This window comes from Mus musculus, chromosome 7 (assembly GCF_000001635.26).
Source record: "Mus musculus strain C57BL/6J chromosome 7, GRCm38.p6 C57BL/6J".
Classification (NCBI taxonomy): Eukaryota; Metazoa; Chordata; class Mammalia; order Rodentia; family Muridae; genus Mus; species Mus musculus.
In genome coordinates this window covers 54,158,607-54,230,695 of record NC_000073.6, presented here as the reverse complement: position 1 = coordinate 54,230,695, position 72,089 = coordinate 54,158,607, and positions in this window count along the sequence as shown.

The following is a 72,089-nucleotide window of genomic DNA, read 5'->3' as shown; positions in this document are numbered from 1 at the left end:
GTATGATGCAGAACATCTTATTGACTTAGAGCAATGCTCTAAGATGAAGAAAATAACGTTCTAAAGAGTGGCCTTTCAGCAAAGAGTAATAAATTACCAACTAATGCATTAAAGCACACGAAATGAAGCAAAGCAGAGATTTTCATAAATGTCAGTTTTACATGGATTAAAAATGTCTTTGTTTATAGATACACGTTGGCTGAAAATATCAAGTGGCTTTGGAAATATGAGACACAGAAATTTTTATGAAGAAAAAAATGAACATATTGGTAGGTTTAGCCACTCTAAAGTAAAGATGATATGTTTAAATTAATGTTGCCTATAGACCAGAATTTCAAATTAAAGATAGTCATTATTTTGAACCTTATAAGCATACATTTTCACACTTTTGAACCAAGTTTTTTGCCGCTCATTTTCAATCACTTTAATCTAGTCTTTAAAGGCAGTTATGAAGTTGAGTTTTGTTGAGTACCTTAATAGAAGTGAAAAGTGTTTCTAGAAGTATGTTCCCAGCCCAGCAAATGAGAAGTTGTATACTCAAAATCTTGGACTCCACTCATATATGAATTAAAAAATGTGAAGGTGAGAACCATTGACCTGTATTTTTGCTAGTACTCTAGATGTTTCTGAAAAATAATCTCATCGTTAGAGTCACTAGGAATACAATTCAGGCACAGCTCTGTGAAGGAAGGTTAATTTGACTGTCAACTTGATCTACTTCAGAGATGACTAAGAGGCAGAAAAGCACACCTTTCAGTGTATCCACTAGGATGTTTCTGAGAGTAGTTATATTAAGAGCATGATCTAGTGAAACCATTGTTAGATTTACAAAATAATGGCATTATCAAAACAGGGGGAGAGGGGAGGTCTCTTTGAAGGAAATAGTTACACTGACAATATGTCCTTTGACTGTGACTTCCCTTAAACTCTCAATCATGCCTTCTGCCAGCATCCTTTCTGCTCTGTTACAGCCTACCTTCCAATGACAGATGAAATCTCTCAGGCCATGAGTCAGAATAAGATTTTTTAAATCATATATGTGGTTACAGAAAACAGAGATCTCTAAAGTAAACATGAAAAATACTTTAAAATATGAGAAAATTTATAAAAAACTAATTTTTGATCTTACATATTATATTGGAATTAATGAGTAAAAGGAGAAATAGAGTGTAGATATTTATATAAGGGGAAATTGAACTTACAAAAAATTTAGAAAACTTTAAAATTAACTTTATTTTCAATAAGCAAAATAAAAAAATATATTGTAGAATCTGTATTAATGAAAAACTGAGAAATCTTTACATTTATGCAGTTCTAAGTAAAAATACAGGCAAAAGTTCAGCTCCCACTCCATCCTAGGAAAGTATGCACCCTAGATGCAGTGTAGAGTGAGACCCAGGTATGGGTAAAAGTGAGACCTGGGATATTTTATAGATTGGTTGGCTTTTATCCTGCTTTACCAATTCCATATCCCAAAGAGTTGCTATGAGACCTCAAACTTTTAATAATGATATTGTTAACACCCCCTTCCTGTTTTTTTCCAATCTTTCAAAAATAATCTATCTCAGAGAAACAAGCAAACATACAAACAACAAAAAGTTTGAACAGTCCTTCACTGTTAAGTAAGTTAAAAAAAAAACTTTATTGAACACACACACACACACACACACAGAGAGAGAGAGAGAGAGAGAGAGAGAGAGAGAGAGAGAGAGAGAGAGAGCATGAAAAATTCAAGCATGACTAATGAACACAAAATGAAGCTCAGCAGAAGGGTGGATTTTGAGAGGAAAATGGTGATAGATGGAAAAGATAAGTGAAAGAAAAAGAAGTGACAAAGGGAGAAAGGGAGACCAGGAGAGATAATGTAAGGATGCAGTACCAAAGAAATATTTGATAACAACAATAGTAAATGGGGATCAAGAAAGAAGCATTAAAAATCAGAAACAAACATTATGTTTTAACTTTTTTTCCACTGCCAACCTGAGCAAAACCAAAGAAATCAATAACAGAATAACTGAAGAACACAGCAGAACAAACAAGAGGAGCAAACAATGACAAGCACAAAATCCTTCACTGCAGGACGCTTCAGCGTGGGATGGGTTGCAGTCCAGAATGTGAGACAGACAACAGAGGAGACTGGTTACAAATGCAGCTTAGGGGGAACATCAGTCTTGTACTGAACATTTAAATAAAAACATGTGCATATCAAACACCAGTGAGTTCATGGGTAAATGTGCATTCACCTGTGCATGTCTAGTTTTCCCCTCTTCATTTGGATTCTTCTTATAAAGTCATAATTCCTTCCACAGCCACTAACTATAAACACTATATTAGAGGCCATGATCAGCTTCTCCTAAATGCAACTAACAAGTCAGTAGTTATAACACAAGTAACTTTGCATCAGGACAGACCAAGACCTGAAATTGGCATCTCTAGCATTTGCTTATAGGAAGAAGGATCTAATTTTACTTCTGAGCCACTTGTCACATTGACGGGATTAGCCAAGTCTCATTAACCAGGTCATATCAGAGTATTAAAAACAAAGGAGGAAAGAGAGAATGAAGAGTAAAAATGCACTTCTGAGTTATTTAAGGAACTCTTGTGATTAAATACATCATATATCCAACTTAGTTCCAGCATATTACTGTTTTAGAATGTGTGTTTATGGAACTCAATCAATCTTATATCTGAACCCTGTCAAACCACATAGCCATGAACAAAAGAAAAGGATTACAGTATTTTATATTTTCAACCATTTAAAACTTGATAATGAATTTGTTGATAATAAGAATTTTAAAATGCAGATATTAATTTATCTTTTTGACCCTCTGTAAGAACCACATTTTGACTAAATTTTGGAAAAAAAATATCACTGTAGTCTACACAAAACTTCCTTTAGCATTTTTCATCATATGTATGGTTTAAATTCAGTGGAGAATAATGAAAACTCACAGAAAAATGTGAAGATGACAGATGTGCTAATCCTACAGATTGAATCATTGGATAGATACATCCAAGCATAGCATTGTACCCCATAAATCTATGCAAATATTATGCACCAAAAATTAAGAAATAGAGGTGCAGTTGCAAAACCTGGTCATTCTGGGACTGACCAGAGATGAGGTCTGAGGCAAGAGATTCATGAGCTGCCCTTTAGCCTGAGCTTCATGGGAAAAATCACGTGTAAAAATGCAGTGAAAATGCATATAAAAACCTTAAGAAGCATTATAAATCATCTTAGATACTTTGAATGTGTTTTATTTTGGATTTCCCCTCTGGTTTTCAAACCTCCTTAACTTTTACATAGTGATTCTTAATGACGTTTTCATTTTATTTTGAAGAACTAATGGACCATCCCTACAAAAGAACAGGGTTTCCATTCTTCTCTTCCTTTCTTGATCACAGTTGCAGACCATGTTAATGTTTCTATGAGAAAATGGTATGTATGGAACCCCACAATATTAATTTCCTCCATTGAACCTGTGGCCAACTGTGGCCACTGTGTCTCCTGGAATCCTGATTATAAGCATTCATTCTCAACAGAAAAGGGCAAGGATGACTCTGCTTAGAAACCTTCCTGAGATCACTGGGCATCCATTTCCTCCCCCTTGTAATGTTATAAGCAGGAAACAGCGAACCTGGGACTCTTCCATAGCATAGCTGCCCATTCCTTACCCAGGGTTTCTAGAGCTGCTGTGTTCTTACAGCCATGACCCTGTAAGTTAATTCCCACCTTTCTGAAAGCCAGAGGGAGTGCTTTAACAGATGCATCAGTGATCTTCTTATATGTGGTGAATGCCATTTCTTTCCCTTTCCTGACACACACTGTCATATGAACAAACTGGTAAGTAGCTTGATCACATCTTTAGCAGAGGATGCAAGATATATGATATTTTTAGAGAAACATCATTTATTTTAAAAAATGTCCACATGTGAAAGAGTTATCATGTTCTTTTGTGAGAACCAACACACCCATGCTTTATTCTTCTGAGGAAACAATTCTAGGAGAGAAAGTGAGCAATGTGAAGAAACTATGAACATGCTCTCTCTTACATTCTGATGGGCATTAATACTAGTCATTTAAAATCTGTCTTTCTTCATTCTTTGTCATTCAAAATAAGAACTACATGGACAAGAGGAAGGCAAATGGCAGTTTTGTTCATACATCTGGAAGTAATGTATAATAATGTCCTCATGTTGATTTTATCTCTTACATTATCACTCCAAGTACATGAATTTCATGTACTATCCAACATCAAGTCCAAAGAGTGACTGCTGGTCCATATTACCTCTTGCAACATGTGACAATTATAGATACTTATATTCTAAAGCCCATTCATAGGAATAAAAAGAAGGAATTGGAATATTTGAGAGATATAGGAAGGAGCATTAATCTCTTTAAGTTACTGCACAAAAATTGTATTGATAATATAGTCAAGTCTTAGTTCCAAAGCACCATATATGTCTGTATGTGTGAGGCTATCTATACATAGCTAGTGTCTCCTGAAAGAAACTCCATGTTAAGGAGACATGAAGTACTATTGAGTCAGAAAATGACCATTATGTGCCCAATCTTCCTTGCTTGCTATACCAACCTTTGCAAGCACTAAAAGAAGAACATTAAAAACTATATTAGTAAATATTATGGTAGCTAGTGCTGGACGAGTGTAATGCCATATGTTATTTCTTCGATCACTGATACAAATAAGTCATTGCACCCTAGGACAGATGACTTAGCTTCTGTTCCCTTTATCGGCCCTTCAATGACTCCACTTGCTCATAGGCCATCTGAGGCCTGAGTGTCAAGGACACTTGGCTTCTGCTAACTTTCATTTTGCTATGCTTCTTTTTGTATATCTGTATGTATGCTTACATATACATACAGTTGATGCTTTAGTCTATCGAGGGTTTTATACTATTTCTTAGAGAAGCACTGAATATTTTCAGATAGCCAGTGACAGGCCACTTCACTGTTAAAGCCATAAACAAGATTGGCTCTTGAGGTTACTCATAATTGGATGGAGTTCACGGGTATGATTCCTGCGTGGTGAAACCCTCGGGATCTAGTCCTCTCATCTCTGAACTTTATTGCAAAAATATTCCTCTTTTGTCTCTTGTGAGACTATGCCGGGGCCCAGCAAACACAGAAGTGGATGCTCACAGTCAGCTAATGGATGGATCATAGGGCTCCCAATGGAGGAGCTAGAGAAAGTAGCCAAGGAGCTAAAGGGATCTGCAACCCTATAGGTGGAACAACATTATGAGCTAACCAGTACCCCGGAGCTCTTGACTCTAGCTGCATATATATCAAAAGATGGCCTAGTCGGCCATCACTGGAAAGAGAGGCCCATTGGACTTGCAAACTTTATATGCCCCAGTACAGGGGAATACCAGGGCCAAAAAGGGGGAGTGGGTGGGCAGGGGAGTGGGGGTGGGTGGATATGGGGGACTTTTGGTATAGCATTGGAAATGTAAATGAGTTAAATACCTAATAAAAAATGGAAAAAAAATATTCCTCTTATACTAATCAAGTGGTGTCCTTAACTCAAGCACATCCCCTCCATGCCTATGCTAATTTAGGAGACACTTCAATGATGTGTGCCTCTCCTTCACCTCCATAGGAAAACCTGAAGCAAGTGCTTCAGAAATGTGTTCAGAGACACCAAAGGCTATGAATTGATCTAATTTTAACCAAAGCTATGCAATTTTGTAAGCTTAAATTCTAATGATAACATATCATTTAAACAAAAATTACAGGTTCTGACCCATTATTGTTCACAATTCTGCAAGTATTTGTTCCCACAACACTAATCAATATAATTCTACAAGAAAATTAAATTCCTTATAAAGAACTACTGTCCACCTTCTTATCGTAAATACATCAAGCAACATAAATAATTGAAGGGAAATAAGCAGAGTGCAAAATTTAAAAAGATACAAGAGTACAACGCCCTAATCTATTACCTTTCAGTCAATTGTGATTCAAATGAATACACTATATTGTCAGGCATAATTCTAACATAGATATTGTCCAGACAATGAAGTTAGAGTTGTAGTCATGAATTAGTATTTTTAGTTAGGAATTAAACAAACAAATGAATAAGTAAATTCACAAGATAAGGATTTCATTTTTCTTGATAAAAATAAGTGAAATGTATAAATGAGTTCACTATAATTTGTATGTAAAAGCAGATAGCGATACTAGAGTTAGTCTTAGCTCTGTCCCTGTTCTCTTGGATGCAGCTGGTCGTTAGTGAAAAGACATGATAGAATATTCTGGCTATGAAAGAAAAGCAAGAATACAAAGCCACTATAAATCTATTTTAAAAATGTGATTTGTTCATGCCTTACTTCACTTATAATGCACACACACATACATTCACTGGTACACACATGTGGGCACACACACACACAACCCACAAAATTCCAACAGCAATAGTAAAATCATCTTAAAATTCTTAATCTTCATAAGTTGCTCTATTATTTTGAAAATTAAGAGAGCAAACTGCTATAACATATTTATAATAACACTGATGGAAAATTCTGAAATTTATGAAGTCATAAAAATATTACTTTGGTATCTGGTATGTTGAAATGCTATCATGTTTAAGTGCAAGATTGTATTTTTCCACCTAGAAAGCATAATTACTTAAGAAATGAACACCAGTGGAAGAAAAAACATACCCATTACCTTATAAAGTTATTGATAGAATATTGGTTTAATAAATGGTAGGTTTAAGAAAATAATAGCTGAAAGCAACAGAATCAATTAGAGTAATCTAGAGTTCTAATAATAGCAGGGTTTATGGTTCTGCTTCATGGCAGTATTCAATTTTCACTGTTAATAGTTTTAACAAATAAAAGCAAAGTAATTTTATCTATTTTATATTTAGTGTTAAAATTAAAATAAATAAATCTAAAAATTATAAATACACCTTGCAATCTGCTTTCAATGCAAAAAAAAATCACCTAGTTTAATATGGCCTGGGTCTGTGAATCTGTTCACAACTCCTAGCTTTAGACACAAGTATAGCATCCCATGTTCACAAGATGCATTTGGGATACTGAAGGCATTTTCTCAATGGCTACAACAATGTGAGAACTTAGACTTTGAGCAGGAGACAGCACAAGTTCAGACTCCACAGTACTGGAGTTTCTGCCTCTCCTTCAGCTCATGCATACTCATAGAGTTTATTGGTCCTGGCAGCTGGCTGCCAAGGGAAGTATAGAAAATATACTGCTCTGAAGGTAGTAAGTAGATTATTCCTTTCTCTGGGTGAAGTTAAATTAATGTTCTCTAGCATGTCTGTAAATGATTCTTATCCTCTGCAAATGTTTAATATAACCATGTTCAGGGATAAATTTGGAGTTTTCATTTCACATCTTCTTAAGTAGAAAAAAAATCATAATATATTTAATTAAAGTTTCATCTTCAAGTCATTGAAAAGATAACCTGATAGTTTTCACTAGAAATTCTTTGTAATAATGCTGCCAAAAATTATTTGAAACTTAGTTGAGTCTAAGTAATATACCGAGGCACAGAGTACTGGTAGAACACTTTTTAAAAGCTACAGTTATCTAATTATTAATTCTATATAGAATATATGATAAAGAGTTGAGGGTTGGAAAGATGTCTCAGCAGTTAAGAGCTTTAGCTGTTTCTGTAGAGGGCAGGAATTCTGATCCATGCGGTCATTCGGATTCCTCACACATGTGTCCCAGCACCAGGAGAGCCAATGCTCTATAGAGAGGAGTGGGGAGACCTTTACAGTACTGAAAATATTATCACTATTTATATCTATACATTGTTTTCATTTTCACATAGATTCCTATAAGTCTTTCTAAATTTATATTATGCTGTAATATTTTCACAGATCTAGTTCTTCCTAATAACTTGAAAATCATTTCTTGGTTTAAAAAAAAACTGTTTTAAAAAGGAATAGAAAGAGAAGTAAATATTTGAATTGTTTTAATATCGAGCCAGTATTTTAACTTTTCCTTTGTAGCTAACATTGTTACTTATTTTTCTGGCACTTCGAGTTTCACATTTATGTAATGTAGACACACTGTAGAATTCTCTAGGTCAGTTAAGTTGAGAGAATGGCATCTACAAATCACATGACAAAATGTAGAACAATAAAACATGCTCAGTTAATGCCATCCCTTCTAACCTAGCTTTAGGCTTCAGTAAAATATTGAAATTATTTACACTATTCCTTCTCGGCACTGAAAGGTTGCTCTGAATGTGTCCCATTCCCGCCAGCTACCAAGACTGCTTAATTGAAAGCCATTTAGAAAAATGTTCAATATCCTTAATCATCAGGGAAATGCAAATCAAAACAACCCTGAGATTCCACCTCACACCAGTCAGAATGGTTAGGATCAAAAATTCAGGTGACAGCAGGTGCTGGCTAGGATGTGGAGAAAGAGGAACACTCCTCCATTGTTGGTAGGATTGCAAGCTGGTACAACCACTCTGGAAATCAGTCTGGCAGTTCCTCAGAAAACTGGGGCATAGTACTACCGGTAGATCCAGCAATATCTCTCCTGGGCATACACCCAGAAGATGTTCCAACTGGTAATAAGGACACATGCTCTACTATGTTCATAGCAGCCTTATTTATAATAGCCAGAAGCTGGAAAAAAACAAGATGTCCCTCAACAGAGAAATGGATACAGAAAATGTGGTACATTTATATAATGGAGTACTACTCAGCTATTAAAAACAATGAATTTATGGAATTCTTGGGCAAATGGATGTATCTGGAGGATATCATCCTGAGTGAGGTAACCCAATCACAAAAGAAGTCACTTGATATGCACTCACTGATAAGTGAATATTAGTCCAGAAACTTAGAATACCCAAGATACAACTTCCAAAACACAAGAAAATTAAGAAGGAAGACCAACACGTGGATACTTCATTCCTCCCTAGAATAGGGAATAAAATATCCATGAAAGGAGTTGCAGAGACAAAGTTTGGAGTTAAGATGAAAGGATGGACCATCCAGAGACTGCCCCACCCAAGGGTCCTTCCCATAATCAGCCACCAAATGCAGACACTATTGTATACACCAGCAAGGTTTTGCTGAAAGGACCCTGATATAGCTGTCTCATGTGAGGTTTTGCCAGTTCCTGGCAAATACAGAAGTGGATGCTTACAGTCATCTATAGGATGGAACACAGGGTCCCCAATGTAGGAGCTAGAGAAAGTATCCAAGAGCTGAAGGGGTCTGCAACTCTACAGGTGGAACAATTATATGGACAAGGCAGTACCCCCAGAGCTCATGTCTCTAGCTGCATTTGTAGCAGAAGATGGCCTACTCAGCCATCATTGGGAAGAGAGGCCCCTTGGTCTAACAAACTTTATATGCCCCAGTACAGGGGAACGCCAGGACCAAGAAGTGAGAGTGGGGGAGCAGGGTGGTGGAGGGTATAGGGAACTTTAGGGATAGCATTTAAAATGTAAATAAAAAAACTAATAAAATGTTTTGAAAAAAGAAAGCCATTCAACTAGTCTGATTGGGGGTTGACTGCAGGACTCTAGAAAGATTCCAGTCCCAAAGCTCATCAGAGACCTAGAGAGTACAAGTCTCAACATCATGACTTAGATTGTACAAAAACCTAGGGACAGGACAGCTCATTAGACTGCGTTCCCACTGACAACTGTTCTAATATCAATTCACTACAGGCCATCTGGCGCATTTTAAAGCTACTTTTCATTCTTCTAGTGCCAAATCCCCTATTTGGTTTTTCAAGACTGATGATTCCAAGTAATTTCCTGAAGGAATTAATGGATAGAAGATTAAAAAAAGAAATGGATACAAATCCTTTTAAGTTAATCTATGATCTGAAGCATAATTTTCTTTCATCCCATCCTAGTCTTCTGAGGGAGAATTGACAATGGGATTAGAAGGGAAAACTGCACAACCATTGCCCTAGTGCATCTTCCCAACAAAACAAATTGTATGTCTAAGTTTTATGGCTGAGTTTGATCTCTCAGCACCAGAAGCCTAGCCTTCATATAGAGGATGGAGGCTTTAGGCTCTATATCTCCTGTTGCTAGGGGTCTTCCCTGAGGTCACCCTTTAAGTTCCAGGAAGATTTCAGTACAGCAGAAATTATAGAAGGGGCCAAGCATTGACAGATCTGGCTAAAAAAACAATGTCAAAGAAATGATTCCTAATGATATTTTCCTATACTCATAGATCAGTGCCTAGCCTAACCATCATCAGAAAGGCTTCATCCAGAAATGATGGGAGCAGATGTAGAGTCCATAGCTAAACATTAGGTGGAGTTTGGGAACCACAGTGGAAGATGAAGAGAAAGGATTGTAGGACACAGAGGGGTCAAAAACACTGTGAGAAGAGTGTCCATTGAATCAGCTAAGCAGAGGCTCGCAGAAACTGGAGCGGCAATTGTGGAGCCTGCATGGGACTGAGGTAGGTCCTCTGCATATATGTCATGCTTGTGTAGCTTGCTGTTCTTGTAGGATTCCTAATAGTGGAATTCCTCAGTTGGTAGCTTCATCCAGCCTTGATATAAGAGTTGGTGTCTAATCTTATTGCATATTGTTTGTTTGCTATCCCTGGGAGGCCTGCTCTTTTTTGAAGAGAAACAGAAAAATGAATCAGGGGAGAGGGTAGTTTGGAGTCAAAGGAAGAATGGGACTGTTGTAGGGAGGCAACACTGTGGTCTCAATGTAAAGAATAACACATAACACAAAAAAAAAAGAAAAGAAAAGTAAAAACTGCAAAGACAGCATAGAAAAACAAGATTGTTGGTTCTTTTGTTTGTTTGTTTGTTTGTTTGTTTGGTTTTTGTTTTTTTTGTTTTTTTGTTTGTTGTTGTTTTGTTTTGTTTTGTTTTGTTTGAGACTAAAGCATTATTAAAGCCAAAAGAAGACAGAGAGGAGTAACAGTTAATTATACCAGTGTGTTAGGAAGTTCAAGGTTCAATGAAATTAACTGAGAACAACAGGATGTAAGGTATGGTAGACTACCAATCCCATATTTTAGTGGTTTCCAACCTTCCTAATGCTGGGGCCCTCTAATACAGTTCCTTATGTTGTGGTGACCCCAACCATAAAATTATTGTCATTGCTACTCCAAAATTGTAATTTAGCTACTGTTATAAATTTTAATGCAAATATCTGTGTTTTCTCATGATCTTAAGTGACCTGTGTTGGGAATCACTGTCATATTGACTTATTTATTCCTGAACCAAGTACTCTGATCAAAGCATCACCTATCACTCCCAACACATGAGTTAACAGCTTCCTACAGAAAACATAAAGTTTGTGTTCATTTCTTATTGTTCCTGTCTTCCTGTCATACAATCTTCTCTCTGTCTCTGTCTCTGTCTCTCTGTCTCTCTGTCTCTGTATCTCTGTCTCTCTGTCTCTCTGTCTCTCTGTCTCTGTCTCTCTGTCTCTGTCTCTGTCTCTCTCTTTCTTTCTCCTAACCCACACCTCACAAATATTTTAAAGATAAAAGCATAGTGATTTTAAATATCAATTGTTTGTGCCCTACATTTCTTAGAATCATGCTTATAAGTTGAATGTGTTCTTCTGTTATGGTGCATAGTGAGTAATAACATTCCCTAATGTCCCCAGGTCCATCAACAATTTTGATAGCACATATTTACTTATGTATATATTATCCTCTCAATGTCATAGTTTCCATATGTTGCAAACCCATACCACACCCATAGTCTTTATTCACATAAATTTATGAATAATGTTCATATCACATCAGAGATCTTTATTCACATATATTTATGAATAATGTTGAGATATTTATTTACATATATTTGTCATGGAGTTCATTATTTTTAATTTATTTATTTTCATTTAGTTTATTCATTTATTTATTCACTTTACATCCTACTAACTGCCCTCACTCCTGGTCAGTCTCTCCCACAATCCTTCCCTCTTTGCTCCTTCCCCTTCTCCTCAGAGAGGGTGGGAGACCTCTGGGTATCTACCTACCCTGGCACATCAAGTTTCTATGGGACTAGGCAATCCTCTCCCACCGAGGGTAGACAAAGTAGCCCAGCTACAAGAACATACCCTAACAACAGGCATCAATTTTTGGGAATGCCCCCTCTCTCATTGTTTCAGATTGACATTAAGGTGAAGCTTCACATCTGCTACATATGTGTGGGATGCCTAGGTCTAACCCACGGATTAACCCATTAACTAACTCTTGGATTGTTGTTTCTGCCTCAAAGATCCCCAAGAATCCAGGTTAGCTGACTCAATTGGTCTTCCTGTGGAGTTCCTATCCTCTAAGAGACTGCAGTGTGCCCTGTTCTTCCTACGTAAGACTCCCTAAGTCCATCCACTGTTTGGCTGTCCATGTCTGCATCAGTCTGAGTCAGCTGCTGGTCAGAGCCTCTCAGACAGTCATTCTAGACTTCTGACAGCAAGCATAACAGAGTATCTAATATTTTCAGGGACTGGTGTAGGAAATATTAAAAAGGACCAGTAGGCTTCCTGTACTAATGCTGGTAACTCTTTGCCCTGGTGGGTTGGCCGACCTGCCATGCACTGGCGGGCAATGGTCAACTTGGTTTTATCTCATGAAGACCCTCTGGCCCGGAGCTCCTGAAATGTCTCCACCCAGCTTGCTAAGTTTCCACTGGCAGGTCGTTCACATGCTAGCCCTGTGCTTCAAATCCTGCATGCCTTTGTGGTGCACATCAGACAAACTCATGCTTTGCCGCTGTAGCTGTACCTTACTCTCTGGAACCCACATGACCTTCCATGAGAAGGAAAACACAACACAAACTTAGTTCAGAAACAATGGTAACTCAATCGCTGGGTGCAAAAACTAAAATCCTAATCTTGTAAGTCTTATTAAATCTAAATCCTCTGGTGGCGAATCCTTACGGTTCCGCCATTGAAACCAGGAGACACTTGTAGCTACATCTTGTCCTCCTGCTATCCCCATTCAAAAGGACCTAACTCTCTCTTGTTTCTTCTCTTCCCCCAGTCCAACATGGAAGCCCCCCCCCTACTGGCCCAGTGATTGGCTCCTTTATTTATTAGGGGATTGGCTCACAAGAACAGTAGCAGGCCCATCCACAACGGATTGGTGATTCACGTTGGTCTCAAGTTGGGCCAGTTATTGGTTGGCCATTCCCTTAGCCTCTGTTCCAGTCATCATCACAGTATTTCTTGTACACAAGATAAATTTTGGGTTAAAACTTTTGTGGATGGGTTAGTGTCCCTATGGATTCATTAGGGATACTGCCTGGCTACAGGAAGTGGCCTCTTCAGGTTTCTATACCACAATGCTATGAGTCACAGCTAAGGACACCCTCAGTGATTCTTGGGGTTCTCTTATCCAAGGACTGTGTCTCTTCCTGGAGATTCTTCCTACCTCCCTATCCCTGTCAATTGCATATTTCCATTCATTCTCATGGCCATCTTATTATCCCTTCTGTCCCTCTACACATATGATTCTGAGCCCCCCATTCCCTCCCCATCCTCTCTCCCACCCAATTCCCTTCCTCCATCTACCTCCTATGACTATTTAATTTCTACTTCCAAGTAGGATTCAAGCATCCTTGCTTGTGCCTTCCTTCTTGTTTAGCTTCTTTGGGTTTGTGGAATGTAGTATGAGTATCTTGTATTTTATGGTTAATATCCACTCATAAGCGAGTATATTTCATGCATGTCCTTTAGGCTTACCTTTAGGGTTACCTCACTCAGCATAATATTCTCAAATTCTATCGATTTGCCTGAAAATTTGATAATGTCTTTGCTTTTAATAGCTGAATAGTTTTCCATTGTGTAAATGTACCACACTTTTAAAAAATCCATTCTTCAGTTGAGGAAGATCTAGGTTGTTTCTATTAGAAATAAAGCTGCTGTAACCACAGAAGAGCAAGTGTCTTGGTGGGATGCTGGAGCATTTTTGGGTGTATGCCCAGGAGTGATACAGCTGGGTATTCCAAATTTTCTGAGAAACAGCCAAATTAATTTCCAAATTGGTTGTACAAGTTTGCACTCCCACTAACAATGGATGAATGCTTCCTCTTGCTCTACATACTTGCTACCTTTATGAGTGTAAGATGGAATCTCAGAGATGTTTTGATTTGCATTTCCCAATGACTAAGGACTTTGAACATTTCTTTAAGTGGCTCTTGGCCATTTGAGATTCCTTTTTTGAGAATTCTGTTTAGTTATGTACCCCATTAAAAAAAATCTTGATTAAGTTATTTTATTTATTTACATTCGAAAAGTTGCCCTCTTTCCCAGTACCCTTTCCCTGAACACTATTATCCCATCTCTGACAGGGTGCTCCTCCACATGCCCACCTTATCCTCAACAACATCCATCTTCTCTCACATATTACATTTCCACAAGATTAAGCACATCCTCTCTCCTGGAGGCCATACAATACAGTCCTCTGCCTGGGGCCACTAATCAGCCCATGTATGCCCCTTGGTTTTTGGCTTATTCTCTGGGAGCTCAGAGGTGTCTGGGTGAGTTGACCCTGTTACCCCTATGGGGTGGCAATCCCCTTTAGCTTCTTCAGTCTATTCTCTAACTCTTCCATACTGGTCTTGGCCTCAATCTAATGGTTGGCTGTAAGTATTAGCATTTGTCTCAGTCAGTTGCTGGTATAGCCTCTCTGAGGACAGCCACACCAGGCTTCTTTTGGCATGTACAACATGGCCTCAGGAATAGTGCCAGGATTTGGTGTGCATGCATGGGATGGATCCCAAGTTGGGCTTGTCGCTTGTCACTGGGTGCCCTTTTTTTCAGTCTCTGCTCCATTTTTGTCCCTGCATTTCCTTTAGTCAGAAGAAATTCTGGGTTAAAATTTTTGAAGATGGGTGGTTGGGCCCCAGTCTCAACTGGGGACCATGCCTATCTACTGGAGGTGATCTCTTCCTGTTCCATGTCCTCACTGTTGGGCATTTCAACTAATGTCATCCCCATTGATTCCTGGTAGCCTAAGTCTCTGAGTCTTTCTAGAACTTCCCCCTGTGTCCTTACTCCCACTGCTACATATTTCAGTTCATTCTCTTAGGCCTCTGGGCAACCTTCCTGTCTCTCTCCACACCTGATCCTGATCCTCATTTTCTCCTCTTCCCTCACTGCTCCCACCCTATTTCCTCCTTCACTCTTCCTCCTGTGATGATTTTGTTCCCCTTTCAAATGGGTTTCATGGATCCACAATTGGGCCTTCTTTTTGTTAAGCTACCTCCAGTCTGAGAGATGCATCCTGGGTTTTATGAACTTAATGGCTAATATCCACTATCAGTGAGTATATAGCATGCATGTCCTTTTGGGTATCGGTTACCTCAATGAGGATGATAGTTTCTAGTTCCATCTATTTGCATGCAAACTTCATGAAGTCCTCATTGTTAGTAACTTAGTAGCATTCCATTGTTTAAGTATATCACATTTTCTGTATCCATTCTTTGGTTGAGGGACATCTGGGTTGTTTCAAGATTCTGGCTATTGCAAATAAGTCTGCTATGAACATAGTGGAGCACATGTCCTTGTTATATGATGGAGCACCTTTTGGGAATATTCCCATGTGTGGTATAGCTGAGTTTTCAGGTAGAGCTATTTACAATTATCTGAGAAACCACCAGATATATTTTCAGAATGGGTATACCAGTTTGCAATTCTACTAGCAATGGAAGAGTGTTCCTCTTTCTCTACATCCTTGCCAGCATGTGCTCTCCCTTGAGTTTTTGATCCTAGTCATTGTGATTATTGTAAGATAGAATCACATGGTTGTTTTGATTTCCATTTTCCTGATGATTAAGGATGTTGAAAATTTGTTTAAGTACTTCTCAACCTTTCAAGATTCCTCTGTTGAGAAATCTTGGTTTAGCTTTGTACCCCATTTTAAAAATTTGGGTTATTTGGATTTTTTGGAGTCTGACCTCTTGAGTTTTTTGTATATTTTGGATTTTAGTCCTCTATTTATTTTTATTTTATTGGATATTTTATGTATTTATATTCAAATGTTATTCCCTTTCCTGGTTTCCCCTCTAAAACCCCCCTATCCCATCCTCCCTCCCTCTGCTTTTATAAAAGTGCTTACCCACCTACCCAAACACTTCCACCTCCTCACCCTGGCATTCCTATACACTTGGGCATCTTTTCTTCCCAGGACCAAGGGATTCTCCTCCCAAAGATGTCAGACCAGGCCATCGCTTGGCAAATATGCAGATGGAGCCAAGGGGCCCTTCATATGTACTCTTTGGTTGGTAATTTATTTCCTGGGAGCTCTGTTCTGTCTGGTTGATTTATATTGCAGTTATTCCTATGGAATATAAACCCCTTCGTATGTAGGGTTAGTGAAGATCGTTCCCCAATCTTTAGGTTGACATTTTGATCAATTGACAGTGTCCTTTGCCTTACAGAAGATTTTCAGTTTCATAAGGTCCCATTTATCAATTGCTGATCTAAGAGTCTGAGCCATTGGTGTTCTGTTTAGGAAACTGTTTTCTATACCAATGCATTCAATTGTAAGTCCTAGCCAGACTGGTTCAGACCATTCACCACTGAGGCAGAGCCACCTGCTGCTGCTTCTCATCACTCTCCTTTGATGTTACACTGCCTGCCACCTGTCCTGAGGCCTAACTGGTTCTCCAAGATCTTCCGGAGTTAGTTGTGAACTGTGAATTTCGTGAGTTCCTGCTAAAAGGAAATTCTGACAACTTCACAAGGAACTTGGCTTGACTGGGAATGGGTCTCCCCTCTCCTTTATAAAGCATGTCCTTCACCATTAAAGATGAGCCTTGATCAGAATACTGTCTTGGGTCCATTTCTCTCTCTACCCGCCTAGATTCCCTCTTTTCTTTCCAAGATGCCTCCCAGGCTTGAACCTGGACATGAGAGCCGCAGGCCGGCCCCAACATTCAAGGATATTTCTAACTTTGTCTTCTATTAGATTTAATGTATTTCTTTTGTTGTTGTTGTTGTTGTTGTTGTTATTGTTGTTGTTATTGTCATTGTTGAAGTCCTTGATCCACTTGTACTTGAGTTTTGTGCAGGGTGATAAATATGGATCTATTTGAATTCTTTTCATTTCTGATTTTTTCAATGTGGATACTGCCTTTCCATCATTTGGTTAGTTTGGCTAAAGGTTTGCCTTTCTTATTAATGTTTTCAACCAGCTCTTGGTTTCGGTGATTATTTGTACTGTTTTCTTTGTTTCTAAAATTGACTTCCTTTTTGGTCTGCTTTCTTCTTCTTCTTCTTCTTCTTCTTCTTCTTCTTCTTCTTCTTCTTCTTCTTCTTCTTCTTCTTCTTCTTCCTCTTCCTCTTCCTCTTCCTCTTCCTCTTCCTCTTCCTCTTCCTCTTCCTCTTCCTCTTCCTCTTCCTCTTCCTCTTCTTCTTCTTCTTCTTCTTCTTCTTCTTCTTCTAGCTTTTAGGTGTACTTGTAAATTGCAGTTATGAGAACTTTTTTAGTTTCTTTGTAGAGGCACTTAGTGCTATGAATTTTCCCGTTAGTATTGCTTTCATTGTGTCCTATAATCTTGGGTATGCTTGGGTGTGCTGTGCCTTCATTTTCATTGAATTTTAGAAAGTCTTTAATTTATTACTTTCCTAACCCTGAGGTCATTGAGTAGATAGTTGTTCAATTTCCATGAGTGTGTAGGCTTTCTGATGTTTCTGCTCTTGTTGAAGTGTACCTTTTATCCATGTTGGTCTGATAAGATATATAGTCTTATTTCCATTTTCCTGTAGCTGTTGAGGCTTGCTTTATTAACTATTGTATGATCAGTTTTGGAGAAGGTTCCTTGAAGTGCTGAGAAAACTGTATATTCTTTTACTTTTGGGTTAAATATTCTCTATGTGTCTGTTAGGCCCATTTGATTCTTAATATCAGTTAGTTTCATTATTTCTTGGTTTAGCTTTTGTTAGATGACCTGTGGCTTTGTGAAAGTGGGGTGTAGAAGTCTCCCATTATTAATGTGTGTAGTTTGATGTGCTATTTAAGCTTTAGCAAAGCTTCTTTTGAAAATGTGGGTTCCCTGAGTTTGGGGAATAGATGTTCACAATTGAGATATGATCTTAATAGATTTTTTTCCTTCAGTGAGTATGAAGTGTCCTTCCTTGTCCCTTTTGATTAATTTTGATGAATGTCTATTTCATTAGATATTAGAATGGCTAGAAAATGTTTTTTCCAGTCCTTTCCTCTGAGGAAATGTCTACCTTGCTGAGGTATGGTTCTTGTATACAGCAAGAAGATGGAAACTTTTTTTTGCATCCATTCTGTTAGGCCTGTCTCTTTTTATTGGAGAATTAAGTCCATTGATGTAGAGAGATATTAACGACAGCTGCTTGTTATTTCCTGTTATTTTGATGTTGATGGTGTTAGTGTGTGTGTTCCCTTTGGTTTTTGCTGGTGTGGAATTACTTATTTCTTCTGTTTTCTTGGATGTAGTTATCCTTCTTTGCTTGGATTTTTCCTTCTAGTATTTCTTGTAGGGATAAATGTTTGGATAGATTGTGTTTGAATTTGGATTTGTTTTGAAATCTGTTTTTTTCTCCATCTATGGTGATTGAGAACTTTGCGAGATTTAGTAGTCTAGGTTGGCACCTGTGGATTTTTAGAGGTTGCAAAATGTCTGTCCAGGCCCTTCTAGCTTTTAGAGTCTGTTGAGAAGTCAGGTATCACGCTGATAGGTCTGCATTTGATGATACCTGCCCCTTTCCCTTTGTTATTTTTAAAAAAATATTTATTTTATTTATTTTTTATTGGATATTTTCTTTATTTTTACATTTCAAATGTTATCTCCTTTCCTGGTTTCCCTCCCTCCAGGAAACAACCTATCACATTCTCCCTTACCCTGCTTCTATGAGGGTGTTCTTCCACCCACCTACCTACTCCCACCTCCCTGCCCTCAATTTCCCTATACTGGGGAATCTATTGAGCATTCATAGGACCAATGACCTCTCCTTGCAATGATGCCTGACAAGGTCATCCTCTGCTACATATGCAGCTGGAGCCATGTGTACTCCTTTGTTGATTGCTTAGTCCGTGGGACTTCTGGTGGTGGTGGGGGGTCTGGTTGGTTGATATTGTTGTTCTTCCTATGGGATTTCAAACCCCTTCAACTCCTTCAGTCCCTTCTCTAACTCTTCTATTAGGGACACCATGCTCAGTCCAATGGTTGTCTGCTAACCTCTGCCTCTATTTGTCAGGCTCTGGCAGGGCCTCTCAGAAGACAGCTATATAAGGTGTCTTTCAGCATGTGTTTCTTGGCATCCACAATAGTGTCTGGGTTTGGTAACTGTATATGGGATGAATCCGCAGTGAGACAGTCTCTGGGTGGCCTTTATTTTAGTCTCTGGTGTACACTTTATCTCCATATTTGCTCCTGTGAATATTTTGTTCTCCTTCTAAGAAGGACTGAAGTATCCACACTAAGAAGTATCTTCTTAGGCAAACAGATAGAACTAGAAAATATCATCCTGAGTGAGGTAACCCAATTACAAAAGAAAATACATGCTATGCACTCACTGGTAAGTGGATATTAGCCCCAAAGCTCCAAATAACCAAGATACAATTCACAGACCACTTGAAGCTCAAGAAGGAAGACCAAAGTGTGGATACTTTGACCCTTTGCTACTTTTAAGTCTATCTTTGTTTTGTAGAGTTCATGTTTTTATTATTTTGTGATGGGAGGATTTTCTCTTCTTGTCCAGTCTAACTAGGGTTCTATAAACTCCTTGTATGTACATAGGCATCTCTTTCTTTAGGTTAGGAAGTTTTCCATAAATTTGTTGAAAATATTTTCTGGGCCTTGGAGCTGTGACTTTTCATCTTCTATTGTTATTATTCTTAGGTTAGGTCTTTTCTTCCTATCCCTTGTTGCATCAGGACCTCCCAAATGTATGATATCACATAGGTGACAGCATGATCTGCAGACCTGTTGCCAAGACAATGGCCACCATATTTCCAGAGTCCACTTGGCTTACCTCCCACCTTTAGTTTTGTCATTTTCCATATGAATAAAGGGAATGTCCCTCTTGCTCTCTCTTCTTCTCCCTTCTCTTTCTGCTGCCACCTTCCTCTCTCTTTCCCTCTCTCAATAAATCTCTCACACATGGAACTGCTTGGGTCCAGTGTGTTCAGCCATGAGCCGTGATTGCAACACAGCATCCCTAATTTCCTGGATGTTTGTTTCAGGAATTTTTCCATAAAAGATTCTCTTTGACTGATGAATCAATTTCTTCCATTGTGTCTTTTATGCCTGAGATTCTCTCTTTTTTTTAAAAAAATTAGGTATTTATTTCATTTACATTTCCAATGCTATCCCAAAAGTCCCCCACACGCTCCCTGACCCACTCCCCCACCTACCCACTCCCACTTCTTGGCCCTGGAGTTCCCCTGTACTGAGGCATATAAAGTTTGCACTACCAATGGACCTCTCTTTCCACTGATGGCTGATTAGGCCATCTTCTGATACATATGCAGGTAGAGACATGAGCTCTGGGGGTTACTGGTTAGTTATTATTGTTGTTCCACCTACAGGGTTGCAGATCCTTGGGTACTTTCTCTAGCTCCTCCATTGGGGAGCCCTGTGATCCATCCAATAGCTGACTGTGAGCATCCACTTCTGTGTTTGCTAGGCCCCAGCATAGTCTCACAAGAGACAGCTATACCAGGGTCCTTTCAGCAAAATCTTGCTAGTGTGTGCAATGCTGTCAGCGTTTGGAAGCTGATTATGGGATGGATCCCTGGATATGGCAATCACTAGATGGTCCATCCTTTCGTCTCAGCTCCAAACTTTGTCTCTGTAACTCCTTCCATGGATGTTTTGTTCCCAATTCTAAGAAGGGGCAAAGTGTCCACACTTGAGATTCTCTCTTAAATCTCCTGTACTCTGTTGGTGATGCTTGCATCTGTTGTTCCTGTTCTTTTCCTTCGGTTTTCCATCTCCAGGATTCACTCAGTTTGTGTTTTCTTTATTGCTTCTCTTTCCACTTTCAGGTCTTGCACATTTTTATTTATTTCCTTCATCTGTTTCTTTTGTCTCTTTTTTTTGTTGTTTTTGTGTTTTGTTTTGTTTTGTTTTGCTTTTGTGTTTTCCTGTATATCTCTAAGGAATTTATGTTTCCTCTTTAAAGACCTCTATGTGTTTAATTGTATTTTTCTGTATTTCTTTAAGAGGTTTGAATGGTTTTGGTCCTTGGATTTTCCAATTGTTAGTAGGTATTAGTAGAAGGGTTAACATGAAAGGTCCTGGTATGGCAATCCTGTGATGGGTAAACTTGGGCTGCATAACCATGGCATAACAGGTTGTTCAGGGCAGCTTGTAGTACCCCTGAGGACACAGCAAACAGGGAAGTTGGGGGGGGGGAGGTCAGGAATCCAACTTGTATATTGCGGACTTCTCAGGTCTGATGAGGGAAGGGAGAGGGGAGAGAGGAGAGGGGAGAATGGAGATCCAGAGGGCATAGCAGGCTGCTTTGGGCAGCTTGATGTGCTCTAGAAGACTCAGACAGCAGGCTGTCCTGGAGTTCTCCATTTAGGGTTCCTGTGTTTCTGTGTCTCCCATTACTGAATCATTTCTTTCTAATGGAAGACATTTTACTAGTTTTACAAGTTACAAGGAATCACATGAAATTTATATGAATCAGGAGTCTCTCCTGGAACATATATTAGCAGGAAACTGTTTCTGTGGAAGAAGATATCATTGATTATAGCTGCCAGTAAATTGTGCAGAGGGTTTACAGAATGCAGCTTCTGAGAATTACTATGCATGTGGATAGCGTGTTTGTTCATGACCACGTAAGCAACCTCAATAGATTCTAGTTCAGCAATTTGAGCTTGGAAAAAATTGTTTCTTTGCTCTGTCATCAACATCATCCTTGGGAGAAAAGACACTTCTTCAGCCACTGCACCTCAAGAAATGTCACACAGCACAAAGCTAATTTAACATTTATTACAGAAATATAATAACCCAACAAAATTTTCTCTATAAGCACCATGTACATGTACAATCATTAACCTGTACTAGGGATTCAAAATTCTATATATTCTTATAACAGATACCTTGATCTCAAAATGGAGCTTCTGGAAATAAATGAAACATGCAGGGCTGACCTCCAGTTTCGAAATATTTTGTATCCAAAATGATAGATCATTTCTGTTACTTCATAACAAAAGACCATTTCTATATATTCTGCTACCAAATACAGTCATAATCATCTTAGGAACTGGAAAAAAGAAAGACTATAGTGTTAACATGTAATGTGGCTGAGGTTAGCTGGACAAACTGTATTATCATTTTGTTTCTGTTGCAAGCCCTACAAATAAATGCTAGCAAAATACACCCGGGAATTAGTTTTTTTTTTTTTTTTCTAAAATAGTAAGCAGGTAACAACAAAAGCACCTAAAATGAAGAGTTATGACTATCCAAAATTGCTTCAACATACATTAAAAATCTTCCAGTAAGATGGAGTTGCAGGGCAAAAAAAAGGAAAAACAAGTGTTGTAACGGAAATCAGAGGTGAAACATATTTATAAATGAGGTAGACAAGTCTCAGTTAGGCATCTTCAGGTTCTTAGGTACATTACTGAGGGTACAGACCATGTGAATCACTGGGTGTTGACCCCTCAGAATTTGTTGGTACTTCAACTATTCTTTGTTTTGTTTTTGTTTGTTTGTTTGTTTTTTGTTTTTTTGTTTTTTTAAGACAGCGTTTCTCTGTACATCCCAGGCTGTCCTGGAACTCACTTTGTAGACCAGGCTGTCCTCGAACTTAGAAATTCGCCTGCCTCTGTCTCCTGAGTGCTGGGATTAAAGGCATGTACCACCATGCCCGGCCTATTCTTTGATAATATAGCATAACAACATCAATATATGTGTATATGTGCATATAATTTGTGTGTGTGATATATCTGATAATGAAGACAAAAGATATTTTAGTAACATTATATGAGAAACAAAATCAATTAGTGCAATCATGTAGCCATTCTAAATATCCATTCTTCCCTTATCTACCATATATAATATACATGATGCATTATATATATATACATATATGTACATATATACATATACACATATGCATACATATATCTATTATATATGGTGTGTATATATATTTTTTATATTACATACACATATGTAGAGGCTATATATATGTATGTAATATATAAAGAGGTTATTTGTATAAATGCTGGATAGAATTTAAATCTCATCTCTACTCACTGTCATTAGGTTTACAAATATACTCCTTACCTCATTAAATTTCTGTGTCTCAATGCATTTTCAAAAGGATGCATATGTAGCTTGTCAGTTCCTAAGCTCATTCTTTACCTCCAGTCCCACCATTGTGCTCTTTACATAAATTGATATTTACTTGTGTTCATTGTTTTTCACAGTGTATGTTACTGTCATCATTATTTGATTAATTTCTTCACTCAATCAGGTTTCCCCCAGCAGTCCTGATTGATGGCACTGTCTGTTTATTTCCTAGGAGTAAAGCTGAGGCACTATTGTGCCTATCCTTAGTGAGCTGCTCCCCAGTGTTGGCATAATCTCACAGTAGCCACCATCTTTTCAAGGTTACCCCGAGGACAGTTCTGTCTCACAGGAAAGGGAAAGCAGAGTCCAGACAGTTAAGCTTGCTGGTATTCAAATGTCAATGACAGCATAAGGAAAGCTTAAACTTATGTCTGAAGCTGACTCCATGCCTATTTTATACTTAAAGGAAAGAAGCACCAGGTGACATAGAGTCTCCCAGAGGCAAGGCCGACTGTGTGAGGACTGTGGCAAACACTTGACTTCTGTTTATGACACTGCACTTCTCATGGCTCAGCAAGAGATTTGGTTAAGCAAGAACACTCAAGTCTACAGCAAGCACAACCACAGATTTTTCTTTTCTTACAACCTGGGTTATATAAAACAGTTTGTAAAATGAAGTCTCTTATTCATAAATGCACTGCTAATCAAATAATTTAAGAATAAAAGAACTGAATAATATCACTGCAGTAAAAAGAACATGGATCACAGTGCCAACTTATGTTACATGTATTTTGATGTCTATTATCTACCAATCTGTCTATCTGCTCTCTATTAATCTTTTTAATCTATCATCAATTTAATCAATATTCTCTCTCTACCTATCCATTCATGGGTCTATACTTAACGTTATCTCACATGGGAAAAAGACAACAAAGAAGCTTGTTACTTGCTGCAGAATCACATACACTCTTCAGCATTAAATTCTGTAGATTTATGACTAAACAAATGGATCAAGAATGCAGCAGAGCAGATATACATTTTATAGATTCATTCATTACTCAGAGGACCAGTTTCTAGTCCATTCCACATTTTCACACCAAGTTCAATGTGTCTCATAGTAGGAGATCAAGATTTACATGGCTGCAGTGCTGAGATGACAGAAAGTATTTTCTATTGCTATCAGTCCATCACTGTCTTTATGGAAGATATACAATGAGGATGACATCCAGGCCATGAATGTCTTCTACAATAATACTGACCCATCACTCTACTCTGTCAAAATAAAGAAGTATAAAATATTAGCCAATTAATATGATTCTGTCATACTAGCTCAAGACACTATGAGAAATTGTGACTTTGACTGAGCAGTTAGATCTTTTAGGTGTCATGTAATTGCACTTCACACAAACATAATCTTATTTATGAGCAAGTTATATAAAGGTATTTTAAGAATAGGTAAAAGTAGCATAATACCTCTATGCAGGGGTGATTTAGAGGAAAGAAAGCCCATATTTCTGTTGTTTCCTATGCTTGCTTAGCTACATAAAAGAAATGGAATCAACCTAGCCCTCCACCAATAGATCAATGGATAATATAGTTCACATGTAAACAGATGCAAATGTAGGCACAGTGTAACATGCAGGAAAGAGAACAAGAAAGGCTAAATGCAAAGGGACAAGGAAGGACTGAATATAAGTAATTGATGTAAGTTATGAAATAGAATATAAATCAAACTGCTTTTCAGTTCTAATTTTTGCTATTTTCTTTGTTATGGATGGTGGATATGTGTTTAAGTATATTCAACACTCAGGGGAGAAATTCAATGTTAACCTTCATTGCTTCCATTTGAATGATAATTGTCAGGGTTCATTGAGTTTTATAGATTTTCAATATGGTTAATTTCGGTGTTTTATCTTTAAGTTGTTTTCTTCTTATTATTATTCATTTAGAGTAAAATTCAATTTTAAAAGAGAAACTCAAATTATAGAGATGCCAGAAGAGGTCAGAATTGTGTTGTGGAGCTCTATGGTGCTGAGCATGTAACTGATAATAGAGAAGACCCTGCTGAGTAAAGGCAGCCCATTTATTTATTTATTTATTTATTTATTTATTTATTGGCTATTTTCTTTATTTACATTTCAAATGTTTTATCCTTTCCAGGTCTCCGCTTCAGAAACCCCCTATCCCATACCCCCACACACCAGCATAAAGACAGTTCTTAAAGATGTGAGCAGCAGCAGGCTCTGAGGCAAGTGCTCAGAGAGCTAGTGACTCTTATTTACAAAGGCAGAATGAGAACGTTTCCAAGGAAGTTCCATGTTGAAAAACTGAAAAAGCATTTCAGACTTAAGTGGATGATACTTAACACACTAAGTCCTAATTTAACTGTTGCTCTTGAGAGATAGAAGCCAGAAACACAGTCCTCAGACATTATCTGTCAAGAGTCAACAAAATAAACAAATGATTGAAGCAGACTGATGATGCTGATATGGAGAATGGAATGATTTTAGTTCTGATAGCAGTGTCAAAGACAGATGCTCAGTACAGGAAAAAAGAAAGAAAGAAAGAAAGAAAGAAAGAGAGAAAGAAAGAAAGAAAGAAAGAGAGAGAGAGAGAGAGAGGGAGGGAGGGAGGGAGGGAGGGAGGGAGGGAGGGAGGGAGGGAGGAAGGAAGGAAGGAAGGAAGGAAGGAAGGAAGGAAGGAAGGAAGGAAGATCATTGACTGAAGATGATAGAACTGAAAACAATCACGTGGACTTAGGAAAGTTTGAATTTTAATTTATAGGAGAATGTTTTTAATGTTTACTGATTTTGAGGACTCAAAGCTTTTCTGTCACTGCAGTTTACACGTACAAGAAGCTGTCACAAAGGTTCTTAGATTTCAAAATAGTCATTTATCTGAATGATCAGTATATCTGTTCATAAACATTATTATTTGACTAAACAATTGTTTGTTTGGACAGGAACCCTGTAGTCCATGATGATATAATCAGCAGTCAAAATGATACAGAATTATTTCTGCTCCTCTTGCTTCCATGTCTGCATGATGAGATGCAAGCATGCACCACCAAGCAAGGTATATACAGTGCTGAGGATGGAGGGCAGGACTTTGTGCCTGCTAAGCAAGTGATCTGCCAGCTGAACTACAGTACCAATACTCTTTACTATATTTAGGAAGAACAAAATACTTTCCAGTGTTTGACTATGTGTGTCCTAGCAGACCTGAGAAAATTGCGGTACCATGGATGCAAAGTTATGCTGAGTCTTCTAGTATAGGCATGTGCTCATTAATAAGAAAAAAGAAAGAAGCAGATGAAGGCACCAGGAAGGGAAGAGTGTATAGAATTTTATCTCAGAGAGTAAAATAAATTTATGCACTGAGTCAGGCATTATGCAGTGCTAAATGTATTATATAATACAGTCAAGCAGAACGTGACACTACACACCTATTAATCTAATCTCTCATAATAACATCATGACCCTAAACAGATGTTTTTTAACCTTCAAAGTCCTAAAAGTTCAGGGACAGTGATATGCAATCTTTAAAGTGAAGTGAGAAATTGCTGTTAATGCTGTATAATGATTGCCTCAGGCTGAGGATTTGTGTGAACACACTCTCAGACACTATAATATGGCCTCACAAATGAAAAGTCTCATCTTCTTTAACAATGGAAATAAATGTATTACCAAGAAGCCTTTTGCGTTTCAGATTGAGCAACCTTTCAATTACCTGAGGCCTCTATTCATACTTTGAGCTATTTCCCTGAGCTCTGTAATATGGTAAAAGGCTAGAGGCCAAAGCACTGGCCCAGACAGCTTTGCCCTGCAGCAGAGAGAGGAATTGTAGTTGAGACAGGGCAGCTTCTACAGTAATCAGCAAGGCTGTGTTAAGGAAGGGTGAATTTCAGTAACTTTGCTGCCCAGCAAATCCACCTCTTTGTATCACAAATCAAACCCAATGTTCAATTACAATGTAATAGATACTGGGTGTGTGAAACAAACCCAAAAGCAAAACAGAGTTACAGAGTTTCCCTGTAAATTGGCTATGTGTTAATAAAAAGCAGCAACATAAAGTAGACTGTTCAGAACACATGTCTGTACGGAGATCCTATGTATTGGCATACTTGAGCAAATGTGATATGTATGGAGACCTGAGATTAACATGGCTATCTTCCTTGATTGCTCTCTATCTTACAAACTGAACTCAATCATTTGGCCAGGTTAACTATCTCGTTGCTCTTAATTTTCTGTCTTTGCCTTTGGCAGAGTATTAGAAGCCAGCTGCTACGTGTTTACGGCTTATCGGACAAGGTCAATCCTATCTGTTTTCCTATTCCCTTTCCATCACAGTGCACCATTCAGAGTTTTCTCTGAATGCATTGTGTCACACAGTGACACATTAATAAATACTTGGTTTCCCATTAATGAATTATTAATTTCTTTTATAATACCATGCAGAAACTATTTTCTTCATGAAGAATTCAGTCATTTTCCTGGAATACTGTTTGGCAACTTGAGATTCCAAAGTCCAAAGTGAAGACAGTCAACTGCCTTCAAATGTTTTATTCAACTATTTCTTTTCATAAGTGCTTGTCTGTTTTTGATGCTTTAGCTCAATATATCTTTCTTTCCCAGTGATTCAAATGGATGTGTGGCATTCACACCCTAATACACATGCAAATGTGCATAAATATGCTATACCTTCTGAGGAATTCAAAAGGTATAAAACTGCGAAGTTCTGTAGCTATGAGGAAATTCATTTGTTAGTGTTTGTTTCTGATGGTCTTTTACAAGCCAGGGTGGCTTTAAATTTACTATATAGCAGCTAGACTTGAATTCCTTATCCTCCTGCCCAACTTCCAAGTGCTGGGCTTATATAAATGTACCACCGTCACTACCATTACTAGCTAATTCAAAATGTGATCTTTAAAGCTGAAAGAATAAATGATATTTGGGAATTAAAATTATCAGAATTATAGGCAAAGGAGACATGGATTCTAGCAGGGAGTTAATGCACAGATATATGCAGATATAGGACTCACTTGAACACAGATAACTTAGGAAGAGTTTGTGATGATGATAATATTCTCTGTAAACTTTTACCTCATATTCTTCCCTCTATCTCCAGGGGTGTTCACCTCTGTCAGAAGTCCATGATATAAGAGTTCCAGACTTGGCATGCCAGCTTGCAAGCCCAAACTCCTTTTGGATGGGGCCTCCTTCTTCTGCCCTAGTGGCTATGATCATGCAGTATTACACCTACCATAGATCTCCCTTTCCTTGACACTGTCTCATTTACTAGAGCTGTTATTCTTTCAGCCACCAGCAACTCTCTTGTGTATTCTTAGAAAAGAAAGAACAAAGAATGAAGGAAAGAACATTATTTCTAGATTAAATGAAAGTGTCCTGCAAGTCACAGAAAATTTCTCTGCAAATAAGTCAATTAAGATAAAAGAGTGATGCATATTTATTTAGGATTTACATAATTATTTGTGTCCACTAACATGTTTCATAAGCAATGTGCCATTTCACTTTTTTCCCCTGAACTTTCTTAACTATTTATGAACTCATCAAATTCAGTTTTTCATGTCACAGAAAAAAAAAGTAGTCTGTTTGATTCAGCGTGATAAGTTTAATTAATTTATTGTTTTTTACTTTAGCTTATGTCTGTTCAATTGATGAGAACACTAGAAACACACATTACTTGCCCAATCCTTGCTCTTTTGCCATTCTATAAACATTTACGCTACTGGATCCACACAGATTCAGTACAGTGTAGAATGGGACTGCATAATGAATACTCAACATTCTGGCATCTATATGCACTCTGACCCATGATGACAAGTGTCCCTATCATGTGTAAAATAAACTCATTCCATACCAGTGCCTAGGAGTCTGTCATTAAGTGAGGCTTAGACCATTGAGGGAGGGATATGTTTTGTTTTGTATTCTCTTAAAGTTGGAATATGCACAGTCTATTTTGGTGTCAGAGGTATGAATCAGCTAGTTGCATTGAATCTAATCATGAAGCAGAGAGAAATGAATGGTGGTAATCAGCTCATTACTTTCTTCTTAATCTGTCAAGGGCAATGATGGGAACACATTCATGGAGAGTGTTCTATTCTCAGTTCAGCTTTTCTGGAAACTTACTTAGAGACACATTTGAAGCTATGTTTCCATGGCGATTTTACATCCAGTTGGCAGTTGACAATAATAATAATGTAACATGTTGGTCTATAACAATTCTGAAGTCATTTTTGGCAACAATTAACTTCTTGTGGTAGAGTTAACACCTACCTTTATGTTTTTGTTTATTAAGGCCTTAGGCATACCTGTATAGTGCTATGATGTTGATCTACTTTAGATGTTTATGACTCCATAAGAAAAGATGGTAAATAAAGATTTTCACAGTCAGAAATATAGTAAAATCACTTTTCATAATTGTGGTTTACATTATGAGGTTGATGCATGCTCATATCATACATGCTTTCTATTTTTTGACTAGATATTTATTACTCTCTTCAGAAAATGCCCATATAAGTTTCAAGTTAGTTAAAGAAAGGAGTTTTCTACCTTTGCAATTTAAAATTTTGTTAGAAATGAGATTTCATATTGCTGCATCTGAGAAAAAAATATTAAGAGAAGAAATCAAGCATGGTAACATGTGACTTTTCTCTGGCCTGCAGAAGGCTGTAGCAGGTGGATCACCGCAAGTCTGAGACTATCCTGGCGGGATAGTGAGACTGTGTCTCAAAGTTAATGATAGCAATTCCAAAAAAAGTGATTAAAAGGAAGCCATGATAAAAAGTTGAAGCTATGTGTCTGTCAAAACGTTTTGAAGTTTTAGATGTTAGCCTCAGAGGCTGCATTCGCTTGCAGAAGGGACTATGAGAATAGGGAAGGGAACACAATAGGAAAGTAATACTAAATGCATTTCCGATCTGTTCCCAGTCAGCACCTACTGGTTTCCTTCATCTTCAGACATTTTTGCATCTTAAGGATTATTACATGTACAGCCATGATTGGTTGTTTCTCTCTCACATGTTTGCTATTTCTTATTTTATTCTCCTAGTCTTTATCCATCTGTCACCATATGTTCAAACAATGGCTCCTGGAAATGCTCCTATCCTCCCACATCATATCACTTTGAGCTTTGCACCATCAATGATCTGAGATTCAGCCTTGGATCCCAGTAGAAAGTCCATTCCTCAACAATCATTCACAAATAAGATTAGACTACTGTGGGTTAACTGCCTTTCTAATCATAGACAGATATGAAGACTTCAGTGCTTGTTGACATTTCCATTACCTAAAGGGTGAGTCACTACTTATAGCATAAACCACATGTTCAAAATCAGCCTGCAGCTACAAGCTTTCCAGAACCACTCTGTTCTGCACAGCAGCTCAGAAAATTAATCTGTCTCTGACAAGCCTGTCTTTCTCAGGGTGATTTCAGAATAAGTTTTTTGTTTTGTTTTTTCCTTCCCAGGCTGGATAAAAAAACAGAGGGTTTCACTGGCAGAATCTTAAACTAATTAATTATACACATACTTTAATAAGAGTTAAGTGCATTGTAATTTTCATTTTCTAATTTTTTAAAAAAATTAATCATTATTAAAATATCTATTATATTGCTTAAGGATGTGAAGACATTCATTGTTGGTTAATGACAAATGACAGAATTGCTTTTCTCATTGCTATGAAAAAGTCCATGACAACATGACGAACACATCTTAAGGAGGGAAGGTTTATTTGTGTGCTCATTGTTTGACGGTATAATCCTTCATGGAGGAAAGACATCAACATGGTAGTCAGGAATATGAAGCATATGGTCACATGGTACCCACAGTCAGGAAGAAGAGAGAGAGCAAAAGAGAGGGAGGAATGAACTCTGGTGCTCAGCTGTCTTTCACCTGTATACTTTATTCAGGACATAATACACATTTAGGGTAGATCTTCTCACCTCAATTAAGCTAATCTAGAATTTCCCTTGTAGAATTTGCTTTTCTCCTACCTGGTAATTGGACATTTCAAGTTAACAGTCAAAATTAATCATCACAAAACTACTGGATTAAAATTTTCAGAATATTGTGTTAGAAAATTGCAGCCATTTTACAGATCATTTCAAATTAAGCCTAAGAATCTAAAGAGATTTTAAGTTCAATTGTCTTTGTACAGACTTTAACTTGGGTGTTCAGAAAAAAATGTTGTTTATTAAAGTCTGTAATTCCATTCTTATAGTAGATACTGTGATGATGGTCACACATTTCTAGTTTTGTGTCAGGGAAAGGAGACTTTTGATAATGAAAAGACCATTTTATTCTGCATTGACTTAAATGAAGATAAATATTCTCTTAATGAATCATTACAACTATTTTTGCCTTTGTATAGAATGTATCACCTATCTAATCTGCAATCTCTCATTCTTTTCTGGCACTTTCCCATATAGAAATGAATTTTAATAGTTCCACATAGCTTATTAAATCACAACATTAACTCAGATGTAACAAAACCATTTGCTCAGGACAATGGAGCACATCTGCATTCCACAGTTTATTTCACATTGTGGACCCATGCATCACCCAAATCTATCATGTGTGCATCACGAGAATCAATCATGCAGATGGGAGACACAAGTTTCTGAAAAATCACAGGGAGAAGATAATTGTGAGTGTGTGAGCTCCATCTGCTTGAACAGGAGACTCCAGAGAAGAAGAAACTGGAGGGGTTACCTGAGTGCTGCAAGCAGAAGATAGGACCTCTGACAGTGTTGCTTATACAAGACTGGAAATGTTTCCTTGACAGAGAATTTAGCATTTGCATTGGAAAATGTAATGATGTTTCCGAACCATAGTGTAATAATTTCTGCCTCAAAGGAAAGACAATGTTTTTATTTTGATGCTGAAATACTTATGATAAGGGAATTGTTCCATAAAGGTCTCAGTTTAGTGTCTTGTTGGAGCTGGTGGCTGTCCCTTTTAGCTCACATCTCCTGTTTCTTCTAATCAACCTGGACTCAGTGGGACGGAGTCCATCCGATCTTCTAGTAGGACAGTGCCAGACTCCTGTTTTTTGTTTTTTGTTGTTCTTTTGTTTTTTGTTTTTGTTGTTGTTCTTTGCTTATGTTTTTGTTTGTTTTTTTTTTTCTCTATTCTCTGAGAAGTTACCCTTGCACCACTTATAAGTTCTTCTTGTATGTAAGGGATTTATCCTAATTGTGGAAATCCTGGGTGCCAGTGTGTGACATAGCTGGGTTTACCATTGTTATATCCACAGGACCTTCATTAGGACAAACAGATCAGAGGAAGAAATGATAACAGATTAACTATGGCTGCAGTGTAGGTAAGAAAGAACATCAAGAGAGGTGATTGCAAAGGAGACAATTTTTCTCACAGCTTAAATCTTTTCAAAATATAATAGGATTATATGTGAAGTATGGAGAGATGGCTCAGAAATCAAGATAAGAAATATAAATTTCTAAAATGATATATTGTGCATTGCTGACTTTCAAATTAAAGTATTTTTTCAATTTAGTTTAGACTAATTCCTATTTATTTATTTATTTATTTCAATTTTTATTAGATATTTCCTTCATTTACATTTCAAATGCTATCACAGCAGGGCCAGAAGAAAGAGAAATCACCCATTCTCAGTTCCCTGTATCTTGATGAAGCAGCACTGTAACGTTTAGATCGTGAGTTTTTTTCTAAGATGTCAGCAGTGCCCTCAAGCTCCATCACCACTACTCTGTTTAAATCACTCCTCCTGTTTCTCAAGCCTCTCTTGATAAGTTAAGTCTTTTAACTTATCAGTAGGTATAATTTGTTACTGTGCCTATTTGAATTTGCATCTCCTTGACAATTAGACATGTTGAACGGGATAAATAACACTCATTGAGTGGCACCTTTCATTTTCTTCCTTCTAAACTTTGGTCAGTTGACTTGTTGGCTAAGGAGCCTAAAGATCCCCTTACACACTGAATATCAACCCTTATCTGACATATGATTTGCGGGTACTTTTGCCTATTGGATTCCTCAAAATACTTCAGATGTTGAACTTATAGGCAAAAAAATATAGATCATTACTGTTGCCAGTATTTAAGTATCCTAGATCTTTAAAAAAATACAACTTCCTGAGAATGGGGCTTATTTTTCATTGCTGAGTTTGGAAAGTGAAATTACTATATTTTAAAATCTAAGAAAAAGTCAAATTTGAGATAAGCTCTTCTACTTACACAAGAAATAGAAAAATGGGTATTTTATATTGTGTCATGTTTTCATTTCTTTCATTTACAAGGAACAATATCCATTTATTGATCTATCTATCTATCTACCTATCTATCTATCCAAATATATACTATAGCATTGCTTTAGTCTTTGTATTTTATCCATATCACTCATATGTACAATACCACAAAATATTAACTACATAAATCTGGCAAATTATTGCTAAACTCTCACAGTTTAGAGTCCATCCTTTATGAATTACATTTCTTTTTATAGACATGAATATCCTCATCAAGTCACACAATATGCCTCTTTGAGCTTTTGAGAACACTGGTGCCACAGCATTTAAAAATAAACAAAGTTTAAAAATAGCCCTGGGATATCAAATTGCCTTTGAAATTATGTGAAGCATATTTATTTCTGATGCTGCTCCTCGAAATATTAATAACACATCCAAATCATGGTCTTGAAAACACTTTAAGCAATTCTAGATCCAGTTAGTCAGGCTCTTCAGAGTGTTTCAAAAAATATTGATCAGGTATCAAGAATTCAGTCAAGTCCAAAAGCTGGGAAGTAGGCTGTGTCACTAGGTATGGCACATGAATATTATTTGTTTTAAACTCTTCTAAGTAAGATCTTAGGCTTTGAAATGTATTATTAATCACTATTTCCAAAATGTAGCTGTTTCAACCCTCACAAAATCATTGTTGTGTTTGCATTTCCAAATGTAGGAGATGTGTTTGAGGTTTTATGAGTTTCTCAATAAAGTCAAGGCTTGACAAAGTTAAGAAATTTTTTAAGGCTTCCATCTTGGCCTGCAAAATATGACCATTTTGAGAACACAAACTCTGAGAATTCTGTTTCTATCTATGAATCTAAACTGTCTTAATTATAGTGCCTGATAATTTCTCTTATTGCCTTCAGGACATACTGTGATGAGAACTTAGCACCATCTAGGGATAGTAGAGGAGAAAGAACTGGTCAGTATTTCTACAGATATTCTCACTGCCCAGTAGTTCTATGAAAAGTCCAAGTCAGAACAAAAACTATCCATGCTGAAATGGTCTGACTGCTATGAATGTCACACGTAGGCTGCCCCTGACACACACAGAAGGAAAAGAAATCCTACTATTTATGGATATTCAGGAAAAATTTCTTCACTTACTTTTTTCTTCCTTTTAATTCTGCTAAAGTACTTCTCACTGGAATAGAAATGGAAGTGGGAAGACAGGATCAAAGTCAGTGATAATACAATATTTTTTACTTGTTTCATGGAACATTATTTTTATTCTATATATGGATTTTCATTAAATCAAGTTAGTTAGGAGTCTCAAATACATTGAAATGAAGAAATGAAGCATCTTAGTAAATAAGCATATTTATAAAACATTCTGAAGTAGCCATTTATCTGCACTTATAAAATTAAGATGACAAGCCTTCCTGCTCCCCTTCTCCCCAACCCTCCGTTCTTCCCCCATTCCTCTTTCCTTTTTTTTCCCTCTTCTGTGAGCCTGGACACTACTTTCATGGAATAGCTTCCCATTTTTATATTATTTTATATTAAGAACAGACAAGTCTGACCCTATTTAACCTCAATCACATTGATAGAGATAGAATTTTGGAAAGGTCATCTTATTGATTAAATCTTCAACCAACAGATTAGGGGAAGACAACACCATGGTAAACAGTATTCCTTAGATTTTTTGCAAATTTTTTGTCTTTTATTTTTTGGTGCACTTGAATTCTGTTGGAATAATTTCATATCTGAACCCCAGAAAGTGTGAAATATCATTTCATAACTATGAAATATCATTTCATAGCTAAATATTTTGGAGTTTTAAAGACAATTAAAAATTGAACAGGAGAATGTTTTTCTAGACTGTTAAATTAGTAGGGGGTGGGGGTGGACTGCAGAATGCACCAGAGACCTGCGAGGTAAGAGACTTTCAGGACTCAAAGGGAGGAACCTTAGATGAAATGCCGGACAATGGGGAGAGGGAACTTACATAGCTCTCCTTCAGCAGGAAGACAGGACATCAAGTGAGGGATGGGGTTGCCATCCCACAGTCACAACTCTGACCTGTACTTGTACCTGTCTGAAAGAATTACCAGGGTGGTAATGAAAAGGAGCAAACATGCAAACATGCACACACACAAAACACTCATGCACACACAGGCAGACACACCTACAGCCACCCCTCCCACCCCCCACATACAGTTACAAGGATTGACAATAACAAGTAGTAAACACAGAACAAGCTGGATTAACTGAAAACATCAAAGTTTTAGCTTCAGTTGACAGTCTATATGTTCAACTCTATAAATTGCTCAAACTATATAAATGCTCAACTATCCTAAATTTCCAAATTAGGAAAAATTTGGAAAGGGGTGATTTATTAAAATGAAGGAAACTACTTGTAACAAACTAATAAGTATGACTACTTAATTCTAATAAGCAAGCTTGGAACATTGTGACATCATTTGCAATGGAAGGCTATGAAAAGTAAGTATGTCTTACTTTGATGCAAAGTAAGAATTTATTTTTCTGTTATCTTTTTGTCCTGATGTCTATCATTCAGACACTATGAAATGTTAATTTCAAATGACTGTTAATTAACATTCATTGTCTAACATTTACATCGAACATTGTATTAATTAACATAACATTGTTTGATATTCAGAAAATATGAAATGTTAATTTCAAGTGACTATTAATTAAGGCGCTGTCTAGTAAATACAGATATTCACTTCTCTAAAGTTTAAGAAGACCCACGATTTTGAGCTTCATTGTTTTGAATGGACAAATAGACTTCTAGGGGCCCATATGTGATAAGAAACTCTACCTGGCATTACCTATAGAAAACTTCTCCTCCCTTCAGTTGGTGATGATTCCATCCATCATTTATAGAAAAATAAAAGTGTTACACTAAATGGCCTTATGTAAAATCATAAAGCAAAACTAAAAATACTTTTACTCAACAAATTTGGAAGTTTTGGTCGTGAGCCTTTAACAACTGAGCCATTTTTCTGGTCCTTACTACACAAATTTAATCCATGTTATTATATATAATTTCTAAACCACGTAATGACAGTAAGATACAATACATTAGAAGTCCCTTCGGTGTCAAGTGTTTTAAGTTCATATACAGAATGCTTTATGACTAAAACATTTTTTTTAAGAATGTGAAAATAAAAAAAAATCGTATACCAAAATTAACAAGACCTAAAGTTGTTCATCTTGGTGAACTTTGATACAGATAGAACACCATTTTGAAGCTAAGGATGTTCACTCTAGATTTTAGACTTTAATCACCAAGTATGTGTGTGCATCTATCCCACCAAAATTTGAATAATCAATGGGAATTTGAAACTGGAAAAACAATTAGCATTTTTTGCTTTTGCTTGACTCATATTCATCCTTTGCTTTCAATACTTCCTCATGGCCTCACATTTACACTTTCTTATTCTCCTTCCTACCTGCTAAACTACAGTCACACATATATTTGTATACATGCTATGCTACATTCATATATATATATATATATATATATATATGTGTGTGTGTGTGTGTGTGTGTGTGTGTGTGTGTGTGTATGTATGTGTGTGTGTATGCAGAAATGTATGTTTTATATATATGCATGTGGATATGTATTAGGCCAGGACCCTCCTGTGACAGAGAACATAGTTTTTTTTTTTTCCTGTGTAGAATTGTGTCTTTGTTTAATGTTATACATTCTAAGTCCACATTTGTCCTGCAAAATCCTTAATAACACTCAGTATGAAAAACCTAGCAATTTAGGTAGAATGCAGAAGACATGGACATCAGGTAAGGAAGAAGAGAGGTCATTGGGAGTAGAGCAAGAACCAAATGTAAGTCACTAGATCACTTCCAGACTGAACTGAGCAGATAATAATTTTTATGCAAAAGAAGCTGTGCATTTTCCTGTAACTTGCAAAGTTTAACTAAGAGGACTTGATACACTTGCTTGTGCTCACGCAGGTGAGGGATGCTCACAAGCCCTGTAGAGCTCTCTTCCCGTGTTCCTCAACACTCCCCACTTTGGTATTAATGAAGAGCATCATACAAACATTAGGGGAAATCTCTGTAATTTTAGTCCTCTTAATTGTTCCTGAAAGAAATTTCTATTAAATCATTAACTGGCATAATGTATTTTAGAATTTACAGTATTAACAGAAACTGCTTTAAACTCAAAAAATACATAAAAGTAGAAAAGATCAGACATCTCAAAACCTGATGCAAGATCTGGAAGGATAACTTAGTAGTGATGAACACTTGTTGCTCTTGCATAGGACCTATGCTCATTTGCCAGTACCCACATGATGGCTTACAACAACCCATAATTGCAGTTTTAGGGAATCTCTAGCCAGGTGCCAGTGCTCATGCCCTTGATCCCTGCACTTTTGAAGCAGAAGCAGGTGGATCTCTATAAGTTCCAGATTTGCCTGATCTACAAAGTGAGTTCCATAAGAAGCCAGGGTGATATAGACAGACCTTTTCTCAATAGAACAAACAAAAACCCTAAAACCTAGTTTCAGGTGTCTTATACACTCATCTGGCTTCCATGGATAACAGGCACACAGAAGATGAATCCTTGTATACAATACAAATAAGGAACAAAACTGATAAGTCAGTACTAATATATCAAACATTGTAATGAAATACAATAAAAGTCAAGATTAAATGGAAAAGCTGTAGAAATCTGCTTCAGAACCTTTGGAATATGAAGAAATGATCTCTAACAATTACTAATTAAATATTTTGTAAGTATTAGGGAAAACTTGATTATCATGTTGAATCTCAAAACCATTATGAGGTATGATTTATGATAACATTCATTTTGCAAATGAAAAAAGACAGATGTAATTTGTATTATAAACTTTTATAGTCAAATAACAGCAATAATTATCATAAAGTAATTTTTTCTTAGTGATTCACAAGGTTACTAAGTTACCTGAGGAAATAGCAACATAACATAGTGACATGTGAAATCAATTTATGGCACCATAGCAACAGGAATAAATAGCATTTTTTCTAAAATTATATTGATATGACCAAATCACTCTGTAAACTTCAAATTCTGCATTATTCTTTGTATATCAAGGCCTTCCAATGTTTTATGAATTTGAGGTTTTTCAAATTCTGAAAGGTTTATTTCATTAAGTATTGTTAATTTAATAAAAAATATACCCTATGGTGAAAGAAATCAATACCATACAGTGCGAACATTTCTGAGAGTAGACAGGAAGCTGTGTAAAAGTCAACTTAATTTATATAAGGTCAGTCAAGTGACTTTTGCTAAATATATACTTAAAAAGAAAATAAATCATGCAGCATTCTGTACCCCAGGACAGGACTCATTAATCAATACTTATTTTTATTCAGAGAAAGACATATTCTACTGAAACTTCTGAAGTTCTTTGTACATGATCTTCTCTTAATAACCTTTGTGTTTTATTAAATTAAGACCAAGGAAACTTGTTTGGATTTATTTTGTGGCAGATACTTTAAATATAATATGTTTTTTATAAAATGCCCTTGAATTGAACCAATTATATAATTTAAACATTATCTGTTATTTGGTGGTGTCTTATTGGGTTATGAAATGAAGTCTCTCTAGTTACAAGATGCTCATTATTTCCACAGTATTAAAGGCACAAGATGGGCAAATTAATGATAACATAGCATTAAATGATTCTTGAAAAATGAAAAGGTTTATTGTTTTCAAATCTTTCAATTTGAGAGTCCCAGATATGGTATCCTAAAATTTAAAGATTTTTTTCAGAGATTATTCTTTGCTTAACATAAATTGTATGGTTTACTGTATGTGTGTGTGTGTGTGAATGTGTATGTGTTTGTGTATATGTGTGTCCTACAATTTATGTTCATATATACACATACATATATGTACATATACACATATATATGTACATATGTGTGTATATGTGAATGTATATGTATATATATGCTCTACACATATATAACATATATATCAAATATTATATATTTTATGCACACACACACATATGCCTTTTGATCTGGTATACCTAAAGAATTTTCAATATTAAGTATTGTTGAATGGCATACTTATTCATTCTGGCTAAAGTGCTTCTAAGGTCAGTTGTCTGGTATGTAACCTCTAGCTCATGGTTTCTATTCACTTCAGTATTCTAAAAAGTCACACGCTGGGCAGTTCTGGGCCAGGAATTGCAGGGAGCTGCAGTCACACTCCACCATCAGATGCCTCAATTGTGCTCTTGACTTAAGTTAAGGAAATTACAACCAGTTATAAAAACAAACAAAACTACATGAAAATCATTAGCCTCCAATTGCCCCATATTGCTCAGCACAACGTGGGTTTAGTGAATCTATGACTTCTCATAAGTTCAATAAAATTTTTCACATTTACTATGAATGATTATTTGAACAGAGCCTCTCATTTTTAAGAAAACAAAAACAAGGATGAAACAAACAAAAATCCTGAAATATTCCCATTATTAAAAATCTGCAAGTTTCCAGATCCATCAATTTGCCTAAGAATTTCATGAATTCATTGTTTTTAATAGCTGAGCAGTACTCCATTGTGTAAATGGTCCACATTTTCTGTATCCGTTCCTCTGTTGAGAGACATCTGGGTTCTTTCTAGCTTCTGACTATTTTAAATAAGGCTGCTATGAACATAGTGGAGCATGGCAAAAACAGAAGTGGACGCTCACAGTCAGCTATTGGATGGAACACAGGGTCCCCAATGAAGGAGCTAGAGAAAGTACCCAAGGAGCTGAAGGCATCTGCAACCCTATAGGAGAAACAGCAATATGAACTAATCCGTACCCCCAGAGCTGTCTCTAGCTGCATATGTAGCAGAGGATGGCCTAATCAGCCATCAGTGGGAGGAGAGGCCCCTGGTCTTGTGAATATTCAAGGCCCTAGTAAAGGGGAATGCCAGGGCCAGGAAGTGGGAGTGGGTTGGAGAGTAGGGGGCGAAGGGAGGGTATAGGGGATTTTAGTAAAGGTGACTAGGAAAGGGGATAACATTTGAAATGTAAATAATAAATCATCTAATAAAAAATAAATCTAAAACAAAAAACAAAAAACCATGAAGCTGAATGGAAGATGGATAAATGTACTAGCAGATGTTGATGGGAGATCGTGGTAGACGCATATGATCAATACAGATTGTATAAATGTATGGAACTTTGAAAGTGGATATATGGATAAAAATTAAAAAAGAAATTTGCAGGTTTCTGTAGTTATGGATGCAGCTTTCAAGGCAATCATACAGAGCATGTTCTAAATAGCACAATGTCAACACATGGGGCAAATGAAGTTTCAATTGTGTATAACCTATGTGATGGATGAATGGATCATGATGTGTAATTAGCATGGACATTGTAGAACAGTTCTTGCCACATACAATTGAGCTTCTTAAACATATACTTTTCTCTTTGTATTCTTAAATCTGTTGAAATACCCTATACCACTTTACCTCTATGAGATCACTCACAGAAAAATGGTGTTTGTGTCTAAAAAATATTGCTAAAGAAGTGTTCAGTGGTGCTGTGACTTCTCAACATTCAATACCATTTTCTACTGTTATTACTATCCTTCTTGGCAGACCATTTAATGAAGGTTAGTAGACATACATCTTCCCCTGTAGGTTACATGTTCTTTCAGACCGTTCACTTGAGTTGGATAGAGCAATACTGCCAGGTGCCAGGCCAAGGTTCAGACTTTCTGTTCATATGCTTATGCAGTATTATGTATTGAATATATGGCCTGATGAAAGAAAGAAATGCCTCTAACATCTCCAACACATTCAAATGGCGTGTGCGCCCGCACACACACACACACACACACAGAGTTATTGCATGGGGTGTGTGTGTGTATGTGTGTGTGTATACATACACACATATATATGTATAGTGTATATATACATACATATTTGTATATATACATGTGTAGTGTATATATACATATATATGAACATGTAGTCAAAAATAAGATTTTAGTTAAGCTTAAAAAAGTGTAGTATATAGTAAAAAACAAATTTAGTCATGAGATGATTGGACCAATAGTAATGTCGTGTTACACTATAAGATTGTTCTAATCTGGTGTGGTAGTGCACACCTGAAATCTCAACACTTGGGCTACAGAAGCAGGGGAAACTGAATTTAAGATCATTCTTATCTACATCAGAAAATGGAATTCAGACAGGAGCACATGTTAACCTATTTCCAAAGTAATAATAATAATAATAATAATAATAATAATAATGAAATATAAAAGATGCAAGCACCAACACCACTGAAAGAAAAGAGATGAATTAACATTGTTACAAGCACAGAGTTTATTAAAACTCAGCAAGAAATATTGTCAGTGACAAAAAGATGGTATGTTGACATTATGAAATATTCCTATATGAAGCTGTTTTTCTTTCAGAACTTACTTTATTGACATAAAGGAATAAAGGCTGTAAAGTCCATCTTAGTAATTCTGCTATTAAGACCATAAAATCAGTTTTTCATGAGGACACATGTACTTAACCTTGTATACCAATACTGAGTAGTTACAGGTATGGCATTTGGTGAGGAATATGAGGAGGAAATTACTCACACATTTGAAGATATCAGTGGTCACTTGTTTTTAATTGTTTGCTCTTTATACAGCTTAAACTTCTCTAAAGCTTGTATAAATGATCCTGTGTAAATTGTCATTCTAGTTTCTATGTTAGTATTAAAATTAATTATAAATCATATTCCTATTTCTAACTTTTTAAGTGAACTGTTTTTGAAATTTCAGTGTGCAGCTTGTAACTTTTCTTTGCACAACAAATTATTCCTCGTTTATTTTGTGCTGCGGGGACCCCATGAAATTCCCAATTCCATGATTCGATGTCTACTGGTGTCAATGCTGTATCATAAATAAATATATATTTTTTTCCCATTTTTTTTTGAGGCAATGTTTCCTCTCTGTTGCCCTGGCTGGTCTGGATCTTACTGTATATACCTGACTGGCTTCATATAAAACCTTATGGCCAGTGAGGTCATGGGCTCTAGAGCCTAGATACTTAAGTTGTAGACCTGGTTTCTTCATTCCCAAACTCTTGCTATTTGGTAAACTCTCAGATAAAACATTCAGCAAAATCCAACTTTGATTCTGGATTTGAAAAACATGTCAACATTTTGAGAATAAATATAATTTCTTCAATTAGGTATTTTCAAAATTGCTTCATGTAACATACATTAGAGAAAAAAAAATGTCCTTCAAATCAAATTTGAGGATGGAAGTCCACTCTAACTGAATACTGAATATTAAAGCAGGTTGACATCTATGAGTATACCAATAAAATTATAGAAAAATAATTATAGAATCTCTCAAGAATCATTAATATGCATGAATTTAACATAATGACAGCACATAGTCTAAGATAATTTATTTTAAGAAGTGATAAGTAAGACTGACAGGAAAGAGAAGATAAAATAATGTAATTAGATTTTCATTCTAAAAAACAACAAGCTAATGCATTTAATGAAGGTCTACCATAATGGAAATCAATTTCTTAAAAAAAATGGAAATGTTTTCATATTCACTCAAAAAGCTTTGCTTTTTCCTAATATATAATAATAATAATAATAATAATAAGTAAACAGCATATTAAGAATTGAAAACAGCCGGGCAGTGGTGGCGCACACCTTTAATCCCAGCACTTGTGAGGCAGAGGTAGGTGGATTTCTGAGTTCGAGGCCTGCCTGGTCTACAAAGTGAGTTCCAGGACAGCCAGGGCTACACAGAGAAACCCTGTCTCAAAAACAAACAAACAAACAAACAAACAAACAAACACCAAACAAACAAAAAAACAAAAAACCCAAACAGCAAAAATTGAAAACAAACTTGAAATGACACCTTGAAGGGAATCTATGTGATTGGCCCAAATCCACATTGATTTCATAATTGATATCAGTGATTTGTCAGAACAAAACAAAGCATCTATTTTCATGGCTAAAATGAAGAAAGAGATGACTTCCAGAGTTGGAGGTGATGAAGAGAAGAGGTGGTTCTTCTGAACACAATGCCTACATTTGTCTGCTGCTGTCTATTTTCCTTAAAAATGTTTATTGGGACAGAGAGACTCCTGCACATTTATGTGCCATCCAAGGATATTTGCACAGTTCAGGAGAATGATGCCATTTCTAGAGAGTCTGTAAAATTCTCACTGGAGAGTTATCTATGCTATAACTCAGCCATATGCTGAAGAAGATGGAATTATATATTCACAGTAATTGCTACACACAGATGTTGATACTTTATTCATTATGGTTCCCACATAGCACAGTCAGTCCTCTAAAAGAGACTAATTAAGTCACAGTAATAAATTTCTAAAACGGATAGCAAATATTCATCAAAGAAGCTGATAAATTGGTAAATTTTTAGGCAACTTCAAAAGCTTAATGCTGTCCTACTAAAATGGACCTGAAACATTGGGCTTAATTTTATGAATTATAGAATAAAGAGAAATAGACTAATGAAGCTATGGTGATAAAATTACAAGGACTCAGAATTACTCTGTAGAAGGCATAGACATCATGCACCAAAGTGATTGTGAAAAACAAACCACACATTTAAGGTCTAATGTTTAGTTTTGCATTTTTATGTATAAAATATAGAGTAGACACCTGCCATGATAGTAAGTTCAGAAATGATGTTTACATTTGATACACATTCAATGTTACATGTGAATGTGTAACTTAGATTTCATCTCGAAAAGAGAATGGTTTCACCAGAATAGGTGATAGTTTGTACAAGAGTAAGGACTATTTGTCTAAAAGAGTTACAGGCTCTTAAGTGAGAGGATCATACAGAAATCTCATGTCATTGATGAGAACTCTAATGTTAAAGGATATGTTTATGAAGTTTGGTAGAATATAAATCAAATGTATAACATAATAAGGTGTTAAAGTCAGTATAACCAAACAAAGTTTAGGAAGAAACATGTCTAATAAATCTTCATATATCATCATATAATGAAATTTTAGTCAATGCACAGGTTTTTTTTTAATTTAAGAAAATGGTGAGGGACAATTAATTTTTCCGTTTTAAAGATGGGATGTTTCCACTACCTTGTAAGAAGAGCTACAGAGAAGTAGGTGTGCCCTGACAGCTTTCAGGAGGCCACAGCTTTGGACTCCAGAAGAACCAAATGGAATAAGACATAACCAGTTAATCATTAATGTAAACTACAAGTCCTTTCTGCTACTGTTATCCTGTGTGTCTCTCTATTTACAAACTCTAGGATTGTTCTCATTACAACCTACCATCTGGCTTTAGTTGGCATTCTCGGTAATTAGAACAAGAGTCTGTGACTACAGGTTGAACAAACCAATCAAGTATAATAGCAGTGGTAGCTTGAGAAAAGATGCTTGCCTACAAACATCAGAAGGCAACTACACCAGGTAGAGAAAGTATTTCAGGAAGGGTCAGTGGTCGCTGGAAAAGGGGATGCCTTGTTTAAGGTTAATGAGTATATGGACAGAACAGGAGTCAACAGTACTGAGTCTAGTGCATGTGGAGAAAGGACAGTAACTATTGGAACAGTAGATGTATTACCTATAGCTAATAATTTTTAACAGAACACAAGCTGATATGTATGGAGAGAGGGCAGTGGTCATTGGAACAGAAGATGTCTTACTTCAGGATATTACATGTGAACAGGAGCTGCGGTCACCCAAATAGAGTGTTGGACATGGTGATAAGAGAATGTTGGTAGTAAAGAGTAAACCAAGGCTCCCACCATTAAAACAAGGAGGAAACAAAGGTGAATGTTTTTATTTGATGAGTCTTACCATAAATATCACCTTTTATTTTGATAGAGTTTTAGGATTTTGGGGATGAAGTGATTAACATGATAAATCATTTGAGTACTCATTTTGAAATAATAATTTAATTGTGAAAATGAAGGTTAGTAACTTAAAAACAGACAGGATTTGTCATCTTTCTAAAATCTTTTCCTCTTTTATGCTCTGGGAAATGGGAAATAATGAAGGGACCATATCCTGCAAAAGATCCATGGTTCTCAGGAGGCAGAGCTGTGTCAGGCTGCACATTATAGACGATTTTTACAGTGTGTTCATTGTGAGAACTATATTCCAGAAAAGATGCATTCCAGGAGAATGATGAGGTCTTAGGATGATGAGATGTTCAGTTGAAGGTCATTGGGACTGGGATAGCAAAGAGAAATCATGTCCTCCTGGTCATGTGTCAGCATATTCAGTGGCCTGGCTTTCATGCCTTGATTCTAACAGTGAATCATATATGGTTTCTTAGGCTAAAATCAAACTCAAAGAACTTATTCCAAATCATGTCCAAAAATGAAAACTTTGGTATTCCTCATTTGTCACTCAACGTTTTACAGTATATCAGAAAACTTCTCCATAGTTGTGTTTTTTTTCCAATGGTTCTGTTTTCAGATGCAGAGTAGATTTTAATCCTTTTTTTTTTTAACTGAACCAGGAAGGTGAAGCAATAATTGGCTTGCCTACACATGCTCTTGAACCGAGGGCAGAATTATTTTCTATAGACAAATTCTTCCATCATTTTGATATAATGCCTGGGAATTCTGTTTATTAACTGCCTTTTCAAGTGGTTGTGGTGAAGATGGAATTACCATGTTCTCCCAGGACATGACTTTTGTGGCATGATTGGAAATATTAGATATTCTGATTTTCATGTGTGTGTTTAAATAAAATTTCTGACATTTTGCTAAACCTAAATATAACAATCGATCAAATGTGCTAATCTAATTGTGGACTAATATAATCGAATACTTATATCATTGTTGTGCTTTGCTAATGCTAGGAATGTGTTAGCTGTGAGATTGTGTTTGTACACATGCACATATCATTCTGAACATGCACAAATATATCAGAACTACAATGTAAAAGCTCTTTTGTACCTAGTGTTACACCTACATGCTTTGGGTATGAGTCACACATGTCTCTGGGTTCATATGTTGTATGTTTATTTGTCATTATGGTTCTACTCATAAGAAACATACACCTTCTAGTAAGGATGGCATAGAAGGAAGTATTTAGGTCAATGAGAGAACCCACCTCATATACCACAGAGTGTAGTTATATTTACCCACATTGTGACAATGAAGAAAGTCCTGTGTGGTTGATGGTAAAGGAATCCATTGTTCTCACAGACCTTGCTTTATAAGTATGCTCAATTCAAAATGCTGGAGAAGCAGACAGATAGGAGAGGATGGGTCTTAACATATCCTTTGCATTGTTCTGAGTGAACTGCTCCCTCCAATGAGGCCCCCAGTCCTGAAAATTGCCACATCTCTTAATATTCCCACAAATTATCACCAGTCTTTCAAACAGGATACTACAGGGAACATTTCAGATCTTACTCACAAGACAGTTGGGAAAGTGTAAGTCTGACTCCACTTCACACTCTGGTTTTCATGCTTTCACTGTGGCCCCCTTAATTAATCTCCTACAGCTGCTGATGCACCTTGCGTATTCCATACCCCAAGGACTTAATAGACCTGACTAGAGCTGGTCCATGTCTTTATACCTCCTGACCTATGAAACCTTCCTTTTAAATAACACAGTCCAAATATCAGTATTTTCCCTTTGATCTGTATGGTTGTTCATGTGCCCTCTCCTGAAATAAGTCTGCATTCTGTTCTCTAGCCCTGTGTATTCTTTCTTCATAACACCCCTTCTTGTTTTCATTAATTTATACATTCACTGTCTATCTTTTCTAAGAAAATAGGATTTTCATGAGTAAATATTTCAATTTGTCTTTTGGTTTTATGTCTACAGAAACCAAGTTCATCTCTCACATAGCTACAATCAATAACCAGCAAGCATTGGTTATTTGAATATATTGTGTAGAGCTTGGGTATTATCGTTTTGATTGCTATAGTTTTCGTGATGTCAGGATTTGACATTCATTTGAAAAATAGCTTAGCCACGATAACCATTTTCTAGAAAGATTCCAGCCACAAGAGAATCAAGCTGCTCCTATGAGCATGAGGGAAGGAAAACAATGTGACCAAAGCAGAGAAGAGAGAAAGATTTCCAGCTAAAGCCACATGTTCAGGTTTACAGTAATCATGGGATAGAGAGACATTATCCAGGTGTTGAGAACACAAGTGAGGGAACAGGTACTCCCTGTGATTAGTCACCTACAAGTGTTAATCCTAGACTTTCCTGTGAGGCTCACAAATACATGCTTAAAGAAATTTTGTGCAACTATTGCTTGTGTGACTTTGCAATGTTTGGGCCATATAACTTTCTCAGCAACTCTGGAATGTAATCAAGTTTATACTTGTGCCATGAACAAGAATCAGGCTATGTAGTGAGGGGAAAAATAGCATGGTAAAGGTGAAAAGTGACAAGAGTTTCATGTAATTCTATCAGGAACAGACACAGATGCCAGGACATAAGGCAAAAATTAGGGCACTGATGAGCTTCTATGTTGTTAGTGGTAAAATGAGTTCATGGGTCATTGGCTGATTCCATCCAGTAGGTTTGGAATACAATCTGTTTATGCTTGCTTCATCTGTTAATGTGGCCCTGAAGCATAAAGACTATTGCTTTAAACATACGAACTTTTTTCCTCATAGAAACAGAGACTTCTCTCATGAACCAGATCAGAGAATCTAGCACAATATGGTATTTTCATACATTATGTCAAGTAGCTCAGGAAAATACCCAGTGGCATTTTCTAAAAAGAAATGACACTACATGGTTATCTGGCATATGAGTTGTAGAAACAATCTGGTGCAAATACCCTTGATTCCTTCACATTATAAGAAAATGTACTGACTTGGGATTAGACTGAAGCAAGAACTCCTGAAGCTTCACGCTATGTCCCTGCTTAGCACTTGGCATGGTCTGCTTCCCAACAGCTACAATTTGTAGCTTTAATTGTACAGCACCTGCCATCATTAGCATCTATTCAATTGCATTTCAATTAATTATCTTTAATAGACAGACATTAAGATGGACATATTTCCTCACTTCCTATTTCCCTCTGCCTCTCCCAGTTTACCATGTGACCTTTCCTCTTCTTAGTGTAGATTACTCAATGGGAATATTCAGATTGTATAAATGAGCTCTGTTACTTTCTGTCAAAGGAAATTTATAGAAAACTGACAGAGAGGGTAGCCAGAGTCTATATGTCACTGGAAAAAGACCTCCAGAAATAAAATAGGGGAGATAAAATTACACATGGTGCCTCAGCAGGAAAGAAAACAATAAGAATCTTAAAATAAGACACACTAAAAGCAAGCATGATGTATCTTTATTGGGGCAAGCAATAAAACTTATGTGCTGTTGAATCAAACTTTGTAGACAGTTTTTGGTCTAGCTCACAATCTTGAAACAAAAGAGACAGATACTCAAAAAGGGAAACAAAAGGGGACCATCAAAACTGCAGAAAAGGCTAAGTTAGACAAAAACACCACTCCATGGTCCAATATTAGAAACCTCATTTAGTCTCCACTGTATAAGAGAAGAACCTTGAGCTTAATTAAAAACACTAAATATACCACATTTTTTTTTTGTATCCATTCCTCTGTTGAGGGGCATCTGGGTTCTTTTCAGCTTCTGGCTATTATAAATAAGGCTGCTATGAACATAGTGGAGCATGTGTCCTTCTTACCGGTTGGAGCATCTTCTGGATATATGCCCAGGAGAGGTATTGCGGGATCCTCCGGTAGTACTATGTCCAATTTTCTGAGGAACCGCCAGACTGATTTCCAGAGTGTTCGTACAAGCTTGCAATCCCACCAACAATGGAGGAGTGTTCCTCTTTCTCCACATCCTCGCCAGCATCTGCTGTCACCTGAAGTTTTGATCTTAGCCATTCTGACTGGTGTGAGGTGGAATCTCAGGGTTGTTTTGATTTGCATTTCTCTGATGATTAAGGATGCTGAGCATTTTTTCAGGTGCTTCTCAGCCATTCAGTATTCCTCAGGTGTGAATTCTTTGTTTAGCTCTGAGCCCCATTTTTTAATGGGGTTATTTGATTTTCTGGAGTCCACCTTCTTGAGTTCTTTATATATATTGGATATTAGCCCCCTATCTGATTTAGGATAGGTAAAGATCCTTTCCCAATCTGTTGGTGGCCTTTTTTCTTATTGATAGTGTCTTTTGCCTTAAAGAAGCTTTGCAGTTTCATGAGGTCCCATTTGTCAATTCTCGATCTTGCAGCACAAGCCATTGCTGTTCTATTCATGAATTTTCCCACTGTGTCCATATCTTTAAGGCTTTTCCCCACTTTCTCCTCTATAAGTTTCAGTGTCTCTGGCTTTATGTGAAGTTCCTTGATCCACTTAGATTTGACCTTAGTACAAGGAGATAGGAATGGATCGATTTGCATTCTTCACATGTTAACAACCAGTTGTGCCAGCACCATTTATTGAAAATGCTGTCTTTCTTCCACTTGATGGTTTTAGCTCCCTTGTGGAGATCAAGTGACCATAGGTGTGTGGGTTCATGTCTGGGTCTTCAATTCTATTCCATTGGTCTACTTGTCTGTCATTATACCAGTACCATGCATTTTTTATCACAATTGCTCTGTAGTAAAGCTTTAGGTCAGGCATGGTGATTCCACCAGAGGTTCTTTTATCCTTGAGAAGAGTTTTTGCTATCCTAGCTTTTGCAAAACACATGAAACTGAAGAAGAACAAAGACCAAATTGTGGACACTTTGCCCCTTCTTAGAATTGGAAACAATCACCCATGGAAGGAGTTACAGAGACAAAGTTTGGAGCTGAGACAAAAGGATGGACCATCTAGAGACTGCCATATCCAGAGATCCATCCCATAATTAGCCTCCAAACGATGTCACCATTGCATACACTAGCAAGCGTTGGCTGAAAGGACCCTGATATAGCTGTCTCTTGTGAGACTAGTCCGGGGCCTAGCAAATATATAAGTGGATGCTCACAGTCAGTTATTGGATGGATCACAGGGCCCCCAATGGAGTAGCTTGAGAAAGTACCCAAGGAGCTAAAGGGAACTGCAACCCTATAAGTGGAACAACAATATGAACTAACCAGTACCCTGGAGCTCTTGACTCTAGCTGCATATGTATCAAAAGATGGCCTAGTCGGCCATCACTGCAAAGAGAGGCCCATTGGACACGCAAACTTTATATGCCCCAGTACAGGGGAATGCCGGGGCCAAAAAATGGGAATGGGTGGGTAGGGAAGTGGGGTGGAGGGTATGGGGAACTTTTGGAATAGCATTCTAAATGTAATTGAGGAAAATACATAATAATAAAAAATATTTTTAAAAAAAGTTTAAAAAAAAATAAAATAAAATAAAATAAAAACACTAAATATAAAGAAGTCTTGAGTGACAGGCTCCAAGGAGCTGACTACACAGAAAGTCCCATTTTGGATGCATCTCACTCCACTGAATAACTGAATTTAATGTTTGTTTTTCACAACTGATCTCTTTGGTAGGTGGTGTTCAGTAAGTAGTTAGCAGGCCCGGCACGTGAATGCTGTGTGGCACAAGAGAACACATAGAACATCCACATGTGTGCCTTCACTTCAGAGTCACAACTCTTTCCTTCATAGAGTGTGAGACCATGATCTATTGCTTCTACCCAGTACCATCTCGCTCCTACTGCTGTTCCTATCTACTTCCAGACTCACCATCAGGACGTGAGGCCATCTTGAACCTCACTACTGATCTTGCCAACTTTGGATGATTTTTCTCTAAACCCACTGGGACATTATTCACATCCCTGACAATAGCATAATGGCAATGGTAACTTGAAGGAAGTGTTAACTTAGGCTCAGAGTTTCAGAAGGACTGAGTCTTTATGGAATAAGAGGCATTTCAGGAGTATAGGGCGGCTTGTCTACAATGAGGAAGCAGAGAGGAAAGAATACCGGCCCTTGGCTCCCTCCCTTTATCTTATCTGTCCAGAATGTTCATCTTTGGAATGGTAACGTTCACATCCACACTGAGTCTTCCCTGAATAATCATCCATGGAAACACCTTCACAAATATGCCTACATTCATTTTTTCATAGGTGCTTCTAAAGCCAATTAAGTTGACAAGGAAAGGTAAACATGTCAAATAGAAAATTTACATATCTGTTCATGAAACCATTTTTCTTTCATATTCTGCATTTACATTTTAGTGTCAATCATTATGGAGTGCATGATATCAGAATGTGATACGCCCCTGGATGGTATTTGGACAAGTCTCAGATAAATGATGGATAGATCTAGAAGCAATTTAATACCAGGGCAAACAGTAAAAATTCATCTCTGCTCACATACCAGTGTGTTCTCCAAATTTGCTCCGTATCAAGGATATATTCTTACTTGTCTTTAACAATAAATAAATATTAGTTGATGTAATATTTTCCTCAAATTCTCAATGAAGACCTAATGAAATTGGGAATTTTACTAATGACTCTGGTTCAAAAGCTCACAAACCATTTACTGCACAAATAAATATGTAGGATGTTTTACCAAATGAAGCTGACTTAACAAACTAGCTATTCATACTCCAAAGGGAAAATCCAGTGAAGTCAAGAGTATGTAAGTGATTGACATCTAACCACCCTACATGTCTTCATGTCCTGCAGGCTTCAGAGAAATTTCAGGACTAATTCAGCCTTTCAGCCTTGGCCTGAAACCCTCACTGTGGAATGTATTATGATAAATGACAGTAATATACAGGAGATGGCAGGTCATGTCCTCTATCATGGTAGATGTGGATTATCGACATTTTTGGAAAGCTACTTCATTGTTTCAAAAGTAAGGAGGATTAAGTCAATGTTTAAAAGCACAATCCCTTTAAAAGGAGATCATAAGTTAAGGTGCATCTCTTGGAATGACCCAAGAGCCAGAGTCATCTTCATATTTCCTTGTTTTCTCGTTTGGCTATGGCATTATGGCTCTGAGTTCTGAAAGTCCAATTACAAAAAAAAAGAACACAGACTTGTTTCACTGTTGTCTGAACAAAGACTCACTGGTATTTTTGTGTGTGTTTGGCCATGTGAGCAGATCTTATAGCAGCTTTAGCTCACATTCAGCCACCCAATTTTCATTCCTGCACATTTCTCTTTCTTATGTACAAGCAAGAAAAACACATTTCTGCATTTCTGTCCATATATATATATATATATATATATATATATATATATATACCTTCACAGGGTTCTCTGAGGCTAATTTTACATAGATTTCTTGTCAAGGGCTCTGGCTACAGATGAGGTCTCTTTGGTATCCGAAGTTCAAGAAGATATAAGACATACTTAGTCTGTTTTATGCCACAAAATGGACTTCGTTTTGGCTCTGATAACAATGCTTATCAAAGTGCTTCTAATTCCTTTTGCACCTCTCATTCTGTCAAGCATCTTCTCCAAGTTAGCAAAGGGGAAGGCAAACAGTATAAGAGATATGTAATTATACAGAGGCAGATGTGTTTTCAGTGGGTCATAATTCCCAGGAATATTGAGGAGACAGGAGAGACATTTTTTTAAAATTTGGGTAATAGAATTATCTCAGAAAACTGAAATGGATATTGGTATAATAAAGAGGAATAACCATTGCAGTTCTATATAGCCTTATTTTTATCTTATTTTATATTTTATTTTATCCTAATTTTATCTTATTATTCATAAAGTATGTGCCACTCCATTCCTGTTTACTTCTCAGTTGTCAGCTCTCTACTGAAGTAGAAGTGTCTGCCTTGAGTCCTTTTCTCCAAGTACTATACAATGTCTGGCACAACGTATAATTTTCTCATACAATTTTATCTTTTCCTAGAAATATATATTACATAATAATTTGATTAAAATTTTGGAAAGTTTGCTTACTAAAATCCTCAAAAATCTGGAAGCTCTGACTGGCAACATTGAAGAAATCCTTGGTTAGGGCCTTCAGTTATCATGGTGGTCTCTAGGCACACAGCTGGGAGTGGGTTGAGGGTGGAGGCTTTGCCGCATTGTGGATGAAAAGAACTACTGGCAGGGGCAGAGAAGACAAGTGACAAACTGAGGAGTCAAATTGCTTATGTGATAAACACTGATAGTTTTTCCAACTTACAAATTATTTGCTTATTTTTATATGATTCCTTTTTCCATATCTTAGATACGTAAAAATCAGAAATCTGGTGACACATGGAAATTTTCACTTCTAAATAAATGGTAAAGTTCATTTCACCCATTGGAGGGTACCCACTGTTATTTCATGCATTACAGCTTATATCTGTTTTATTACATTTTACAACTGAAGATTTGTATCAAATCAATTATGTATTGATCACTTATAAGGCTAGGAGTCACTTTTATATATGTCAAAATGCACTAATGAAATACTTGTGAAATATGTGACATTTAGAAACTGTTGACATTATAAATCTTTACTAACTATAACTTTGCAAAAAGTGATTAACCAACCAGTATGTTTTAAGTAAGGCATTTTCATGGCTAATTCATCTATAGCTTTAAGATTTATCTGGAATCAACCTATTCATTCTTGTAAAATAATCTCCCCTAACATGTTACACTTTCTTGTGCTCCGGGAACTTCTTGAGACATTTTTAATATAAAAGATTATTTTTAACAATATATTATGTGATTATCTATTATCCCTACTGCATTTCTGTGAACCAAAATCTTTGTACCGTTTATTCACTGAGACAGAGTAAATAGTGGGTCCATCATGTGGCACTGCAAACAGTAAGTTATTTGTGGAATTAGTGGATCAGCAGTGTGTCCTTATTTAATTGTTGGCCTAATCCACTAAAACCACTGGTCTGCACAGGTCAGATGGTTCCCTCATCCATGCCAGAGGTGGGTGAGCTCTTTGCTCCTCAGTAGCCTTTCTGACCAGCTAATAAATCCAGAATAGAAACTTTTGCCTTTGCTGACCTCCATTACACTGTGATATTTTAGAGTAGTTTGTGTATTATAAACAAGTGATTGTAAAGTCAGTGAATGGGAGAATAATTGAATAAAAACTGTCATAAGAGAATGAAATTTTACCTCTTGCCTGAAGTGCTTTATACCAAAGGTTATCAGAAGAGAAAGAGACACAAGAAAAGTTACTAACACAAATTCAGTCAAATAAAAGTTTCACACTCTATTTATTTATTTATTTATTTATTTATTTATTATCTTTTTTTTTTTTGAGACAAGGTTTCTCTTTATAACCCTGGCTGTCCTGGAACTCACTTTGTAGAGCAGGCTGGCTTTGAACTCAGAAATCCACCTGCCTCTGCCTCCCGAGTGTTGGGATTAAAGGTGTGTGCCACCACTCCCAGCTAAGTTTCACAGTTTAAAGTGCAACTTATGATGCTTTTGACAGAGTAAAGCCTGTTATGTCAGCTACAATTTAATGTTCTTTGTTCTCACTTTTTTCGTTTCTTTCTATTATTCTGTATTTTATTTATTTTTTAATTTGAAGATAGATTCTTTTCTTATACAATATGCCCTGGTTATAATTTCTTCACTCTATTCCTCCCAGCTCCTCCCCACATACCCTCCTCTCCATATCCATTCCCTTTCTGTCTCTCATTAGAAAAAACAAGGCTTCTAAGAAATAACAACCAAACATAACAAAACGAAGTATAATAAGATGAAGGAAAAGGTTTGATAATGACATTGAACATGACAACCCATCACAAGGAAGAGTGCCAGAAACAGGCAAGAGTCAGAGATCTTTTTTGTTCTCATATTCAGGAGTAGCTAAACTAAACATAGTATATATGAGAGGACCTGGTGCAGACCCATGTAGGCCCTGTGCTTGCTGCTTCAGTCTCTATGAGCGCATATGCACCTTGCCTGGTTGATTCAGAGGGCCTGTTCTTCTGCTGTCCTCGCATCCTCTGACTCCCATAATCTTTCTGCCTCCACTTCCATAAGGTTCTCTGAGCTCTAAGGAAAGTGATTTTACGGAAACATCCAATTTAGACTCTTGGTATTATGCCTGGCTGTGAGTCTATGCATCTGCTTGCATCTGTGCCAGAGGAAGCCTATCTGATGATGACTGGATAAGGCATTGATCTGTGAGTATAGCAGAATATCATTAGTCTTCAATCTTAGATTGTAAGCATAACCAAGTATAGAAGCCATAGGAGAAGGGTAAAAGTGAGAAAAAAATGCACTAGTTATAAAGTGTATTTACTGGGCAGAACTGAGGCTCTTAAAAGAAACATTCCCCAAGCTAAGCAACACAGTGAAGTAGGTACAGACCAAGTGCCAGTTCATTGAGTCATTTTCTTAATTTTATATTTATTTATTTTTATTAGATATTTTCTTTATATACATTTCAGATGCTATCTCAAAAGTTCCCTATACCCCCTCTCCGACCTACTCCCCTACCCACCATCTGCACTGTCCAAAGTAAATTGTATGTAGAACTGACAACTGCCTCATTTTCCAATCTAAAAGTTAAGAATCAACTTGATCAGGTGGGCTTTTCTGTATGACAAAGGAGAGCTTAAGAAATGGAAAGAGTGTAGGATGCGATACAACACATGATGCAAGTATCCCACATAGGCTGGAAACACATGTGTCCATGCATGCAAACATACACATATGCACATATATGTATGCACACATGTAAATGCACAGACTTGAACAGACACAGCATAACAAGTATATGAAGGTGATCCTTTTTTCTTTCTCTGTAGCCCTGGCAGGTCTGGTACTCACTCTCCTGATCCTTTGCTCACAGCAATCTTCCTATTATGTCTTTCTGAATACTTAAGTTGCAGGAGTGAGTCACCAGGCCTTGTTTGTTCATACTTACTCTTAAGAAGAGTAGGCACTCACAGACAGCTAAAGTCAGTACAAAAATAACATTATTTCACATTTTAGTTTTGGAATTAATGAGATGCTGGAAAAGAAAACATGATATAGGCCATGCTTGTGAGAACCAGAGCCAAGTTACCTCCTGTGGTGATGTGAATGGGAATGGCTCCCATAGTGGAACTGTTTGTGTCACACTGAACATGAGGAGGTATGGCATTGTTGGAGCAGGTGCATCACTGGTGAGAGGCTTTGAGGTCTCAAAATACTATAGTTATTCTTAGTTTTCTTTCTATCTCTGCCTTCATACATTGAGGGCCAAGACAGGAAATCCCAGCTATTACTGTTGCCATGATTTTCTCTGCCATCACAGACCACAACTCTCTGACACAATAAGTTTTTATCAAATACTTCCTATTATAAGTTGGTTTGGTCATGGTGTTTGTCGCGATCATTGAAAAGAAACCAAGACACTCATTAAGAACCCTAAGACTTCTGAGACCAAACACTGTTATAAAATAAGTGTTTGTTCTCAAGAAGAACGAAGACCAAAGTGTGGACACTTCGCTGCTTCTTAGAATTGTGAATAAAACACCCATGGAAGGAGTTATATAGACAAAGTTTGGAGCAGAGACGAAAGTATGGACCATCTAGAGACTGCTGCACCTGGAGATCCATCCCATAATCAGCATCCAAATGCAGACACCATTGCATATGCCAGCAAGATTTTGCTGAAAGGACCCTGATATAGCTGTCTCTTGTGAGGCTATGCCGGTACCTGGCAAACACAGAAGTGGATGCTCACACTCAGCTATTGGATGGAACACAGGGCCCCCAACGGAGGAGCTAGACAAAGTACCCTAGGAGCTAAAGGGGTCTGCAACCCTATAGCTGGAACAACAATATGAAGTAACCAGTATCCCCAGAGCTCGTGACTCTAGCTGCATATGTAGCAGAAGATGGCCTAGTCGGCCATCATTGGGAAGAGAGGCCTCTTGCTCTTGCAAACTTTATATGCCCCAGTACAGGGGAACTCTAGGGTCAAGAAGTGGGAGTGGGTGGGTAGGAGACTGGAGGCGGGGGAGTGTACGGGGGACTTTTGGGATAGCATTTGAAATGTATATAAAGAAAATACCCAATAAAAAATTGGAAAAAATAGAAAGGCAAATGAACACTGATTAATGAAAGCATTTTGTCAGCCTCACTGAAATGTAACCATTTGAATACATGTTATTTAAGTTCTACATATGAACAGTCCCCTGCCATTTTGTATATATTATAATTTTAAAACTTAAAGAAAATGTTTGTTGATTTAAGCTTCCAAATCAGTGCTAATTTGTTAATGGAACATTTTTAAATCCATACAATTTCTATGACAATGAGATGGACCTTCAGAAAGTGAGCCCCACCCTAGGAAATATGTGTTTTTACTTAAGAGAAAAACATTACATCATAGTGTTAATGTAATAAAGACAACAGACTGGGTAATGAACATAAATTCAAAATTTATTACACAAAATACTTGAGGATAGAGACGCCTAAACCAAGTAGTCAACATATTTTCTCTCTGATAAGACCATGTGCTCTTTCTGAGGTGAGTTCTGGGACACTTGCATCCCATGAGTAGAGTAATGAAAAAGAAGAAAATTCTTCCCACAATCCCAGCTTATAATGAGCTCATGCTCTGAAGTTTTCCCATAAGGGCAACACTGTTGCATTGGTGATTAAATTTTAATTTCTGAATTTTAAGGGGACATACATTTAAACTGCAGCAAAGAAATAAGAAATTTATAAGAAATTCAGTAAATGCATAAATTTTTTTACATGAAAAACATCAACAAAGAATTTCTTCATGGAGCAGGGCAGGAGTATGTCATGATAGAAAGGCTCATTTGTATTTTCAATAAAATAGAAACTAAAATGTCAATGTTGGACATAGCAAAGAAAACAGAACAAGTGAAAAGTAGAGAAAAGAGTCATGTTGAGGATGTCATATTTGAGGACATTGTCAATTTGAAGCTGTGATAAAGCTCCCCTCTTTGTTCAGTGAACCATGGCAGGCCATTCCAAGGAGATAGGCTATCTATCTGGCCATTATGCAAGCTATTTTACACTATAGAAAAGCAATGGTTTGACATACTGCAATCTAGTAAGCTGTGTGGGAATCCTGACATTTCAGGTCTGCCTGTATAAGGTGACATGGCTCCAAATACATCTAGAGGGACCTAGAGGGGAGGTCAGGCCTTCAGTGCTCCTGGTTAGAGTCCACAACTTACCCCTGTGTCAGTCTTGAAGTACCTGAAGCACAGTAGTTTTGCCACACCTTGGGCGGGCATTCTCCCTCTGCCCAGTCAAGGAGACCAGGGAAGCCAGGATCTCAATCCTACTCCACAGCAGCAAACAATGTCTCAGATGCCAACCATTCATGGCAGGGAGACAATGATCTGCCCTGCTTGTCAGGATGAGGACAATGCTCTCCCAGTTCTGTGGGGATGGTGTCAGAGCAGACAGGTATGAATAATATATACAGTTTTTCTCATGCTATACAAAATGTCTGTATTTCAGCTGAAATTTATTGTTCAAGTAGAAAATTGAAAATGAAGAGAAAGGGTAGCAGATGCCAGAGCTGAGATGGAGCAGTGAGTAGTGAGTTGACAAATATTTACATTTAACACAGATCCTTTCCTTGACATTATGCAGTTTATTCCCTATAGAAACTGGTAGGTACTGTGCTAACTAAAAGAGAAAAGTATCTGACTTAAGAAAGAGAGAAGAATATTGGGAGGTGGGAATGAACATATATTAACACTAATGATAATAAACAGATTGACCTAAATCCTACAGAACCCTAGATTTTATAGTGTAACAGATTTGTACTATAGAAACAAAGTGGTTTTCATAAAGCACACAAATATTTCATGTGTTGCACGGTGACATACAACAGGTTAAGTTTGTGACATGAGTAAGCAGCATGACACATTTGAACCACAGTGAGAATTTTAGAGTAGGTTACAGAGGTGTTTGAAAAGACACAACTGAAAGTCAATGGTATATCCTAAGGTTATTCCCCTTCTTAGTTTATCCTCTGGAAACCTCTATCTTATCCTCCATCCCCCTGCTTCTATGAGGGTGCTCCCCTATGCACGCACCCCCTCCAGCCTCACCACCCTAGCATTCCCCTACACTGGGGCATTGAGCCTTCACAGAACTAAAGGCATTCCCTCCCCTTGGTGCCAGATAAAGCCATCCTCTGCTACATAGGCAGAGGTCTTCAATTTCTTTCCTGAGAGACTTGAAGTTATTGTCATACAGATCTTTCATTTGTTTGGTTAGCATTAACCCAAGAAATTTTATATTATTTGTGGCTATTATGAAGGAAGTTGTTTCCCTAATTTCTTTCTCAGCATGTTTATCAGCTGCATAAAGGAAGGCTACTGATTTACTTGAGTTAATTTTATATCTGGCCATTTCACTGAAGTTGTTTATCAGCTGTAGAAGTTCTCTGATAGAATTTTTGGGGTTACTTATGTATAAAACCATATGATCTGCAAATGCCTTTACTTTTTCTTTGACCATTTGTATTTTGTTGATCTCTTTTTGTTGTTTATTGTTCTAGCTAACACTTTCAGTACTATATTGAATGGATATGGGGAGAGTGGACATCCTTGACTTGTCACCGATTTTAGTGGGATTGCTTCAATTTGCTCTCCACTTAGTTTGATGTTGACTACTGGTTTGCTGTATATTCATTTTACTATGTTTGGGTATGGACCTTGAATTCTTGATCCCTCCCATGTTTTAAAAATGAAAAGGTGTTGTATTTTGTCAAATGCTTTTTCTGCATCTAAGGAGATGATCATGTGATTTTTCTTTTGAGTTTTTTTTTTTATATATATATATAGTGTATACATTAACGGATTTTCATGTATGGAAACAACCTTGCATCCCTGGGATGAAGCCTACTTGATCATAATGAATGATGGTTTTGATGTGTTCTTGGATTCAGTTTGCAAGAATTTTATTGAATATTTTTGCATCAAAATTCATAAATAAAATTGGTCTGAAGTTCTCGCTCTCTCTCTCTCTCTCTCTTGCTCTCTCTCTCTCTATTTGTTGAGTCCTTGTGTGGTTTTGGTATCAGAGTAATTTTAGTTTTATAGAATGAATTAGGTAGTGTTCCTTCTGTTTCTATCTATGAAATAGTTCGACAAATATTGGTATTAGGATTTCTTTGAAGGTCTGGTAGAATTCTGCACTGAAGCTGTCTGACCTTGGGCTCCTTTTGGTTGAGAAGTTTTTAATGACTTTGTCTATTTACTTAGAGAATATGGGCCTATTCATAAAGTTTGCCTGCTCTTGATTTAATTTTGGTATGTGGTATCTGTCTAAAAAAACAATCATTTCATCTATATTTTCCAGTTTTATTGGATGTAGGCTTTTTGTAGTAGGATCTAATGATTTTTTTTTTTTAGCTCTCCTCCGTTTGTTTCTGTTGTTATGTCTCCCTTTTCATTTCTGATTTTGTTAAATTGAATACTGCTTCTGAGTCCTTTAGTTCGTTTGGCTAAGGTTATCTTGCTGATTCTCTTAAAGAACCAGATTTTAGGTTTGTTGATTATTTGTATCATTCTCTTTGTTTCTGTTTGGTAGATTTGCTTCCTGAGTTTTACTATTTCCTGCTTAAGTGTGTTCTACTCCTCTTAAGTGAGTTTGCTTCCTTTTTGTTTTAGAGCTTTCAGGTGTGCTGTAAAGTTGCTACTGTAAGATATCTGTTGCGGTAAATCTCCAACCCAAATTTTCCCTGGCAATGAAAACAGAACTCAATTAATATGAATACTGGGCATCTAGATTGGCAGATCTACCTCTACACTACCATCTTCCATATATATGAGACCCCTTAGAACTTGCAGTTTCTCCATGTCATGTGCTTCTGTTCTGCTTTTCTTCTTCTTCTTCCTCTCTCTCTCCCATTTTCTCGTTCTTCTCTCACCCAGCCTTCTGCTCCACCTTCTCTTTATCTGCCCAATTATCAGCCCTCCTTTATTTTACAAATTAAGGGGGAAAGCGGGTTTATAGGAAATCATTGGAGTGCTGACTCATTCCTTGTTTGCAGTCCCTCACAGGAGAATAGAATTAACATCAAATATAACTAGCCCCAGGGCTATCCACAACATATCTCTAGTTTCTTTACCAGGGCTCTTAGTCCTATGAATTTTCCTCTTAGCACTGCTTGCATTGTGCCCCATAAATTTGGGTATGTTGTGTCAATGTTTTCATTGAAGTTCAAGAAGTCTTTAATTTCTTTCTTTATATCTTCCCTGACCAAGTAATCCCTGAGTATAGAGTTGTTTGGTTTCCATATGTTTTAGTGTAGAATGTTCTATAGATATGCCTTAAATCTGTTTGGTTCATAATCTCTATTACTTTCACCCTGCCTCTGTTTATCTTCTGTTTCAATGACCTGTCTATTGTTGAGAGTCGGGTGTTGAAGTCTCCCACTATTATTGTATGGGGATTCAATGTGTGTTTTGAGCTCTAGTAAGGTCTCTTTTATGAACGTGGGTGCCCTTGTATTTTGGCATAATTGTTCAGAATTGAGACTTTCTCTTGGTGGATTTTCCCTCTGATGAATATGAAGTTTCCTTCCTCATCTCGCTTGATAACTTTTGGTTAAAAGTCTATTTTATTGAATATTAGGATGGCAACTCCAGCTTTTTTTCTTGGGACCATTTGTTTAGAAGACCTTTTTCCAGTCTTTTTCTATGAGATAGTGTCTATCTTTTTTTTATTGAGGTGTGTTTCTAATTTGCAGCAAAACAAACTGGATCCTGTTTGCATATCCAGTCTGTCTTTTTATGGGTGAGTTGAGCCCATTAATATCGAGAGACATTGAGCACAGATGATTGTTAGATCCTCTTAGGTTTTTGTTTTTTGTTCTTTTTTTTTTTGTTTGTTTGTTTTTTGTTTTTGTTTTTTGTAGGTGGCATTATATGCATGTGGTTCTCTCCTTTTGGCTTTGTTGTGAGATAATTTTTACGCTGCCTTTTCTTTGGTGTAGTTACCCTGTTTATGTTGGAGTTTATCTTCTAGAATATTTTGTAGGGCCTGATAGATACTGTTTGAATTTGGTTTTGTCATGGGATATTTTGTTATCTCCATCTCTGCTGATTGAGAGTACTGCTGCATATAGTAGCCTAGGATGGAATTTATGTTCTCTTACAGTCTGTATGATGTTTGGCCAGGCCCTTCTGGCTTTTAATGTCTCTGTTGAGAAGTCTGGTGTAATTCTGATAGGTCTTCCTTTACAAGTTACTTGGCCCCTTTCCCTTGCAGCTTTTAATATTCTTTCTTTCTTCTGTGCATTTAGTGTTTTGATTATTATGTGAGAAGAGGGTTTTCTTTTCTAGTCCCATTTATTTGGTATTATAGGTTTCTTGTATATTTATGGCCATTTCTTTCTTTAGGGTGGGGAAGTTTTTTTTCTGTGATTTTGTCCTTTGAGATGGGAATCTTCATTCTTCTTTGTTACTATCATTCTTAGATTTGGTCTTTTCATTGTTTCCTGGAATTTGTGGATGTTTTGAGTTAGGAGTTTTTATGTTTTGAATTTTCTTTGGTAGTTGTGTCAATCTCTTCTGCACCTGATATTCTCTTTTCTATCCATTGTATTCAGTTGGTGAATCTTACATTTGTGATTCTTGACCTCTTTCCTAGGTTTTCCATTTCCAGGTTTGCCTCCATTTATGTTTTGTTTATTGTTTCTACCTCCACTTTTAGGTCTTGGACTGCTTTATCCAATTCCTTCACTTATTTGGTTGTGTTTTCCTATATTTCTTTAAAGGATTTATTTGTTTCCTCTTTAAGGGCTTTACCTGTTTACCTGTGTTTTCCTGTATTTCGTCCAGTGAGTTACTTATATCCTCCTTTGAGAACTCTGTTATCTTCATGAGATACTATATGGAATAGATAAGGAGAGAGAAAGCAGCCTTGTCCAGTACCTGATTTTAGTGGGATTTCTTCAAGTTTCTCTCCATTTAGTTTGATGTTGGGTAATGGTTTGCTATATATTGCTTTTACTATGTTAGTAGTAATTGCTTTTACTATGTGAGTAGTATATATGCTATACTACTCAGTATCAATACCTATTGATCCTGAATTTCTGGTCTTTGCAAGCCTTTTAACATGAAGGGATGTTGAATTTTGTCAAATGCTTTTTCAGCATCTAATGAAATTTATATGTGCAGGGTTTTTTGTTTTTTGTTTGTTTGTTTTTTGTTTTTGTTATTTTTTTTTGAGTTTGTTTTTGTAGTGGATTATGTTGTTGGTTTTCCATATACTGAACCATCCCTGCATCTCTGGGATGAAGCCTACTTGGTCATGGTGAATGATTGTTTTGATGTGTTCTTGGATTTGGTTTCGAGAATTTTATTGACTATTTTGGCATTAATACTCATAAGGGAAATTGGTCTGAAGTTCTTTCCTTGTTGAGTCTTTATGAGGGTATCAATATAATTGTGGATTCATAGAGCAAGTTGGATTGTGTTCCTTCTGTTTATATTTTGTGGAATATTTTGAAGAGTATTGGTATTAGATTTTCTTTGAAGGTATGATAGAATTCTGAACTAAACCCATATGGTTCTGGATTTTTTTTGGTTGGAAGACCAATGACTGCTTCTATTTCTTTAGGTGTTATGGGACTGTATAGATGGTTTATCTGAACCAGATTTAACTTTGGTATTTGTTATCTGTTTAGAAAATTGCCCATTTCATCCATATTTCCCAGTTGTGTTGAGTATAGGCTTTTGTAGTAGGATATAATGATTTTTTGAATTTCCTCAGTATGTTTTCTTATATCTCCCTTTCCATTTCTGATTTTGTTAATGTGGATACTATCTCTGTGTCCTCTGTTTAGTCTGGCTAAGGGTTTTTCTATCTTGTTGATTTTCTCTAAGAACCAGATCCGGATTTGGTTGATTCTTTGTATAGTTCTTTTTGTTTCTACGTGTTGATTTCAGCACTGAGTCTGATTATTTCCTGTGGTCTACTCCTCTTGGGTTTATTTGCTTCTTTTTGTTTTAGAGCTTTCAGGTGTGCTATTGCTAATATATGCTCTCTCCAGTTTCTTTTTGGAGACAATCAGAACTAAGTGTTTTCCTCTTAGCAACGTGTCTCAAAAGTTAGGATATGTTATACCTTCATATTCATTGAATTCTAAAAAGTCTTTCATTTCTTTTTATATTTCTTCCTTGACCAAGCTATCATTAAGTAAAGCTTTGTTCTGCATCCACATGTATATGGGCTTTCTGTTGGTTTTGTTGCTATTGAAGAATAGGCTTAATCCAGAGTGATTTGATAGGACACATGGGATTGTTTCAATCTTCTTAAAACTGTTGAGGTCTGACTTGTGGCCAATTATATGGTCAATTTTCGACAAGGTAGCGTGTGGCACTGTGAACAGAGTATATTCTTTTGATTTAGGATGAAATGTTCTATAGATATCTGTTAAATCTATTTGCTCCATAACTTCTGTTAGTTTCACTGTGTCTGTGTTTAGTTTCTGTTTCCATGATCTGTCCATTGATGAGAGTAGGATGTTGAAATCTACCATAATTATTGTATTGCAATATTGATGTGCAATGTGTGCCTTGAGCTTCAGCAAAGTTTTTTTATGGACGTGGATGCCCTTGCATTTGGAACATAGATGTTCAGAATTGAGAATCTTCTTAGTAGATTTTTCCTTTGATGAGTAGAAGTGTCCTTCCCTAACTTTTTTGATGACTTTCATTTAAAAGTCGACTTTACTCGATATTAGAATGGCTACTCCAGGTTAGTTCTTGGGACTATTTGCTAGGAAAATTGTTTTCCAGCCCTGTACTCTGAGGTAGTGTTTGTCTTTGACACTGAGGTACATTTCCTGTATGCAGCAAAATACTGGGTCTTGTTTATATATCCGGTGTGCTAGTCTGTCTTTTTATTGGGGAATTGAGTCCATAGATATTAAGAGATACTAGAGAATAATGATTGTTGCTTCCTGTTATTTTTGATGATATTTTAATGCTTTTGTGGCTATCTCCTTTTGGGTTTGTTTAAAGAACATTACTTTCTTGCTTTTGTCTAGGGTGTAGTTTCTGTCCTTGTATTGGTATTTTTCATCTATTATCCGTTGTAGGACTGGATTTGTTGAAAGATAATGTGTAAATTTGGTTTGTCATGGAATATCTTGGTTTCTCCATCTATGGTAATTGAGAGTTTTGCTGGGTATAATAGTGTGGGCTGGCATTTGTGTTTTCTGAGGGTCTGTATGAGATCTGCCCAGTATCTTCTAGCTTTCATATTTCTGGTGAAAAGCCTGGTGTAATTCTAATATGTCTGTTTTTATAGGTTATTTGACATTTTTCCCTTACTGCTTTTAATATTCTTTCTTTGTTTTGTGCATACGGTGTTTTGACTATTATGTGACAGGAGAAATTTCTTTTTTTGGTCCAATCTATTTGGAGTTTTGTAGGCTTCTTTTATGTTCATGTGCATTTCTTTCTTTGGGTTAGGAAAGTTTTCTTCTATAATTTTGTTGAAGATATTTACTTGCCCTTTAAGTTGGGAATCTTCACTCTCTTCTATACTTATCCTTAGGTTTGGTCTTCTCATTGTGTTCTGCATTTCCTAGATGTTTTGTGTTAGGAGCTTTTTTTATTTCACATTTCATTGACTGTTGTGTCAGTGTTTTCTATGGTATCTTCTGCACAAGAAATTCTCTTTTCTATGTCTTGTATTCTGTTGGTGATTCTTGCATCTATGACTCCTGATCTTTTTCCTAGGTTTTCTATCTCCAGATTTGTCTCCCTTTGTGGTTTCTTTCTTGGTTTTATCTCCATTTTTAGATCCTGGATGTTTTTGTTCAATTCCTTCACCTGCTTGGGTGTGTTTTGCTATAATTCTTTAAGGGATTTTTGTGTTTCCTCTTTAAAGGCTTCTATCCATTTTCTTTTGCATTTCTTTAAGGGAGTTACTTATGTCCTTCTTAAAAGTCCTCTATCATCATATTTTTAATCAGAGTCTTGCTTTTCTGGAGTGTTGGGGTATCCAGGCCTTGCTGTGATGGGAGAACTGGATTCTGATGATGCCAAGTAGCCTTGATTTCCTGTTGCTTATATTCTTGCCCATGCTTTTTGCTATCTGGTTATCTCATGTATTCACTGGTCTTGCTGTCTCTGACTGTGGCATGTTTCTACTGCAATCCTCCAGGTCAGTACTCCTGAGAGACCAATTCTCCCTGGGAGGAACTTGGGTATGAGGAATTGTGGTACAAGGGTAGCTCCCGGGTGCAGACAGAAACCAGAAGGATCCTGTTCCCAACTATTCCTTGGTTCCTGTGTCCTGGTGGCTCTTGACAGGTCCCTCTTGGGCCAGGAATTTAAGCAGAGTGGTAGTCTTACTTATGCTCACAGGTATGTCTGCTCTCCTGGGAGCCCAGAACTCTCCTGGTGGTTTTTTGTGTATGGAGCCCTGTGACACCTGATTCAGGATGTTAATTTTTACATGCCCCTTATTTAACCGCTTCCCTTCCTTTTATTAATATATATTGAGTGCAAAATATAAATTTTAATTAAATTTAAATTTTAGAAAGAAGGACAGAGTTAAATTTCACACATGTTCCACATTTGACCTATCTGTAACACTTCCTTATCCTCCATTGTACTGGCTGGTTTTCTGTGTCAACTTGATACAGGCTGGAGTTATCACAGAGAAAGGGGCTTCAGTGGAGAAAATGCCTCCATGAGATCCAGCTGTAAGGAATTTTCTCAATTAATGATCAAAGAGGAAGGGCCCCTTGTGGGTGGTGCCATCCATTGGCTGGGAGTCCTGGGTTCTATAAGAAAGCAAGCTGATAACCACCAGTTGTGCCAGCACCATTTGTTGAAAATGCTGTCTTTTTTCCACTAGATGGTTTTAGTTCCCTTGTCGAAGATCAAGTGGCCATAGGTGTGTGGGTTCATTTCTGGGTCTTCAATTCTATTCCATTGGTCTACTTTTCTGTTGCTATACCAATACCATGCCGTTTTTATCAAAATTGCTCTGTAGTACAGCTTTAGGTCAGGCATGGTGATTCCACCAGAGGTTCTTTTATCCTTGAGAAGAGTTTTTGCTATCCTACGATTTTTGTTATTCCAGATGAATTTGCAGATTGCTCTTTCTAATTCATTGAAGAATTGAGTTGGAATTTTGATGGGGATTGCATTAAATCTGTAGATTGCTTTTGGCAAGATAGCCATTTTTACAATGTTGATCCTGCCAATCCATGACTGTGGGAGATCTTTCCATCTTCTGAGATCTTCTTTAATTTCTTTCTGCAGAGACTTGAAGTTCTTATATATACAGATCTTTCACTTCTTTAGTTAGAGTCACGCCAAGGTATTTTATATTATTTGTGACTATTGAGAAGGGTGTTGTTTCCCTAATTTCTTTCTCAGCCTGTTTATTCTTTGTGTAGAGAAAGGCCATTGACTTGTTTAAGTTAATTTTATATCCAGCTATTTCACCGAAGCTGTTTATCAGGTTTAGGAGTTCTCTGGTGGAATTTTTAGGGTCACTTATATATACTAACATATCATCTGCAAAAAGTGATATTTTGATTTCTTCTTTTCCAATATGTATCCCCTTGATCTCCTTTTGTTGTCGAATTGCTCTGGCTAGGATTTCAAGTACAATGTTGAATAGGTAGGGTGAAAGTGGGCAACCTTGTCTAGTCCCTGATTTTAGTGGGTTTGTTTCCAGCTTCTTACCATTTACTTTGATGTTGGCTACCTGTTTGCTGTAGATTGCTTTTATCATGTTTAGGCATGGGCCTTGAATTCCTGATCTTTCCAAGACTTTTATCATGAATGGGTGTTGGATTTTGTCAAATGCTTTCTCTGCATCTAATAAGATGATCATGTGGCTTTTGGCTTTGAGTTTGTTTATATAATGGATTACATTGATGGATTTCTGTATATTAAACCATCCCTGCATCCCTGGAATAAAACCTACTTGGTCAGGATGGATGATTGTTTTAATGTGTTCCTGGATTCGGATAGCGAGAATTTTATTGAGTATTTTTTGCATCGATATTCATAAGGGAAATTGGTCTGAAGTTCTTTATCTTTTTGGGTCTTTCTGTGGTTTAGGTATCAGAGTAATTGTGGCTTCATAGAATGAGTTGGGTAGAGTACCTTCTACTTCTATTTTGTGGAATAGTTTGTGCAGAATTGGAATTAGATATTCTTTGAAAGTCTGATAGAACTCTGAACTAAACCCATCTGGTCCTGGGCTTTTTTTGGTTGGGAGACTATTAATGACTGCTCCTATTTCTTTAGGGGATACGGGACTGTTTAGATCATTAACTTGATCCTGGTTTAACTTTGGTACCTGGTATCTGTCTAGAAATTTGTCCATTTTTTCCAGGTTTTCCAGTTTTCTTGAGTATAGCCTTTTATAGAAGGATCTAATGGTGTTTTGAATTTCTTCAGGATCTGTTGTTATGTCTCTCTTTTCATTTCTTATTTTGTTAATTAGGATGCTGTCCCTGTGCCCTCTAGTGAGTCTGGCTAAGGGTTTATCTATCTTGTTGATTTTTTCAAAGAACCAGCTCCTCATTTGGTTAATTCTTTGAATAGTTCTTCTTGTTTCCACTTGGTTGATTTCGCCCCTGAGTTTGATTTTTTCTTGCCGTCTACTCCTCTTGGGTAAATTTGCTTCCTTTTTTTCTATAGTTTTTAAATGTCTTGTCAAGCTGCTAGTGTGTGCTCTCTCTAGTTTCTTTTTGGAGGCACTCAGAGCTATGAGTTTCCCTCTTAGAAAAATGCTTTCATAGTGTCCCATAAGTTTGGGTGTGTTGTGGCTTCATTTTCATTAAACTCTAAAAAGTCTTTAATTTCTTTCTTATTCCTTCCTTGACCAAGGTATCACTGAGAAGAGTGTTATTCATTTTCCAAGTGAATATTGGCTTTCCATTATTTATGTTGCCATTGAAGATCAGGCTTAGTCCATGGTGGTCTGATAGGATGCAAGGGACAATTTCTGTATTTTTGTATCTGTTGAGGCCTGTTTTTTGACCAATTATATGGTCAATTTTGGAGAAGGTAAAAAAGAAAGAAAGAAAGAAAGAAAGAAAGAAAGAAAGAAAGAAAGAAAGAAAGAAAGAAAGAAAGAAAGAAAGCTGAGCAAGCCAGGGGAATCAAGCCAGTAAAAAACATCCCTCCATGGCCTCTGCATCAGCTCCTGCTTTCTGACCTGCTTGAGTTCCAGTCCTGATTTCTTTTAGTGATGAACAACGATGTTGAAGTGTAAGCTGAATAAATCCTTTCCTCCCCAACTTGCTTCGTAGTCATGATTTTTGTACAGGAATAGAAACCCTGACTAAGATATCCATGTCTTTAGAGAAATTCAGTTAAGAGTAATTGTCATGGTATATGTCATTATGTATTTGTATGTTTTCTTAAATTACAATTATGTGTTTAATCTGGATATCAGTTTTTCATAAGATGAATAGTTGGAAAATATTTTCTCCCACTTTCTATGTTCTCTTGTTACTTTGATGGGTGTTTCTTTAATTGTAGTAGTCAGCATTTGTGGGCAGGGGTTCTGTAAAATAGGCTGGACGTGAATGCAGTTTCCTCTAGAATTTTCTATAAGTTTTCTTCTATAGGTTTCCTATTTCATGAATTATATTTAAATATTTAAAAAGTGTTTTTGAAATTATTTTTAAATTGGTGAGAGGTAGGACACTAATTTTACATTCTGCATGTGGATGCACAATTTCCAGCACTCCTTTGAAAACTGGTCATTCTCCAATATGTATTCCTGTACCTTTGTCCAAAGCAAGTTGGACATAGTTGCATGAATTTCCATCCAAGCATTCTTTTATTCCATGGGTCTGTATTTATTTGTGTCTGTTTATCCTTTTGAATGCCAACACTCTCCAGTTTGTTTAATTTCATGTAATAGAAGACAAAGTCATAGTGCAAATTTTAATTATTAGACCACTGTGTAACAGACTTTGTGATATATACAGCATGATGTAACAGATAAACCCCTAAAGAAATGGAAACTGTAGAAGAATTAATAACAACCATGGCTTTAAAGTGACTTTACACATTAAACAATGTAAACTGCTAGTGATTAATTTAATGTGGTTAAATAAAAGGTTGAGGAAAACATCTCTGTACAAAAACCTCAAATAGGTTTCTGGTCAAAACTCAAAACTCAAAAGTGCTTGACTTTCAACAATGGCTTCCACTACCTACCATGTACAGAAATAATTGTCAGCAATTAGCAAATTAAAATAGCCAAATTCTCATTTCATCTTTGTCTTTGTGGGTAAGACCAGGGTAAAAGTCTATCATGGTATGAGTAGTGTAGAGTGTGGTCTAAGGATTGACAGGCAGGACCTGCATGCATTCCCATAAGAGGTCCTCTGTGACTAAATATCATATAAGCTTTCTTTTTCTTCTCTCAAATGTCAGACAATATGGTGACAGTTTACCTTTCTCTGGCTGCTGTGAACATCAATTGAGATAACTTATGGATGCACTTCAAGAATGATTAAGAGACTATCTGAGCACAAAAGCAGTCTCAGTGAGGGTAGCAAAACTGCTGGCTATCTTTGGTCCTGTCTCATCTCTGACAACAGCATGGATCTCATATTTCATCCTACTGTGTCTGGGAAACATTGTTTCTTAATAATAAGTGTTGATTCAGAAAACACAGAGTGTCAGTAGCTGGTTCTCTATTCACAAGTTGCCATCATGGGACAGTTTTGTGCACAAAAATGATGCAGAGTGGACCAGGTGACAGTTTGAACACAATTAGAAGAAAATACAAAATGTTTTCTATTCTCAGGATCACCATAGATACACTCTTAATTATTGTTAAGCAAATAGAAAAAATTACTTTTTTATTCACACAAACTCCAAGTTTAGTGTCTAAAACAGAATGGGCTCTCTAAAATAAGATTGTTCATGGGTGCATTTTTTACATGTTTAACTAGTTCCATGCTCACTCAGAACTAGGGTCATCGAAGAGCATGGAAGAATAAGCTCTAGATGGAGTGTAGAAAACACAGAAAACATCTCAGATTTATCTTTGCCTCTTAGAATCTTCATGAATGTAGTTTTTTGAATGTAGCTTTTGAAATCAATTTCATCTGTAAAATTGTACACTTGATTCCTGACTCAAAAAGTTTAACATAATAGCTGTAAATTAAGATTGCCGCTAAATTGTTGGAGTAGGTGAGTCACTGTGGGTGTGGCTTATAAGACTCACATCCAGATTGCCTGGAAGCCAATATTCTGCTAGCAGCCTTCAGATGAAGATGTAGAACTCTCAGCTCCTCCTGCACCATGCTTGGCTGGATGCTTTCATGTTCCTGCCTTGATGATAATGGATTGAACCTCTGAACCTGTAAGCCAGCCCCAATGATATATTGTCCTTTATTAAAAAAATAAATAATGTGGCTAAAGACAGTCAACAAGTATTCCATTAACAATAGTGTCTCCCCTAACTTTTAATATCTTTGATATGTGGTAGAGACTGCATATACGCATGTGTGTTTTATGTGTGTGCGTTGTCCACTTTCTGCAATTTTCATGTTCACACAGAACAAGGGTTATGGAAGATCTTGAATGAATAAGCTCAAGATGGGGTAGAGTTTAGTCTCTGAATCAGAAAGAATTCTCCATAAAGACTTCCTTCTATATAATCATGTGCACTTTTAAATGTCTAAGGCATATATGTAGTATTACAACTTTCTGAATGTTTTACAAGCTAGAAT